Below are 71,673 nucleotides of genomic sequence, written 5' to 3'. Positions count from 1 at the left end.
GAAACAAACAAAATTTAGCTACAAAAATAACTCGAAAACTTTATATTGATTAACAAGAGAAATTTTAATCTAGTAATTTACCTGACTTTACTTGAAAATCGATATAAGCAATTTAATCAAAAAATATCTAAATTCAACAATTACAAAATGATCAATTTAATAAAATGAATAATTCAAAAATAACATCGAATATTACGTAGGTTTATACCAAATCAGAAGAAGCCAAAGCAATTAGTTACAATCTTTACAAGTTAATATATGAAATAAAACATTAACGACTTACCAAGGGTTAAAGCGATCATATTGAGAGGAGCGACTCGTCAAAAAGTATAACACTTTAATTTTAATCCGATCGAATAAAAGTTAATTATTAATTAAATAACTTACATCAAACTTAAGAATTACCGGAGTCTTACTCGGACTTTACACTAAGACTCTTAACCGAAACCGAATAGGGTGCTTCGCCGAAGACATTAATTTAAATCCAAACCGAACTGTACTTCACTCAACTTGACTTAACTGCCTCAAAAGGCGCTCCTCCTCAATATTTAAACCTTTACCCCCTGGACGCTCTTTCCTCTAGGAAAGTCCTTATTGGCCAACACATGGCTCAACCAATTAGAAATTGCAACATCAGCAATTAAACAAAAGAGAGGGAAGGAAAACAAAAGGAAAACGTTTCCCCCCTGAACGCTCTTAACTCTAAGAATAATCTTATTGGTCAACGCGTGGTTTAACCAATCAAACAATTACAACTATAACAATTAGACAAAAGAAAAGGAAGGGAAGGATGAGTCGAGCAGCGATCCCCTCTATCCGAGAATGAATAAAAATATCAATAATTAATTACCAAAATCTGAACTGATCTGCGGTTCGCTACATCACTTCCCCCTTGAAAAAAGAACGCTACTATAGTTGCGTTTCTTTTTCAACCCTTATCATGCAATCACCTATTCGTATATTTAGCAAGGGCAACATAGGTGGTTGCTTGATGTTATCTGACAACAAAATTAATGAATACAATAAGCAATTCTATATTTACTTATAGTTCTTAACTAGCATCACTAAAGATGTAATATTACCACTTTGGAAAATGACTCTATCGCGCACTCGAACACTTCGCGAGACTCATCACAACACTCTTCTTGTTTTGTAGATCAGCTGGGCTAGAACCCTCTACTCGGTAAATGTTGATGGTCTCATCCATGTTGGTATTTCGGTTACAGACGGATAAAAGGTTTTCTTAGGAGCTATCGTTTGTGGTTCGGAAGGAGCATTCGGTATAGTGGGAGACGCGTCCTCAGGAATAGGTATTAAGGGTACTTCTGGATCAGGGTTGTTCGCTTGTGGTCTATGTTTGTTTAATAACCACATGGTTAAGTTATTCCAGAGACTGGCCAGAATAATCAATCCACAACCCATTGATCGATATACAGCGTAACCATTTAGTATTACGCTAGCCAACCCTTTTAAGAAACGGAATAGAACTATAATTCCAATGAAACCACTAATAGCCATACCCACTTCCGTAAACCAACCCCATAGGTATGATAGGGTACTTTTCGCAAATTTTCGTAGCTCACTGGGGCTGAATAGATTTACCACGTCTATATTACTTCCATGCGTATCTTTTCCTTGTAACCGTCTAATTAAAATGCTTTGAATCGCATTTCGTTCGATTCCAAATCGGATCGCATCTTGTGCTTGAATCAAATCTTCTTGTGTGTACAACCCAGCGGCCCCAAAGGTATATAAGGGCGTGAATTTAAACACCACTTCTTCTTTTACTTCTAGCTTCTCCGGTGGATTTTGTAAGATTGGATGCGGACCCATAGATACCCATTTGTCTTCCAATTGAAACATTGGTAGAGTCGCCACGTTCCAATCCACTTCTTCGCCCATCTTAGATAGAATGTGCGTCAACGGCGCCATAAAATAGGTTTCGTTTGAATTATCCGTCACTGGTAATTCGTTATAACATTTGAGAACCCGGCGAATTTGTACCACTTTAGGAATACATTGCAACACGTATAATACTTCCCCTATTACTCGACCAACATAACCGGGATGATTATTCAATAGGGTACTCACGGCATTAGGCGCAAGAGGAGCCATTAGCAATCTGTTCTGCAATATCTCTCTCTTCATCAGACAGCGCCTTTGAACGGTGTCTCGGTACAAATTGTTTAAGGACTTCTTGTACGAATGTTCGACATACATAAATTTACTATTGATATAAGCCGTTAAATCGACATCCCTCGGATTGATAACATGAGATGTTGGTATCAATTGCTGGTTCTCGACGAAGTACAGAACCAGTCTTGGGTGTTCAGTTAAATATATTTCCGAATAACAAACGAAACCTCTTTTTAGAATGCTGAGGGCAAAAATGCGATCTTGATGTTCTACGACCACGTATTTATCGTTGGTATCTTTTATGGTCACCTGTGTTGCAGGTCCATGATATAAAGTAGTATACTTTGACGTACACTCAACGGTCGGGAGAATATTCCACGCCACTTCCCCAAATAATGTATCTATACAATATCCATCCAGGTAGGGACAACTTGTTCCACCACTTAATTTGATCATATTTTGTTCCAAACTCAATACAGCGTTGTAATCGCTTATTTTAATGGTAACGGAACCCTGTACAACCACATCCGTCCAGGTTTCGTCGTTTTCAATAAAGGTCTCACCCTTGCATTTACCTTCTTTGTCAAGCATGCCATGAAAAACTAAGGGAACAACTATAGTGGAATTTGGCGTTATATTGTGAATAAGATGTCTACCCATTAGATAAGGGATTTCAGGGTATGTATCTTTTTGCAATCCTCAGCACCCAAAGTATGTACATAGGAACTGAGTCCACCTCGTACTTCAGAAGAATGGCTATGCATTCCACAATGAGTAATTGAACGTGTAACCTCCACCAAACAATTATATACCTTTTGTGAATAGAATCGATTTCGTTGTAATATTTGGACATCGGTCATTTCTTCAATATACTCTGGTAATATTAATCGTCTGAGCACTACAGTCGTACGCTATAATTGCTTCAACCTCGAAGTCGACCATCATGAAAACCACGATTCATCTTTCTGGACATATTTTCAATTACAATGAACATTGTCATTCGACAATCTATTCTTCCAAACGTAACGACGTTATCTTATAAATAAAATTACTCTAATTGACATTAATATTTAAATTCATGAGACGAAACAAAACGGTTATACTGAATAATACAACTATTACGAACGTTACAAAACAATAAAGTAAGAAAGGAAAAGAAGGAAAGGATTTCTTTTTTCCCTGATTAGCGAAGGACTAAACACCTGTTCCTTCGCTAACCCTCCCACACTGGTTTAAACCGCATTGCTGTTAAACCACTTGAAGTACCAGCGGTGGCCCTAGCTCTACTCAAGAGTCGACAGCCTGACTAGAGCTGGTAGTACGGCATCACCCATAAGCCACAATACGTAAAAAAAAATATTTTTGCTACGGGGGATTATCAAATAATTCCACCCCGTAGTTGAGTGATGCCTCGCGAGTGTCTGCAATGAAAAGAAATTTTTATGAACTACGCCCCAAGGGCACGGCCTCCTTTTCTTTAGCCTCCCGATACCCTAGGAGGGATGTGTAATTCAAGGATCGACGCCATAAGTTAGTTTTTCCGGGGGTTTGATATCTCTACGACCCCTTCGCAAAGCTAACGGTAAACTAGTATCATTATCAATCGGAACACTACTAACAGATTCTGTATCGGCCACCAGCTCATTGCTCTCGGTCGTTTCAATGTTATTTTCGTCATCTAGATCTTCTTCTAGTGCTTCGGCAAATTCTGGAGATTTAAACAACCTGGTTGGAACGACTTTCACGTTTCTAGTAGGAGTTAAGGATGGTCTATTTTCTTGTATTCTTGGAGATCTCATTATCCATTGGCCCAGGAATTGTTCTAAAGATTGGCATCGGTAGGGTCATAGGCTTATACATTGGATCAGTTTCCTTAATTGGCGAAATTTCGTTATCACCTTTATTTACATAATTTTTCCGCAAATAATCCGAGTAGTTATGATTTGAAGGAGTTTTATTCCAATTGGTTTTGAACGGTTTTAATCGATTTACGTGAACAACAGTTGTTTGCGACCCGTTTTGAACTTTAATTTTGTAATTTACCTCATTTAGTATCTCTACGATTCGATACGGTCCTGTCCATGTTCTAGATAATTTTCGTGACAATCCAGGCTTGACACTAACATCCTTAAGAAGTACTAAATCTCCTAATTCAAATAATCTTTTCTTACTCTTACGATTAAAATAACTCGCCTGTTTATCAGATACCGCTTTTAATCTTTCTCTGACTTCGTTGAACACGTTGTGCATTCTCGCTAAAAATTCAGAAACATAATTCTCATCATAGTCGTATTTTATCGGTATTGGTTTTATGAATTCATCAATTGGCAATTCGATATCACGTCCGTACAACAGAAAATAAGGGGTGTATCCAGTACTACTATGATACGATGAACAATATGCCAAGGATACAAAAGGTAACCATTCGTCCCAATCTCTCTGACTTTTCTCGATGTAATGCGATAAAATATCTTTTATCACTCGATGAGTTCTCTCAATTAATCCATTACATTCAGGATGATACGGTGTTGTTTGAATTTTCTCAATACCTAATAGCTTACATGATTCTTGCATTACTCTAGATAAGAAATTTGTCCCTTGATCTGTTAAAAGTTGTTTAGGAGCCCCATGTCGACATACAATCTTTGTCACAAATGCCTTTGCCACCGTTGCTGCTTTTTGATCCTTCAACGGTATTACTTCTAAGTATTTGGTAAAATGATCCTGAAAAGTTAGTATGTATCGATTCCCGTTATCTGTTGTCACTAACGGCCCTACAATGTCCATAGATGTTCGTTCAAATGGTCGAGATAACTGTTGAAATTTCTGTAAAGGAGCTTTTTGAAAATGAGGAGTATTTTTTCTCCTATTACATAATTCACAATTAGTACAATAATTTTTGATATCTCGATTCATATTAGGCCAATAGAATCGGTCTTTCATTAATGACAAAGTTTTTGCTTGGCCTCCATGCCCTGCGTATGGTAGGTCGTGAAAATCCCTCATAGCTCGTTTAATAAAGGTTTTTGGTACCACTAATAGATCACGATTATTATAAATTTTATAGAGAACATCTTCATCGTCCTTGTAATAGTTAAAACTCTCAATTTCGCTAGAATTTTGGTTTTCTAACACTTTCAAAATTTCCTTACAAAAATCATCCCTCTGTTGTTCTTTCGCTAACATCTCTTTATCCCAAACAGGGAAAAATTCCGATTCTTTATTTTTAGCTACTGTTGAAATTAATTGTGAGTACGGTTGTTCCCATACGTAAACCACAATTTTAATATCTGTATCTTCAAATATTGTTTTAATGTTGTCCTTTACGGTTTTCCAGTCTAATTTATCTAAGCCACACCCAATCTTTGGTATAGCCAAAAATCTTTCGTTTCTTTGTAACATCAATACCTTCAATCTTTCCAAGCATTGATTTAACGACTGATAAGTAGGTTTAACGTAATAATTACTTTTAGTGACCAAATAATATAGAGTTTGGCCTTCAACTTCGATGCTCGCTACGTCACCTACAGAAAGATTTTGTTGCCTTAATTCATTAAGTCGCCCAAATTTAGATCGAAACGTTTTCGCAATTCCTTGCGACATTTGTAAATCTTGACTGACACAGTGTGCTAGCGAATATTCCTGTGGTGCCGTAAACAAGTCTCCCAAAATTTCCTGAATTTCAAATTTTTTCTTAACGGTACTCACCGTATAAATTCTACTCAACGCATCCACGTTTCCATGTTTCTTTCCAGGTCGATGAACGATTTCAAAATCATATTCTGCTAAGGATAACGCCCAACGCGCTAATCTTGAGCTCGGATCCTTTATTGTTAGTAGCCACCGTAATGGTCGATGATCGGTAACCACAGTGAAACGACGACCATACAGATAGCATCTGAATTGTTTGATTCCGAATACTACCGCTAAACATTCCTTTTCGGTGGTGCTATAGTTTAATTCTGCCTTTTTTAAACCTCTACTAGCAAAAGCAACTGGAGTTTCAAATCCATCTTTTACTTGGCTTAAGATGGCTCCAAGTCCTTTATCTGACGCGTCCGTTGCCAATATAAAAGGTTGAGAGAAATCTGGAAACGTCAAAACGCATTTATCATTAATTGCCTTTTTTAAATCGTCAATTGCTTTTAATTCCTTTTCTCCGATCTTGAATTCCACATTCTTCTTTGTCAATCGAGTTAGTGGCTCCGATAATTTGGAAAAATCACCAATAAATTTCCGATACCATCCGATCAGTCCAAGGAAAGCTCTAATTTCTTTTACATTTCTCGGGACAGGATAATTTTTAATTACTTTAATTTTATCTGGATCCGGTTGGATTCCTTTCCTTGATAATAGGTGTCCCAAATATTTAACTTCTTCGACCAATATTTGTGATTTCTCCGCTTTTAATTTTATGTTAGCTTCCCTAAAAGTTTCAAAAATCTTTTCTAATCGGCCCAAATGTTCATCAACGCTGCCATTAGTAAAAACAATCACGTCATCTAAATATGCCAAACAATGTTTCCCAATTAATCCTGATAATGTATAATTCATAAATCTCTGAAATGTAGCTGGTGCATTCACCAATCCGAACATCATTCGACTACTCTCATAATGTCCGTACGGTGTAGAGAAAGCAGTTTTCTCCTGATCTCTTTCATCTACTTCAATCTGATGGTACGCCGAAGATACATCGAAAACGCTAAATAAATTTGCTCCGGACAAAACATCAACTGTTTCCTGCAAATTTGGTAAAGGATAATAATCTCGTTTCGTAATTGCATTCAATTCTCGATAATCAATACAGATTCTTGGTTTCACTGAACCATCAGCCATCTGTCGATTTACTATTACAACAGGTGCACTCCATGGGCTCTCTGACATCGTAATTATTCCTTTTTCCAACATTTCGTCTATTTTTTCTTGTAGCATTTCCCTCTGATGATAAGGTACTCGATAAGGCCGTTTCGTTATCGGTGGTACGTCATCAGTAACAATTCTATGTTTTATTTTATGCGTACTACTAAGATTTCCGATTCCCTTGTCGAAAATATCGTTGTATTTTCTAAGTAACTTTTTAACCTTATTTTTATCGTTAAATTCCAGATGACTCAAGTCAATCTGCTCTACGGGATCATTATTCTTTTTGTTTACGTCTGACGACTTCGTTGCAATATTCGCGACCTTGAACTCTCGAGAACAATGCTCCGGTAGTTCTCCGATTATCGCATTCCCCAACTTCGTGTTTTTATTTATCCGTACTATTTTATCGGATAAATTAACCATTAATGCTTGTGGCCGATCACCTGATCTCACAAAACCACGTGCAATCATAATTCCCGAATTTTTGAAATCGTCATTTCCTTCTAAAATGACATTTTTATTTTCAAATTCTCGATTCAGGATTACGTTAACAAAACATTCTGAGAAGGGCAAAATATCTCGCGATTCCATCGCCTTAAATTCATTCGATACTTGTCCGTCAGTATCGAACCTCGATAATTTCACCCGTTCAATTTCTCGAAGTTTCCATTTTTTCTTTCGTTTATTTCTCCATTTTTGTACGCTACAAAGTACATTGTTACCATAATCTTTCATTATGTTATTCCACGGAATATCCTTCAACTCTTGGGATAACTCCGCAATTATTGCACTCACCAAACGTGCACCATCAATTATTATTTCTAAACACAACAGTACCGTCGTTGTGAATCTTATAATAAAATTTGATATGACCTTATCCATTTTCTCCTTCCTCAAATTTTGGTTTGATTTAGTTCGGTTTTCTTCTTCTTCGGTTAATTTTTTCGATCTCGCGGTTTCTCCAGCAAGATCCTTGTTCTTCGGTAATTCGATACAATTTTTATCACTTTCGTCCTCTGGCCATTCGTGGTTTTGTACATTAATTCTTACATCAAACCACGGATTAACACATTTTGAACAATTCCCACATTGTTTATTTCTTAAACATTTCGTAGGATTTCGTTCACATTTTACTTTATTAACAATAATACCCGGTTCTTGATCTAATTTAAAATAAGCATCACCAAATTGTAATTTTTTGTTCCGATAATCAATGATAGCACCAAATTTTTCTAAAAAATCTCGACCTAGCAATCCGTCAGCCCTTAAAGGTAAATCCTGTTCGCAAATGTAACATTCAATACTTCCTAAAAATTTTTGTTTTTCGTAATGAAATGGAACATCAATTACACCTATTATATTCATTGGATGTCCCGTTATCCCTGTTACTCTTACTTGGTCTTTAGTTTGATTAAAATTTTTATTACAAACGCAATTGAATTTTATTAATGAAATTGGTGAGCCGGTATCGATTAGCAATGTTCGTTCAATATTATTAATTTTTAAAATAATATACAAAGGTTTTTCCCCCATTGCATCATTGATCATTGGTACTGAAATTCGAGAACAATCGCTATTATTTAATTTCGCTGACTCCACTGATTTGTTGACCTTCCCGCGGCGGAAGCCGTATCCGCGGGTGCTATCCAGTTTAAAGACGACTTTGTTGCTTTTGTATAATCTTTCTTTGGTCCATCAGCATTTTTCGTTGGACTATGTGACCATTTGTCCTTTGCTTGCATGTGTCTTCTAGAATCCGCTTCGTCGTGCGATTTGGTTCCCGTCGTCCGGAAGCTTCTCGATTCTGCTACATCCTGTTTATGTTTAAAATTTTTCTGAATCGAGCCTTGTCTATGATTTCTCAGAAGAGTGCAATTGCGACTAAAGTGACCTGGTTGTCCACAATTATAACAACTAAACGATTGTTTTGGTGAATTTACTGAAGGGAATTTTCTATTACTTACGACGTTTGTAGAATTAAATTTCTGATTTCCGTTAAACTGCGTCGTTCTTTGTCTTTGTTGATTTCTACAATTTCTTGATATATGTCCAATTTCTCCACAATTGAAACATGTAATCGAAGATTCCATCACCTGCACCGATTTGAATCGATGCCTCAAGGTGAATTGATGACTCTCTTCTAGAGTCGCAATTTCTGCCGCCTTCTGCAACGTCAGATTTTCTTCTCGCATCAATATGATTCCGATGTTTTGAGAAATCTCTCTTCGCAACCCCGTCGTAAACTGATTAAGGACGCTTTCGTTAATTTTCTTCTTAATACCTGGCAATTCTTCAGCTGTCGCCTTACTTTGGTCATCCTCCAAAATTTCATTAGCTATCAACCTTAATCTAGTCTGGAACTCGGACACCGTCTCATTAGGTCCCTGGAAAGTACGATTTAATTTGTTGTAAGCTTCCCCTGGAATTCTTCGCGGCTTGAATCTCTGAATGAATTTCTCTTTGAATTCATTAAACGTTACCGTCGCCGTTTGCAATGTTGTATCACTTTTGTAATATCGATACGCTTCTCCGGTCAGTCGATATTTTACGATATTCAACGTTTCTTGTTCTGTCCACCTATCCAAAGTGGCTCTTTGCTCTATTCGTTCAAAATGTAATTTTACGTTCTCTCTTCCCGAGAACGCTTCTACTGTTGCTGCGACCATCCCCAGTGACACGGGGGTAACGGTCATAGCTTGTGGGGCGGTTTCTGCCATGTTAATAAGGGTTAGTAAATATTCTGATTGGTATTAATGATTCGCGAATTAAACAAAATCTACTTTATCCCACTTCAAAATCCTAAAAATTTAACTTGTCAAAAATTTCCCTTTAACAAAAATTTATCTTTCCTAAACCAAGAATTTTAGCTAACCCCACACCTGACACCAATTTGTAAGGAGCGGCTCTTACTTTGTTGTGTGGGCGTGCTAAAGGCGTATGCGACAAGCAGAACCTTGTCACGCCGGCTTGGATTTAGGGAGCAAAGTTAAATGAAATTTAATAAAAGTAATCAAGTCAAATTTAAATAACAAATTTAATGAAGTGAAATCATACGAAAACAATAGCAAAAGAAATAAAATACAACCTAAAATTAATAAACAGAATTAAAGTTAAAATAAATAGGAACAAACAAAATTTAGCTACAAAAATAACTCGAAAACTTTATATTGATTAACAAGAGAAATTTTAATCTAGTAATTTACCTGACTTTACTTGAAAATCGATATAAGCAATTTAATCAAAAAATATCTAAATTCAACAATTACAAAATGATCAATTTAATAAAATGAATAATTCAAAAATAACATCGAATATTACGTAGGTTTATACCAAATCAGAAGAAGCCAAAGCAATTAGTTACAATCTTTACAAGTTAATATATGAAATAAAACATTAACGACTTACCAAGGGTTAAAGCGATCATATTGAGAGGAGCGACTCGTCAAAAAGTATAACACTTTAATTTTAATCCGATCGAATAAAAGTTAATTATTAATTAAATAACTTACATCAAACTTAAGAATTACCGGAGTCTTACTCGGACTTTACACTAAGACTCTTAACCGAAACCGAATAGGGTGCTTCGCCGAAGACATTAATTTAAATCCAAACCGAACTGTACTTCACTCAACTTGACTTAACTGCCTCAAAAGGCGCTCCTCCTCAATATTTAAACCTTTACCCCCTGGACGCTCTTTCCTCTAGGAAAGTCCTTATTGGCCAACACATGGCTCAACCAATTAGAAATTGCAACATCAGCAATTAAACAAAAGAGAGGGAAGGAAAACAAAAGGAAAACGTTTCCCCCCTGAACGCTCTTAACTCTAAGAATAATCTTATTGGTCAACGCGTGGTTTAACCAATCAAACAATTACAACTATAACAATTAGACAAAAGAAAAGGAAGGGAAGGATGAGTCGAGCAGCGATCCCCTCTATCCGAGAATGAATAAAAATATCAATAATTAATTACCAAAATCTGAACTGATCTGCGGTTCGCTACATACAGATCACAAACCCATTGTCGCATCAATTTTTTCGTTCACAGACAAAACTCCTCGACAAACCCGATATCTAAGTTATATTGCACAATTTACTTCAGATATCAAATACATCAGAGGAAATTCAAATATTGTTGCAGATACTCTATCCAGAAGAAACATCGGATCTCTAAATTCATCTTATCCAGATTTTCTAGCCCTTAGCAACGCTCAACTTGCTGACATAGAATTGGAAAACTTACTAAATAAGCGATTTTCCAACAATCCTTCAAAATCTTATCGTTTAACACATCAAACAACATCACAATCCGATATCAAACTGTGGTGTGAAACCTCTTCATCATCTCCAAGAATTTGTATTCCGCAACAGTTCAGACAAGCAATTTTTGACAAAATTCATAGCTTATCTCATCCCGGAATACGTTCCACCATTCATGCAATCAAAACAAGATTCTTTTGGCCACACATGTCAAAGCAAATTCATGTTTGGACCAAAACCTGCTTAAAATGTCAACAAGCAAAAATTCAAAAACATACAAAATCGCCAATCATCAACATCAAAATTCCTAAAATTAGATTTGATCATATACATATCGACTTGATTGGACCACTCACTCCGTCCCTAGGTTGTACTTATGTACTTACAGTTATCGAGCGCTTCACTCGATGGCCAGAAGCTTTTCCGCTGAAAGATATCACATCGTCTACTATAGCAAACACACTCTTCCGGCATTATTTTAGTCGATTTGGTATACCTACCACAATAACACATGATCAGGGACGGCAATTCGAATCAAACCTCTTTTCAAAATTTAACACATTACTTGGCACACGACAAATACATACATCATCGATCATTGAAGACGGCTATCATCGCTAAAGGAGACTCTACTAGATGGAACAACAATCTACCCCTCATCCTACTAGGATTAAGAACATCACTTAAGGAAGATCTAGGTTGCACCTCAGCAGAACTGCTTTACGGGCAACCACTAAGACTTCCTGGAGAGTTCTTCATACCTGCTAATTCATCTATTGACTATGAGCCTTTCCTCTCCAGTTTAACACTTTACTGACCGCTAGCCTATTAATCGGCTTTTTGTTGCCAACGTTTACCGACCGATCGCCTATTAATAGGCTTTTTGTTGCCGATGCTTACCGACCGATCGCCTATTAATCGGCTTTTATATCGCGCGTACCTAAAAACAGCCGAACGCTCGGTTCCCACGGCAATTAACAATTGTTACTTGTTTAACTTGTTTTATTGAGATACATTGCTCATTTGCGTTCATTGCGTTGCTTCGTAAACTCAGATTTTCACACCGTTTTTAAAAAATTTACCGTTTACGATGAGCGAAAAAAATTGTATTGGAGAGTTTTATTTAGACGATTTATCAGATTGTCCTCACAGTTATTCAGGAAGTAATAGTGGTGACGAAAGTGATGGCAGCGATATAATAATTCGAAAGCGGGGTTCTGTATTGCCACTAAGATGCAGTGATTCAGAAGACGACGAGATAAGTAACAACGAAGACGATACAAATAACATTGAAGATGACGATGATATATGGTTGACAGAAGATGAAGCAGTAATTTTGGAACCTTTTGAAGGCAGCCCTGGCATAAAAATTATGCCTAGTTCTACAGAAAATGTGATGGATAGCGTCAATTTATTTATTGGAATGGACTTTTTCGAATACTTAGTGAAGGAATCCAACAGATATCATTACCAGACGATACAAAAGTATAAAATTCCATCAAGAGCGAAAAAGTGGACAGATATAACGGTAACGGAAACGAAAAAATTTTTAGGACTAATAGTTCTAATGGGTCAGGTAAAAAAAGACGTGTTCTACGACTATTGGTCAACAGATCCAAGTATAGAAACTCCATTTTCTTTTCGCAAGTCATGAGCAGAAACAGATTTGTGCAAATAATGCAGAGCTGGCATTTTTGCAATAACGATAACATCCCTCACAATGCACATAGGCTTGCTAAAATCCAGCCTGTCATTGATTATTTGCAGCAAAAATTTAACGATGTATATAAGCCCAATCAGCAATTATCTTTGGATGAATGTATAATTCCGTGGAGAGGTCGGTTATCCATTAAAACGTACAATCCGGCAAAAATTACAAAATACGGAATACTTGTAAGAATGGTGTGCGAAGCTGTCACAGGATACATATGCAATTTTCACGTGTATGCTGCTGACGGCAAAAAATTGGAAAATACGGTTTTAACGGTTATTGAACCATATAAAAACATATGGCACCACATTTATCTAGATAATTATTATAACAGCGTCAAGATGGCTAAAATTCTACTGCGAAATAAAGTGCGAGTGTGCGGAACCATTCGAAAAAATAGAGGTCTTCCTCCATCTCTACAAATATTACGACTTTCAAGAGGTCAGCACAAATTTCGTAGGAATCGTCAAATTTTGTTAGAAGTATGGAATAATGGCAAAAGGAATGTAAATATGATATCTTCTATACATTCTGCACAATTGACGGAATCCACAAGCAGAAGTAAAAGATCAAATGCCCCAATACAAAAGCCTAATTCCATCATAGATTATAACAGATATGTGAAGGGCGTAGATCGCGCGGACCAATATCTAGCATACTATTCCATTTTCAGAAAAACAAAAAAATGGACTAAACGGGTTGTAATGTTTTTTATAAACTGTGCGCTTTTTAATTCATTTAAAGCATACACAGTTTTAAATGGAAAAAGTATTACGTACAAGAATTTCTTGCACAAGGTGGCAGTTTCATGGATAGAAGATAATGAAACTAATTGTATGGAACAAGACGACAATATACCTAGTTCTGCACCCACAAGGAGAGCACCCGAATTTGACAATCCCGGAAGACTCTCGAATTTCAGACAACATAAACTTATAAATATAGTAACTAACGGTAAAAGTGTGAAACCTCAAAGACAGTGTAGAGTTTGTGCTGTTCAAAAGAAAAGAAGTAGAACATGTTTTGTTTGTAAATTTTGCAATGTTCCATTACATAAAGGTAACTGTTTTGAACGATATCATACCTTGAAAAAATATTAATTATTTATTGTTGAAATATTATAATATATATATATATATATAGTATGTCATTATATGAATTATAATGGTATTATTACATAATTATTAAACTGAAAACCGTTTAATAGATAAAATAAACATAATTTATTATTATCGTGAAAATAAAACATTTTATTAAATCTAATTATCCTATAATATGTATATTCCATAATAACAGATGGTGGACAATTCTGTCTGAGCCTACGAAACGCACAGATACTCCAGTGCGATGGTCTACTATCAGTAACTAGAGAGACATAACTTTGAAAAACTGATAACGGTATCCGATATACGCAATTATTTGACATATTTTGGTCAAATCCGCGATGAAATCCATCCAGCCGTTTTCGATACAACTGCGTCTTGCTAAACCGCGATTTTCCACGAAACGGTATGGAATATCGAAAAAATAAAATATGGCTCTCAATAAGAACACATCAGGCTACCACCTATTCAAAATTGAAATTTTTACGTCAGATACTTTTTGAGAAAAAAAATCGCCAAATGGACAAAGTTGCCGGCAACGTAAAAAATCGGGTACTTTTTTCATTTAACTCGCGATAAAAAGAAAACCGCGGATCCGAAAATTTTCAAATTAACATATGTTACGTAGAAATGTTCAGTTATTATAACAAACTTTTCCGCAATTTTTTTTATCGAGCGGTTGCGAAGATATCGATCTTAAAGTGAGGGGCCTTGACTTTTTGCACGGATAGTAGACCGAAAAACAGCCGGCGCCAGGGAGAATCTGCGGCTGCGCGGCCGGTCGGATGTGCGTAAGCTGTTGAATCGCGAGCGGTCAGTAAAGTGTTAAGAGACACTTTTTCAAAATTAAAACCAGTGAATATGTCTATTCACTCTATTCAAAAACCTTGTATTCATAAAGACTTGCACAAATCAAATTTCGTTTTCATTAGAATTGAAGGTTTGAAACCGTCGTTACCTCCGCGATACGAAGGACCTTTCAAAGTTCTGACAAAAGCAACCAAATATTTCGTAATTCAGAAAGGCAATGATAAAATTATTGTTAATATCATATTATTGTATTAAATTTAATAATTCGGAAATAGATAAACATGTGTCATCCCCGAATAGAAAAGTACATTTTAACATATAATCGTTATTTTTTATTACTACAACATATTAATTTCTTAAGTTGTACCATTGTTTTACCTTCCTCTTCTTATTAATTTCTTTTTCACGGAAGGGTGAGTATTGTAGTGTGCCATGAAAAGTTGTTTTTAATAAAATGATTTTTTATATAATTTACAAAAAACAAAAAATAGATTAAAAAAATAAATTATCCATTAACAACCTAAAATGTGGTAGAATAAAAATAATTTTTAAAATTCAATAAAAATATTGTACATGATAAAGAACGGTTACAAACGATATTGTAAAGAAAATAAATTAAAGAGCGGGGTTTTACGTTATGTGCTTTCTCTGTTAGGCGCGACGTATTTCTCTCTAAGGCTCGGGGGTTACTCACCACAGAACAGTAGTATAGTATAGTATTACTCACAGAACAGATATATAGAAGAAGCGCCAACTACATGTTAAAATCAGAGCAACACATTTTACCCCCACTTTTGCATGGCACAACTAGGCGCGAAATTTGAACTGGTTAACTCCGTTATTATTTTTTTTTTCATTTATAAAATAAGAAACAAAACACAAATTTAAAAGTGAACTAAACAACATTTTTAACAAGCTTTTAAGGAAGGGTGTTTACAGCACCACTTCTTTCTAGACAAGGATGATACGGCGAGATTAGACATGACAATACAAGAAATTACAATGCAGTAATCAAAAAAATTAATACGAAATTAATTAAGAGAATATTTTACCTTAAAACTAACATGACTTAACTTTAAACTACAACGGTTATTTCTTTTCGATTCTGTCATACTCGTCATACTGGAGCGCGTCGGCGTGTTTAGGACAGACCATGCAGAAGTGGGGGTAAATTGCCAGTAAACGGTGCGAAACCGGTGATACTTGAAAATTGCGGTGTTGTCAAACCTAAGCGAGGGAGAATTGGCATTTGCGCATGCATGGCATGAATGTGACGTAATCGTTGCCGACTTTTAGATACTACCTTCACCCCCCTGATGCTACCCCTTGGCCGTCCTCTTTTCCGCAAGGAATGTGCTGGAGTGGGTAGTATTCCGGCTTCTTTGTCTTCAACGTAGGGAGTCAAGTCTGATACGTGATAACGACCCATCGGATTTTTGTCATCATTCACGGTTGTTACCTCGTAACTAGTAGGTGAGTGTCGTCTCAGGACCTCCCTAGCTTAGCGTTGCTAAGGAAATGTGTACTCACCATGACTCAATCCCTTCCTGGTAACAGACGGTTGGGCGACGCTTAGCATCCACGTAAATCTTCCTGCGGTCCTGTTGGTGTTCACTCCTTTCTCTAGCTTCCGCTAGAACTCCGGCCAATTTTTTTAAGTATGGGGTCATCTGAGGGACGAAATTCTCTGCGTCGTCGATGGCCCTCAAATCCCTCGTGACATCGTCCGGAGTACGTAGCTCTCTACCAAAAGTCATGTATGCAGGTGTCGCACCCGTAGATAAGGAAGTGGCCGTGTTCATCGAGAATCGTATGGATGGTAACTTTTCCACCCAATCACCATGGTCGTCGGCTACTAGGATAGACAGTTGCGTCTTCAGATCCCGGTTGTTTGTTCGACGGGATTGGCTTCTGGATGATATAACGGGGTGCGAGACTGCTTAATTCCAAGACAATATGTCATCTTCTGCATCACCGGACTAATAAATTGATGAAATTTTAGGATGATTTAGGGGATGCCTTTAGCAATTTAAATCGACCATCCAAACACCGTAAGGTATAACGGTTTCCGAGAAAAAAAATTTGTTATTAGACTCTATAGGTATATTGCGCGACGCGGACTTTGGGGGTGAATTTGACCCCGTTGGGCAGCTCCAAAATTGATGACATTTTAGGATGATTTTGAGGATGCCTTTAGCGATTTAAATTTACCATTCAAACACCGTAAGGTATAACGGTTTCCGAGAAAAAAAAAATTTGTTATTAGACTCTATAGGTACACTGCGCGGCGTGGACTTTGAGGGTGAATTTGACCCCGTTGGGCACCTCCAAAATTGATGAAATTTTAGGATGATTTAGAGGATGCGTTTAGCGATTTAAGTTTACCATCCAAACACCGTAAGGTATAACGGTTTCCGAGAAAAAAAATTTGTTGATAATGTTAATCTGGATTCTTTGGGCAATATAATTGGATGCTTCACTCTAAGAAATCCTTCACCATCAAGGAATGGAGTAAGTCGGTACAACGAACTTGAATTCTTTACCACTAGTCCTTCTTGCAGAGTTCTGACTTCTTCGTCGAAATGAAACTTTTGACATTCTCGTATCCAGAACATAAGAGCATGGTTAATTTCTTTTGGTGAAAGAATTTCTGTAACAAAATCAAATTTTAGTCTGTTGAAAATGCGAAAGCACCAGGCTGTGACGCGAAGAAGCTTATTAAGCGTTGAATATCGATGTTTCAGGTCCCAGCCATACATGACAGATGCTGTATGAATAATTGGATTGGAACGTTGCTCTCGTTTTGCCTCGGGTGGTGCTGCTGGTCGACCGGAAGGCCAGTTGGACGAAGGTAGAGACAACCACGAAGGTCCTGACCACCAAAACGAATCATGCTGGAGTCGATGTACGGGAACTCCTCTGGAAGCGTGGTCAGCAGGGTGGTTGTCTTGACTCGTAACATAGGATCACTGAGCTTCGGGTAATTCCTGGATTTCTATTATTCGATTACGGACGAAGTCCTTCCATCTGCTTGGGTGGCTGTATATCCATGAAAGGACCACCGTCGAATCACTCCACAGATGGAGGGGAACATCTTGGAAGTCTAAAACACTTAGAACGCGTTTCGTCAACCGCACTAGAAGAACAGCCGCGCATAACTCGAGCCGCGGGATAGTAACACTTTTTAAAGGCGCCACTTTTGTTTTAGAACCAATTAACGAAATTACAACTTTACCGGGTTTGGTTACACGAAGGTAAACGACCGCTCCAAACGCGTTATTAGAAGCGTCCGCGAAACCATGCAATTCAATGGAAGTGACGTCGCTGTTCATCCCAAGCCAGCGCGGTACGCGAATAGTTGGAATATCGCGAAAATCGTCAAGAAACGACGTCCACTTTGAAACCAAATCGTTTGGTAAAGATTCATCGCAGTCGAGTTTGCGCGTCCAGAATTCCTGCATGAAAATCTTCGCTGTGATTATCAACGGAGACAACCACCCGAGAGGGTCGAATAACCGCGCAATAAATGATAATACCGAACGTTTGGTAAATTTTACAGAATTTTCGCGCATAAAGTTCAAACTAAATAGAAATTGATCGTCTACTTTATTCCAGAGAAGTCCGAGCTCGCGAGGAGAGTGACCATCATCAATGTCTAGGGTACTCGTTTCTGCGATGAGATCAGAAGACAATAATGTAAGAGCTTCCGAACGGTTCGAATTCCACTTATGCGCGTTAAAACCGCCCGCCGTTAACACTTGGTTTCCAAACTGCATCCTTCTTGGAAATAAAATCACCAATAATAAGCGGAAGATAATGTAAGAAACAGTAGGTTTCTGTAGCTGACATTTTTAATTTTAGACTTTTTAAACAATTTAGTGTAAAATTTACTGCTTTATTGCTTTTATCTGCGTTAGGATACTGAAAATTTGTTAAACGATTATTAAGCATATCAAGAGTGAAAAACTTCTTTTCAAAAATAAAAAAATTTAAAAATTTTATAAGTTCTGTGTGACAAATTCCCTCAAACAGATCGTGCATTATATCAACCGATATGTTGTTCACAACATTGAATGACGGTATCATGTTAAACACACAGTTTTCTCTTATACCTGTTTCACTACTATTTCCAACAACTACATCATCCAACTAATTTTTGGAAGTTCTTAATACAGTTTCGTCTTCACAACATAGTGTTTTAGTTACGTTTTTATGGCTTTTACAAATTCTACAAAAATAATTTGCTGAAAACGACCGTGATTAATCCAGCATTGTATTAAGCCCCAAATTATCGCCGATTACGGCAGCTAGTACAAAATGTACACGTACACTTTTTGATTGTAAATTTATAACAATACCGTTATCGTCTAAAGTCTTAAGAACAGAACAAACTTGTCCAAAATTTTTCTCTGTTCCAAACTGTAAAGTAGACGTCATGGTAAGGCAAACATCAAAAATGTTATTTAATTTAGAAGCGTGTTCACGCGGTAACAATGGAAGATTTAAATATATTGCTGACAATTTGTGTATGTTACTCTTCGATCCTAATGGATTGTTGATTTCGAAATCGTCTTCATATAAAAGGTAAGGCACAACAAATTTTTTATCGAACTGAATAACTTTGTTTCTCCAAACACTGCCGGAACATACATTAATATAAGCATTGCTTGCCTGAATTGTATTCAAAATACAATTCATTGACTCGACAATATTGGGTAACTCAAGGAATCATCTTAAGTTATCTTGTAATGGTAGTATAACACCTTTTGAAACAGATGATAATTTATTAATACTTGAAGAATCATTTATAATGTATTCCATGGGATCTGAATAAATATCATTTGAAACAAGAAATTGTTTAAATTTATAATCAGATTTAAACATATTTAGCAAATCTATTACGGATGTAAATACTTTAGGAACTGTAGCAACACAGTCTTGGTTACAACGCAAGTTGGTACAAATTTTATCTAACATTGGTTGTACAACTAACTGTTGTATACTATTCGTAATTTTAAGTGCAGTTTTTCTAGTAATTGTTACGCATCCAAACAAATCTAGAATAAAAGTTGTTATTTTGTTACTAATGTCTGGATTATTAGAGTTTTCAGTTGATTTAGTAAAAAAGTTTACACAATTGTCAGGCTGAGTACAACTATTGATATTTTCTTCTTTGGCGTATGATATGTTAGATTTTGTAATATTTGGTGAAAATGATTTTGGAGAATTTTGTTGAAAAAGCAGTGCACGAAAAATTGCACAATGTGTTTTTACACTTGTGGACATATTGCAAATGTTTGAGATAAATTTTAACGTTTTCAAAAGATTTTGTGCATAAAAAACAATTCATATTAACAAAATTAAATAAAATTTTACAAGATGGTCAGTTAACAACTAATCGTTAAATAAATCTAAAGTTTAAATTACGAAGTTAATTCGGAAATAAGTGTAGTTACCGCAGTCTTCGAAATATTATCCTGTATTTCGTAAAAAAACTTTTCGATGAATTGCCAAGGCTGCAAACACTGACATTGGTATTCCAAATTGAGAACGTAGTAAATTTGAAAAGTAACTGAAACCGCCTTTAGATAGGATTCAACTTTGTATAAAACGTCATTCACATACACTGTTGGAAATAATTCACGAGCACACCCTGTATAATCTGAACGCGTGTGTCTAGCGCAATAAAATTTGGTATAGAAGTAGTACTAAAGTAGTGTAACTTACTCTCACATGGAGAACTGCACAACTCTGCTGGGAGGAGAAACATCAATAGCGAGAGTATCCCCCATGAGCTTCGCGTACCATCGCTACACGACGTGGCATGGAGTCTATAAGTCGCTATATTGTAGCGAGAGGGATGGCCAACCATACCACCTCAACTCGCCTCCATATCTCCTCAACTTTAGCCGAGGAAGCCGGATAACGTAGAAGTCTCCGACCAGTCATGTCCCAAACATGTTCGATCGGATTCAGATGCGGAATCCGAGCTAGTCATGGAAGCATTCGTATACGGTGCTCTTCCACAAAGGTCTGTACAACACGCCCGATGTGCTGTCGTACTTTGTCGTGCATGTATAGCAGACCTGGGAGCCGCCGAACGTAAGGAAGCACAACGGACCGTAGCACCTCATCTACGTATCGTTGACCCGTCATGGTCTGCTATACACGCAGCAGACGTGTACGTCCACCATATGTAATCGCACCCCATACCATAATGCTCGGTTGTCGGTGGATAGGGCGTTCTTGCAGACACTGCTCGAGTAGACGATGATCACGGCTCCGACGAACTAAAATTCGCGCATCACCGGTGCTCAATTCGAATCTTGATTCGTCGGAAAACAAAATGTCCCTCTACTCGGCAACCTACTAATGCCTAGCGTCGACCCACTATTGACGTATGCTGCGGTGCTCGGGTGTTACTGGAATCCGCTGTATCGCACGACGCGCGCGCCAGTCCACTATCTACCAAACGCCGCCGTACAGTTCGCGTAGTGAGTGCGCCTTCCCCTGCCAGTGGCCAAACAGCTCCAAGTTGCCTTGAGGAGGACACACAAGACGCTAAAGCGCTGAGCACAAGAACGTGATCCTCGAGTGCTGGGGACGAGCAGGGCCGTCTCGGCCGCGGCTGTAGGTACCTATGTCCTACCTCAGACCATTCTCCCCATGCCCGTTGTACTGCCGATAACGACCGCTCGAGACGACGCGCAATTTCACAGAACGATACACCCTCAATGTGCATACCCACAAACATTCCTCACTCAAACTCGCTTAAGTAACGCGATCGTCCATCCATTGCGCACAGAGTACGATAACAATGTGGTCCCTCACACCACACTAAAAACGACCGGTATTTTCCATCCACTTCGGTCTCCATAGCGACGGAATGTTCCACTTGGAAGGGCGGCTCAGTCAACAATGCCGCGACGGAACAACTTGAAACTCCCTGAATAAACTCGTCTACAGTAAATCTTTGTGCTCCGCAAATATTATGGATTTATCTTCACGCGTTCAGATTATATAGGGCGTGCTCGTGAATTATTTCCAACAGTGTATATGTAAAATTCGTTTAAATTTTCAATATTTGGCCCATTAACTAAAATAGTTGGTTGGAGCCTCCATTGCTGCACCTCAAATTCCTTCTTTCTCTTTTCTAAAAATGTTTGAATGTAACTTTTATCCTAAAACACATCACATGTTATACAACTTCCTATAATGAAATGTAATAATAATTTAGTCTTACGGTTAAATAGGTCTATAAACTTCCTTTATTTTTTTAATTAATTGTGGCTTTAGGATGGCATTGAGGCTGATTAGTATAACGTAATTCCGACTGTCTAAAGATATAAAAATAGTTTAATAGCTGTTGGTAAGTGGGCATATTATAAAAATACCTTCCGGCAAATCACATTTTTCTAGTAAGCTTAACCCTTTGTATACCAAAGGTACTTTAAAGTACTGCCGGGGATTACTGCCTAAAATACCACGACCAAAAATCTTTCATGGATTGCTTAGATATTTCTATTTCTACTTGAATTTGATAAAACTGAAGGAAATCTTTAATACGGAGCACATTTTGTAATTATATTACTGAGTTTTGGGAGTGATACTTTCAAGTACCGATGGTACATGGGGAATGACATTTAATTAATTAATCCAAGTCAATTAGATTTACTAACTTTGTTCGTAAAGCAGTTACTGACAGTTTCCAACCGTTTTTTTTTATATTCGCCCTGCATACAGCATTGAAAGGTGTGACCGCATAAGTGTATACCATTTATATAGCTTGTCACACATATCAAACCGTTAGAAACTATCAGGAACCGGTATCAGGGAAAACAAACAGGCCTACTATATTCAAATATATTGTTAATACAAAATACATTTTATATATTCTCGTAACAGTATAAGGAAAAACGAAAAAGCACACTAATACTAATAACTTCATATAATATGGAAACAGCAATAAACATGGAAATATTTGAATTACAAGTTCATGCCATGGTACCTTGCGAAACAATTTTTCTTCTCGTTCACACATAAAAATACGCCACATGTAGAACAACAGGAATGGGGATTAGATTGTATTTGTTGTATACTACACATTTCGCATCTGCCTCTTCTTGTTTCAAAACGCACCCAATGTGCTCCCAAATTTCCCAGTCGTACATCGTTGCTTACACTATAAGTGTTTCTTCTTTTTTTTGCAGACTGGTTCGGTACCAGAAGACGGTCTTTTACGATGTTCGAAAGTTATCGTAAGCAATCCGTTAGCGACCATACTTCTAAATTGCTTCAAACTGTTACAATCATCAAGATGTAGAAATTGTTTTGAAATGATGTAGGCATTGATAAACGCAATTTCGGTGAATCCCCAGAATAGTCTATGCCACCATTTTTTCGAACGCCTGTCTATCCCATACGTAGACCGAAGTTGGTCATGGTGATCTACACCGCCCATATTTCCATTCTTTTCTTTTCTATTAATTGTGTTACTTCGTTGCCATGAAAGTTCGAACACAATGTAACAATTCTATTATCTTTCCATTTATAGAAAGATATTTCCGAATTGGATACTCTGAAATCAAAATCTCCTCTTATCATCTTTTTATCGGGTGTTAATTGCTTGAGACTTCCTAACCGATTACGTCTTATTGTTCCACATGCAAATGTGTTCTCAAGTTTTAGCCTTTCTAACAATCTGAATGAAGTAAAAAAATTGTCAAAATAAATTTTATTTTTGCCAAATTCCTCCTCTAAAAGATTTAGAACTACACGCTTTCCTAAATTATATTCTACGTATTTCGCGACTTTTTGATGTTTACCTTGATATACATCAATTTTTTTTACGAAACCATGTGGGTCAGCCAAACACCATAGCTTGTAGCCTCTTTTTATTGGCTTCATGGGATTATACTGTTTAATAGAACAACCTAGAACAACCTAGAACGACCTTTGAATCGAATCATTGACTCGTCTACACTCAACTGGCGCGTTCCATAGTATAACGAAGAAAAGGTTTGGTTCAAATTATCCATGAAAGGCCTAACTTTATATAATTTGTCTTTGTTTTCATTCGTTAATAAGCTATTGTCGTTTACATGTAGCAAAGATAGTATCAACTGGAATCTGTTTCGCGCCATTGCTTTTTGAATTATTGGGACACCTAAATCTGCTTCAGAAGACCGGTAGTCACTTATGCTTGGGAGTTGATGATAGCCCATCAAAAAGTTGATACCGATAAAAGTCATCAATTCAGCAGAAGTCATGTTAAGAGTTTTATTTTTCTGCGTAGCGTAAAGATTAGACTGGAAACTGATATCTACCAATGACTTTTCCATCAATTTCAAAAATACTTTTGTTCCCGTATCACAAGAAATGAAGGCTTCATACCATATATCCTCGTTTTCGTTGTAAATGCTATCATCAATTACATTATGTCTCTCTTCATTATTCCATTTTCTTTCCTTATGTTCTAATGGTGTAATTTCTTCATTCTCCAGCACGTTCCGCGGCTCGTTATCATTTTCGTTATGATCGTCATCTTCGTCCGCGTCATTCACAACTTCACCTAAAATTAAATTTTTTGAACTACATAAATAAACGGAAAAAACAATTTTTACCTCTGTTATTATTATCATTGTTATTTTCTTCATCTGATTCCACATCTGTATCGGGTGAATTATCTAACGGTAGATCGTAAAAAAATTTATCATCTTCGATTAGAGCCAATAATTCGCGGTCACTCAGAGGCCGTCGAAGTTCATAAGATTTTGCCATCATAGCCGTAAAAATAAAAGCAACGATTCACTACCAAAGGTACTGTAAAGTACGCTCAATAGAATTCATGTTTTGGATTATCAAATAGCAATAATATGATAAAAACTACCGTCATGTTGACTTACCTGTAACTATAGAAACTGAGCAATACAATTACATGTTAAACTTTTAAATAATGCGCTCACAATTCAATCTAAACCGTCACTTTGTAGCCAATTCAAAACTGTCACTCAACCGCCGCAATTCAACTGTTTGAATTTTCGCTGTCATAACATTCCGTGTTACCAACTTATGAAAATATATTTCAACTAACACTGTACTATAAATTAGAGCTCTTCACACCAAAATATAGCATAATTTGAAATAATAATAATCCACTTTTGAAAGTGGTACTTAAAAGTACCTCTGGTAGTACAGACATATATTCGTATTTGACAATTTGGTAGACAAAGGGTTAAAAAAAGGATATAATATTATTAATAAAATACTACCAATTATAATTATTTTACGTAGGTAAAAAAAAAAGTAGTAGCTAAAAAAAAAATATCGATTGGCGACAGATGCGACAATGGTGATGACGCGACGCCAGACGCCAGCGGTGAGACGCCTGATTTAACGAATTTTCCGTCTCTAACTAAAAAACCGAATATAAAATTGCTTTTAATTGTATTTTAAGAAATTAACGCGAAATGCAAGAATGAAAACATTCTAACAAACGAAATGACTATATTATACTAAAAATATTATAATAAACGCAACACAAAAAAATTCTCAACAGAAAAAAATTGTCACATCGAAAACGCACTAATTCCGTATCATAATGATTAATCTTTTCACTTACCTTCAAAATCGTTAATTAGTTGTGAAACACCCCAACTCTCCAATAAATTTGCAACCACGTTGGCCTCGTCTACTACTATGGCGTCTTGGAACATTATTAGTACTGTACCAACTCGGAAACACGAGAACACTTATTAACACGATCGTAGTTTCTATACGAATGAAACTGAAGCCCGAAGCGAAGATGTTGATGACGTCACATATAAACTACAATGCGCCGCCAAATTGTGGTAGTTTCGCCTACCGTTGCAGTTATTTTAACTAATATAATGTTATAGATTGTTTACTTTAAATACTTAATACGTTTGTTAAATGTAGTAGTTAATTTAGCTAATTGAAATGGTTACAATTTATAATCATTTCATCTACTAAAATAGTTTATGGACCTCTGATTATGTAGATATATTTCCGACAAGAACGATTAGATTTTTTTACAATTGAATATCGATATAACAACGTATTATGTAGTAGTTATTTCATCTAATATTTAGTTGAAATATCTTATTAATAAAAGCTTTGGGTTTTATATCTAAAGAAATGGATAAATTACAACTATTATTTCAACTAATTCAAAAATGTTGTAATACCAATTTACAATTGGCAATACGACTAATACATTATATAGTTTATCTACTTTTTCGGCAACTAAAGTGAAATAGCTATTTTTTCGCATTATTTTTCTCTGTGTATTAGTGCACGACACTTTATCGGTTGATTATTAACATCTCTTATAATTATAATTGCTGTCGACAATAAAACATATTCGAACTTTTTGCACATTGTATGTCCGCTTACTACTGACGACTCAGCCGGTTTTTCAATTGGTTTTTCTTGCCTTTTATTAACAACGTCTTCAAAATGCAATAATGTATTATGTGGTTTATTACACTTTTTACATGTACTTGCTTTACAATCTTTGTTTACGTGATTGGGTTTTAAACAATTTATGCATAACTTTAACTTTTTTATTGTTTCAAGTCTCGCCTTTATTGATAATTTTAAAATATTTATCACATCTATAAAGAAAATGATTTTCCTTGCATAAATAACAATTAGAATTTGCTGTTGATAAACACGAGTTTATGTTTTGCTTTGATGTGGCTTTGCCCTTGTCTAAAGTTTCCAGCAAAATGCATTGTTTAATTAAAAAATCGAAAGTTGTTTTAATGTTGGCAGTTCTGTGGTTGTTATTGAACATTCCCATGCTCTTTTAGTTTTATTATCTAGCTTAGAAACTATTATATGAATCAAAATTGTGTCCCAAGTATTGGTTGGTTGACCCACACTGTCCAAAGCTCGTAAGTGTTTTCGAAAATGGTCGACTAATCTTCTTAAATGCGTATGTGATTCTTGGTTTAAAGCATTTAAATCAAACAATTCCTTTACGTAAGTATGCACGATGATACGTTTGTTTTCATACCGGTTTCTTAGTAATTCCCACGCGACAAGATAATTCGCGTCTGACGCTTCAAGCGCGTTTATGACCTGCGCCGCTTCACCCTTCAAACACGATCTCAAATAATAAAATTTTTGTGTTTTATTTAGCTGACCATTCTCATCAATTAACGATCCGAAAACATTAACCATTTATCATACGATTCATGAAATTCTGGTAATGAAATTTTGGGTAATTTAATATTTAACGTGTTAGGCCGTTCGTCCACCGAGAAAACCAATACAAGGCGATTGGTCGTAGGTGACTAATTGCGAGCGATTAGTCGCGTGTGTTTTCGTACACCAAGGAAACCATTGGAAACCATTTAGAAAGATGTCATCGTCGGATGAGGATGTAGTTGCTGGGTATATGTACCTTCAAAGGCGAATAAAAAGACGTAAACGATTTTGGGTGCACCCGGATTTTCAAAAAAATAAAGAAAAGCGGTGGTTTAAAATCGCAAGCGAATTCAAGGACCATGTGAAATTCAAACAAACTTATAGAATGAGTAGAGAGAGTTTTCTTGAGCTTGAAAGGCTCGTAGGTCCAATAATTCAGAAGAAAGATACCAACTACCGAGATGCCGTAGGAGTCTCTGAAAGGCTGCTGATAACTTTAAGGTATGTATATAATATAATTCAATAATTTGTGATGTTTAGGCTTCCACGACCGTTGTCCAATGAGGAATCTTTGTTTCTAGGTTAGGTTTCTAGGCCCTGTTATATATTTTGTCGTTGCCAGCGTTTCACCTACTGTTTCAAGGGGCACTCTCAATGCTTTGCACTGTAACTTCAAAACAAAGACTGTCTTTGTCTTAAAGTTAAGTGCAAAGTCTTGGGAACGCCCCTAGTCACAGTGATAAAAACAGAAATAAAGATTTCTCATAATTCATTATTATAATTTACGAGAATTTATGTCAAAGTTATTTTATAATCGATAACAGTAAATTTATCTAAAAAAGTTATTTAACAACAAATAGATTGAAGCTATACCATCACCAAATCGTGGTTAGATTAATTGCACTGCAATTTAAACTTACTAAAACTTCAAATACTTCTAAATAAAAATGTAAATAATTTTTGAACATTTTTATTAATAAATAATATTTTAATAAAATATTGTAGGAACCAAAAAATAATTCTTTCGGAGACTTTTTAAACCATTTAATATTGTTGATTACAAGTGTACCCCTGATAATTGGAATACTGCTGATAACTGGAAGCTGTCGATGTTTCACTGTAGTCTTGAAGCAGTGAACTGTTGCTTGCGGATGTTGGTGTCGTAGTACGCGAAGGGTTAAATACATTGTCAGTGCCATCTAACACATGGCGACGAAAGTTGCGAAACTGAAGGTCAGTCATATTTTCAACTTCAGGAACCAAGCCAGCAGAAAAGTTTTTCGGGCACTATCAGCCTGATGGTTTAATTTTTTCTTTTTTTCCTGGAAATACTCTATAAAAACATCATCGGCTTTTGATATTACTGTCTTCTTTCCTTTCCTTTGTTTCTCATTTAGTATTTCATTACCGTTTTTTGACGCACCTTTTCCTATTTCCCCCGAATTTAGGTTTGGAGAAGCTGGCTGAATATTCCTGCTTCTATCCATTTCACAACTTATTTGCGTTTCGTGTGAGAAGACGTCCTCTTCTTTTGAGTGTTCCTGATCTTCCTCATTATTGTCAGCGAATATTGTTTCTGTATTATCATTGCTTCCGGGTGAGGGAAGGTTGCTAGGTGTTTCTTCATTATTTTAAATTTTTATATATGGTATAATAAATTCCATATATTCATTTAAATAATATGGCACTTTTCTGCCTGAACCACTGGGTTGCATCTTTCGTTTTCGGACAAACACGGTCCTTAAATTTTTCCATTTCTCCTTGCAGTTCTCCACTGAAAAAAAATGATATTTTTGATATATGTTTACTAAACAACATTTGTGTTTAACTATCTAATTTATTTTGAAATTATATAGTAAATATTTCTTATAACACTTGCTTTTGCTACGAGGATTTTTCTTTAAGAAAATATACCATTGTTAATTATATTTTGCTATTTTCCTCCCTTTTCCAGGTATCTGGCCACTGGAAGCAAATATACTGATCTGTCAAGTTATTTTTTGAGAGGAGACAGTACGATTAGCCACATTGTTGCAGATACTACAGCTGCTATATGGGAAGCCTTATATCCACGTTACATGAAAGTTGCTTCCAAAGAAGAATGGCTCCGAATTGCTGACCGTTTTTACGAACTTTGGAATCTGCCAAATTGTATTGGCGCGATAGACGGAAAACATATCCGTATTCAGAAGATTCCTAAGTCTGGATCAACAAATTTTAACTACAAAGGATACCATTCGGTTGTTCTAATGGCAGCTTGTGATGCTGATGCATGCTTTACAATGATTGAAGCCGGGCATGCTGGTCGGAATAGTGATGGGGGAGTATTTAAAGCTTCAAGAATGGGTCGTTGGCTGCAAAGAGAAGGAAATAAGCTAAATTTGCCAAATAACCGACAACTTATTCATGATGAAACGGGAGGGAATTTTCCGTTTTACTTTGTTGCAGATGAGTAGTGTAAGAATGCCGGTTCTAGAGCGGAAGTTGCTCCTGCGGTGACGTCACGCCTCAATGTATTAGGTATAGAGGGGGATACCAACCAAAGTTTGGGGGAAAGAAAATTAGGTTGGTATTAAAAGTAACTAGAGATCTAGGGATTTTTAGAAAATTAAATAGAAAAATTTAAATACAATGGCGCCACCTAGATTTGAGTGGTGTAAGTAGGACTGAGTTATGCGCACTCTGGTGTGTGGTGGATAAATAAAACACAAAATTAATAAATAAAAATTAATATTATATTTATTTTAAAACACAATTTCTTTTCTTCAAATTTTTTTTTACCATCAACCCTAATATATTTAAACATATTAAAGACACTGAACCTCTGATGATCGAAGATGCATCTTTCATCACTGTGGTTGTTGTAGGTTGATCTTGTTTTGGGGAGGTTCCTCCTCCTTTCTTAGGATTTTTAACTTTAAAACTTACTTTAGGATCTGTCTTCAACCGGAGTAGTTGATAATGAAAATTATTTATTTTTCGAATATCAGCTGGAGATGATGCTAATGTAGTATGTAGTAGTAGTAATCTCTAAGGTTTCAGCTGAAGGTGATGCAGTAACTGCTACGGTTGTTTCTCCTTCTTCTTCTTCTCCGCTATCGCACAATGTTGTCGTAATAAAAAGAAAGAAGAGGAAGACCGTTGTACTTGAAATTGTACTAAACATTTTCTTTTATATCGTGATTTACGAACTAGAGGAATCAGCAGCGGTTAAAAACGAACTGAATCGGGTCTTTCGAGTGCGGCGGTTGTTGACGCGTTAACGAATCGCAGGAAATATGCGGTAGGATATGTGCGAAGATTAGATAAGAGGAAACTCGCTCGCAGACGATGAATAGGAATAATACATTTAATAAAAAAAAAAATAATATATTTAATGAATAAAATAAATTTACCTGACTTACTGTTACATTTTTAAAATTTAAATTTGCTGAGCGTTTAAAGGCGTGCCTCCCGTCGGCGTCGCTTGAATGCGCGTGTGCAGGAAATAGGAATAAATTTTATTCAAATGTAGTAGTATTGTTGGTTGCCTAGCTCATGAGGCGCCACCTGGCGGTGTAACGATGGATAGAGTTGTTGGTTGCTTAACTCGTGTGACGTCACTTAGTAGGCGGTGGACAGTGGAACGCACATCTGTTGAGCGATAAATAGCGCACTTATAGCTATAGGCGTTCTGGACCAAAATCCCATAAGATTTAACATTGGGGTTCAAAAGTATCCTTTTTATCCCCACCACTATCTCCTTTCGAGGTTCTGGCTACGCCAACATTTTAAATTCGATCAATCAGAGCGCAGCATTCTCCAAGAACCACCTTTTGGCGGGAAATTTGAATGAGGCTATCTAGATCGACAGGCTCAATGCAAATAATATATATGACGTGTTTAAACTGGAATAAATATGAAATCGGTTCGATTTAAGGAGGAGATTGAGATTTATGAAGTAGAGTGTGATGATGTACATAAAAGAGCAAGAAGCGGGCGGGAATGGTTAGAGGCGGTAATTGATAGACAACGATTTCAAAGACGTATTAAAGAAATTGAACGAATTCTTGACAAAATATTGCGTGAAAAATTGTTAAAAATGAATGAATAAATTAAACATAATAAAATACATTGTACTAATTATTTCAGTTTTAATATATAGTTGTATAAAACGTGCATATAAGTTAAATATTATGTATGGTTGAATTAAATTCTATCCCCACCACCACCACCACTACTACCACAACAACCAGTCTCATAACCCCACGGAACATACTTACTTATTTACTGAGAATGCTTATCGCAAAATACTTGGGAAACGTTGATGCGCAAAAGAAACGTTTAAACAAAATATATGATTTGAAGGAGATAAGTATACTACTAAAATAAGGGTCAGATAACATATTACAAAAATTGTTTTATTTCAAAAAATCTACATACTACTACACAATATCTGATTTCTTAATCCAACTTCTTTCATCTATTCCAAACCACTTGACGTACATTCTGTTTCCTTTCCGTTTTAGAATCTTTTCAATCAACTGTATGTCAGGATAATGAGTCCGTTGTAATTCTTCAGTGTAGAAAGCTCCTTTAATGTTATCACCTTTCAAATCTCGTAATAAATACGTCACTGGATTACTATATTGAATCTTAACAATTTTAAAAACTTCATTGCTCCAGTTAGGAGTATACCCTTTGGTGAACACACCACGATGTTTCGATATTCTTACAAAGTCATTCAAATGAAATTTTATGGGTAATGTTTGATTTTGATAATGTATTTTCCTATTATAAACAGTACGCAATAGCTTTTCCTCATCCGCCTCTATTGGTTTCATGCCTGTAGTGGAATGCTTGCGGGTATTATATGTTAATAAAATTTGCGGTAATAAATTTAACCACTTAAAAGATCCCTGCACACTAAATTCTTTCCACATTAAACCTTTTAAAGTTCTATTTAAACGTTCAACGATAGATGCTTTTAATGAGCTAAACGTAGAGTAATGATTAATTTTTAATTTACTCATAAGTGAGATACAATCTTTATTATAAAACTCTTTTCCTTGATCGGTTTGAAGGTTTTTTGGTACGTTTGCATCCTTTAAAATACTTTTCATTGCTTTAGTAACATCTTCACCCGATTTAGTTTTTACCGGAACAGCCCATGCATATTTGCTAAAGACATCAATTACAACGAGTATATAACGATAACCACTATTTTGTCGTGCATAAGGTATCATCTCTACTAAATCAGCCTGGTATAAATCATTTATCCCTTTAGTAAGTACATGTCTCCTTTTAAAATGTATAGGTATGTATGTATGTATAGGTTTATGAAGTTCTTCAGCTAATTTTCTTTTAATATCAGAGGACATGTTACTACGATTTCAACAAACAGTGTAGTAATCGTCGCAGTAGGAGATGGAATAAATCTTAATCTATCACCTTTCTTCAATTTGATACCCTTCCCATTTGAGCTATCATAAATCCTATTGTTTACTATAAAAGTGGTGTCCGATGGCTCAATAGTGATAGAGTAAATTTCTCCTGATTCAATAGGAAAAATATAATATTTTTTTAAATTACTCAGCGCATAACTATGTCCAGCTTTCCCACCAGTCAAAGAAATATTCAAATAAGAATAATGGTTATGTTCTACTGAGGAGGCGGAGGAGGAGAAAGAAATATGATGTCCGAACTTGTGGATAGTCATAACTAAAATGATGAATGTATTGTAGGTTTATACAATTATATGAGCTTCTCGTAACTCTTCTGTAATACTATTAATTTCATTACCATGTGACGTATTACCGGCAAGCTGAGAGGCTATTAAAAGTTTTAATCTATTTACTAATTCATTAGGATCATCCCAATAAATAAAATTTGACCGTTGATTATTGTACTGCTGCTGCTGCATGAGACCTTCACCAGTTCTCATACGAACAGGAACGCTTTTTACTCTGCTCCGTCGTACAACTCCTTCCGTTGCATTTAAAACAGGTGCAATTATTTGACGATACTTGTCAGACTTGTCACCCATAATTTGTTTGCTTTTATCTTGGTTTTTGTTTAATGCTGCTGTTGTTTTTAGTATTTCAACGTAATTCTTTTGATCGTCACTAGTATATTGTTCTGGTTCCCTCTTGAAAATTAGCTCATACAGACCTTTCGTACCCTTATAAGTTTTATTTGCAATGGTTATATCATTCGTTTTACTACTAAAGGATATTTCACTATCTCCAATGTAATATTTATCAGTTAAAATATTAACACGAACTCCCTTGTTGCTAGAATCGAATTCATTGTTATCATCTCTTACATAACCCTCAATGTAGGATCTTGTTAGAGGAGCAAATTGTTCCAAGTATAAGAAAAATGATTCTTCAGGAATATTCATAGTTTCTGGTAATGGAGATTCATCTGCTGCTGTCGCTGCTGCTGCTGCAGGTGGTGATGTTTGCGTTGGTTTTGGTGGTGGTGATGGAGATGTTGCAAAAACATCGTCATCGTCATCGCTTAATATTGATATTGTTGGTGATTGAGGCGCTTGTTGTTGTTGTTGTTGTTGATGAAGTTCTGGTAGACGTGATGCTTGTACTGCTTTTGATACTCTTCTTTTCTTTGTAGGTATTACTGTTTTAAATTCTTCTTCTTTAACTTCCTCCGATTTAAGCTTTTCCTCCTCCTCTTTCTCCTCCTCCTCTCCCTTCTTAACTTTAATAGGATGTTTAATTGTGGAAATTATTTTTTCTAAAGGGGTTGTTACTGCTTTATATTGCTGTTGAAGCAAATGTTCAGATTTATGTTTCCTTGCTTTTAATTTATCCAATTTCTTTTTCACATTTTCTCTTGTTTTAATAAGCTTTCGTGTTAATTGTTTTGAATCCATGTTTTCTGTACAATGAATGAACACTTACTGACTAATGCATGTGCTTACTGTAGAGTTTTATTAGAACTGTTCAAGTCGGCTTTAACTGATCTGTTTTATCCGACCGGTTTTAACCGATCCGTTTTATTCGACCGGTTTTAACCGATCCGTTTTATCTGACCGGTTTTAACCGATCCGTTTTATCCGACCGGTTTTAACCGATCCGTTTTATCCGACCGGTTTTAACCAATCCGTTTTATCCGACCAACCGCATTTATCGGTTGAAACACCGATACTTTTTCGGATTCTCCAATCCGAAACCCAACTTTTGTTTTACTTTCATCGCTTTAGTAACAAACCATGCGTTAGCTTTTTCACCAATCGAAGAATCTTTCGCTAATACTCTTTTCCATGCTTCTGCAGCTAATACTTTATCTGCTATATGTCGATTGTGTAAATCTGTGTATTGTGTATAGGCTAAATCATGACGTTTACATGCTCTATCAAGGTCATTAATGCCAGGATCTCCACGTGCTAAGCGTTTCATGAGATTTGTCCCAGGTCCACAGAACTGATAGCCGGGTAAATGCAGCTCTCCACCTGTTCGTATCACTAACATGACTGATATAGAAACATACACAATCACAGTTTTATATAGTAATGAAACCCATTACGATATCTACCATTGTTCATATCGTCCTCCTTACTGATTACAAAAAATCCGAATCTATCTCTCCAACACATTGAACACATTTTCTTAAAGACGTTGAATTTCATATCGGGTATTACATGATCGTTATAAATATGTCTTAAATTTAGATCATCTTGTTTGAAAAGTATTAAAAAGTTTGCATTATCACGTATTAAATGCTTTGGAATATGTGTGTAACTCTGACATAAATAAAAACTATCTATTGCCTTATGTCGTCCCATACAAAAATAATCACGAATAATTGATTGTTTATCGCATGCTACATCATCAAATATAAAAACCGAATCTTCATTCGCTTTGGAAGGATGCATTATGTCATCATTACTGCTATACTCATAATATCCTAAACCTTTTATAGGCTGTAGTAATTTTCTCAAATATTCATATTTGCTTTGATACAATGACTTTGAATACACATACACATTTTTAAAGGATAGTCCATTAGGATCCTGTAATAAGCTAATTATCAGATTTGTTTTACCAGAGTTAGAAGGTCCGGATATTATGCAACGTAGATTATTTGGAAATAAATAACTATGCTTTTTGTTTTGAGGTGATTGATTATTATTATTAAATTGTATTGTTACATCATCAACATTTAATGTGTAAGGTTGTTTTATCACTTTCATGTTTATTGTATAACTAACTCTTATATCAGTTTGATTTTGAATATATAATGTTCTAATTTGTCTGTTGACCATTGAAGTGATTATCAATATCATCAATATTCAATGTGTAAGATTGTTTTATCACTTTCATGTTTATGGTATAACTGACTCCTATATAAGTCTGAATCTGAACATATAATATTCATTTGTCTGTTGACCATTGAAGTGATTGGATGATCATGAAGAAAAGAGCCAGTGGAAAAGCCATTTCTTTTAATAGAGCCGTTAAAAATGCTAAAATAAAATTAAAAGAGTCAAGCACTAATGATTTGAAATCTGCTGCAAAGTTAGCTTTACGTGCCGTAAAAGGTATTGTCAAAAAGAAACCTCGTTCTAGAATTATTACAATTCCGAAAAGCGGTGGTATCCTTCCGCTCATTCCAATTTTTGCTGGTTTAAGTGCATTAGGAGCTTTAGCAGGTGGCACTGCTTCCGTTATAAGTGCTGTCAATAAAGCGAAGCAAGCACAAACGGCCCTCAAGGAAAGTCAAAGACATAATCAAACGATGGAATCAATAGCTTTAGGTAAAGGTCTATATTTAAAACCATATAAAAAAGGATTAGGTGTTTTTTTAAAGACACGCCAAGAAAAACCATACAACAGCAGAAAGCGCTAACAAACGTTGACTTGATGCGTTATGTAAAAATATTGGGAATACCAGAGTTTAGAGGGATATTCATGCGAGATAAATTGCCTATACGTATTAATAATAATGAAAGAGGTATTATTAACTTGGATAGTGTGAAAGGGCCTGGCACTCATTGGACAGCCTATATTAAGAAGGGAAATATAATTACTTATTTTGATAGTTTTGGTAATTTAAAACCAAGTAAAGAAATTGTGAACTATTTCAAGAGTGCTGGAAATAATGTAATTATTAAATATAATCACCATCAATATCAAACCTATAACACAAGTAATTGTGGTTATTTATGTTTAAATTTCTTACTATCGGACGCATTATAGCTTCAACAATCAAAGGATGTGGACGTTTGATTTAGTAGGAAAAACATCTGTTCTAACAGCAAATTACCACCCTGCAATATAACTGAATCCTAATTATCAATATGAACTGGCACTTGTAAGCTTTGATGGTTACAACTCAATTCCAAATATTGATGAAACAAACAATTGCTTAAAAATAGATAATGTATTGATAGCACTACCAACAGGATCTTATGAATTAATACACATTTCGAATGCTATTAATAAACAACTTAAAGAAAAGAATATTAATGGTGTGACCTTTAGCCTACAAGCAAATGAGGATACGCTACAAGCAGTGATCACATGTAACAAAACTATTGATTTTAATATAAACAACTCCATCTCAACAATATTAGGATTTAATAAATCAGATGTACTGGATCCAATAAAATCCCCGCATAGAGCTCGCAATATTGTAGATATATTTAAAGTAAATTCTATACAAGTACTATGTAGCATAACACATGGAGCTTATCACAACGACATACCTGCGCACACTATCTACTCATTTTTCCCTACAGTACCTAAAGGTTATAAAATATCAGAAACTCCCCACAATTTAATATATATGCCTTTGAATACACAAATAATTAATAATATTACCCTTAAAATAGTTGATCAAAACGGAGTGTTGGTTAATTTCAGAGGAGAAGTCATCAAGATAAGACTACATTTAAAGCTCTCTAGTAATAATGGTTCTTAAGGTGAAAGGTTATATAAACCCACGAAATCAAACCAATACTTTTAGTTCTCCTCACACTGTGAAACAGTTAACACCTCAAAACAAACAATTTCTTGAATCATTAGGTTTACAATTAATAAAATAATATTCAATATGAGTATCTTAAACGTCTCGGATAAAGTAGAATTTGATAATTCACTCGTATGGATTCAGTATCATAATCATTTACCATACTCATCAAATTCGTTTAACAATAGCGATGAAATTCGTATTGCAATTCAACAACAGGACGTTTACACGTTACCAAGTCAATCTTTTATTTACGTACAAGGGAAACTATTGAAAGATGACGGAACCGTTGATAAAGATTCAAAATTATCAGTAAATCCGATCGCTCATATGTTTAGTGAAGTACGATTTGAATGTGGAGGGAACGTAATTGACAGAGTAAGAAATCCAGGAATAGCTAGCACAATAAAAAATCTTTGCTCATTAACAAGATCGGAATACTATCATGCCTCTAACGCAGGTTTCGAATATCCAAATGTTAAAGTAAATGAAAATAAAGGAGATTTTGATTTTTGTGTTCCCTTGAAATATTTTCTTGGTTTCGCAGAAGATTATAATAAAATTTTGATAAATCTCCGTCAAGAATTAGTTTTAGTACGCAGTAATTCAGACAAGAATGTTATCGAAAGTCTTTTACGTAATGTGATAATTACTATTAATAAAATAGTATGGAAAGTCCCTCATGTTTCTGTAGCCGATGTTGAACGTTTAAAACTTTTAGAGTACATTGAACAAGGAATTGAATTAGACATGGGATTTAGATCATTTAATTTACATGAATACCCATCATTACCAAAAAGTAGACAACACACATGGACAATTAAAACATCTACTCAATTAGAAAAACCCAGATACTTTATATTAGGGTTTCAAATCAATAGAAAAGATAATCCGTTACGTTCTGCATCACAATTTGACCACTGTAATTTAACAGATATGAAAGTGTTTTTAAATAGTGAGAAATATCCCTATAAAGCTTTAAATTTTAATTTTAAGACAGGTCAAATTGCAGTTTTATATGAAATGTATTGTAATTTCGCAAAAACCTATTACGATCGAGAACTTGCAGAACCAATGTTTAACAGAGATACATTTTCAGCACATACACCGATTATTGTAGTTGATTGTTCACGGCAAAATGATATTTTAAATGTTGGAACCGTTGATATTCGCATTGAATTTGAAACGAGTGAAGAGATACCTAATGCTACTTCGCTCTACTGTTTAATCTTACATGATAGAGTTTTCAAATATGTTCCTTTAACTGGTATGATTAATCAAATATAGATCAGTTTGTAAACAACTCTATGTCAATAACATTATGTTTTAATAAAGTAGCTAAACTGGATTTTTATATAAACAAAATAAAGTTAGTCGTATTTAAGTTGGCTGAAATTTTATTAGAAATATTCCTAATTTCCTTCGCATGCGCATTCAAGCGACGCCGACGGGAGGCGTCTTTGAATTATTTTTTTTATTAAATGTATTATTCTTATTCATCATCTGCGAGCGAGTTTCCTCTTATCTAATCTTCGCACATTTCCTACCGCATATTTCCTGCGATTCGTTAACGCGTCAACAACCGCCGCACTCGAAAGACCCGATTCAGTTCGTTTTTAACCGCTGCTAATTCGTCTAGTTCGTAAATCACGATATAAAAGAAAATGTTTAGTACAATTTACAACGTCAAAGTACAACGGTCTTCCTCTTCTTTCTTTTTATTACGACAACATTGTGCGATAGCGGAGAAGAAGAAGAAGGAGAAACAACCGTAGCAGTTACTGCATAACCTTCAGCTGAAACCTTAGAGATTACTACTACTACATACTACATTAGCATCATCTCCAGCTGATATTCGAAAAATAAATAATTTTCATTATCAACTACTCCGGTTGAAGACAGATCCTAAAGTAAGTTTTAAAGTTAAAAATCCTAAGAAAGGAGGAGGAACCTCCGCAAAACACGATCAACCTACAACAACCACAGCGATGAAAGATGCATCTTCGATCAAGAGAGGTTCAGTGTCTTTAATATGTTTAAATATATTAGGGTTGATGGTAAAAAAAAATTTGAAGAAAAGAAATTGTGTTTTAAAATAAATATAATATTAATTTTTATTTATTAATTTTGTGTTTTTTTATCCACCACACACCAGAGTGCGCATAACTCAGTCCTACTTACACCACTCAAATCTAGGTGGCGCCATTGCATTTAAATTTTTCTATTTAATTTTCTAAAAATCCCTAGATCTCTAGTTACTTTTAATACCAACCTAATTTTTTTTCCCCCAAACTTTAGTTGGTATCCCCCCCCTATACCTAATACATTGAGACGTGACGTCACCGCAGGAGCAGCAGGAGCAACTTCCGCTCTAGAACCGGCATTCTTACACTACTCAGATGAAGCATTCCCAATTGCGACGTATATGTTGCGTCCCTACCCAAGAAGAGTATTAAATAATTGCAAGAGAATTTTTAACTACAGATTAAATAGGGCACGCGAAAGCATTGAATGTGCATTTGGAATGATGAACAGTAAATTTGCAGTTCTTTCCACACCTATAGCAAACAAGAATATAAAAACTGTCAATAACATACTCCGAGCTGTTTGTATTCTTCACAATTTTATTAGAAAAAGGGAAGGCATTTTATATCGACCAACATTTAACTTGGAAGATGATGAAGAGCAAAATTCGCCAGAGGAACTGCAGCAGGCTATAAACGAGCCACTTATATTTCCACAAAGAGGTTCTGGATATAATTTTAGAGATTACCTGGCACACTATTTTTTAAAACCTCATTCTTCGTTACCTTTCCAATGGAAATACTGTGTCCCATGAATTTTTGTTTTATACGCTCGCTTTTAAACATAGCTAAGTTAATACTACGATTAATACTACTATTAATATTACTATTAATTATTAAATACTTTTACTACTATTAAAGTTTTTGTTCTTACCTGTGTCCCCAACCGTCTTTCCTACTTTCTCCCATGCGGCATCCACTATATCCCTTTTAGAATAGACTTCTAGACGATAGTTATATAAACAAGGATATTTCTCGATCTCTTGCACGAAAGTGATATTTAAGTTTTGTTCATTTTTTGATAATGATCGAGGCATAATTTTATTTCAAGTAAAACGAATGCACTTCTATATGGACGAATAGAAAAAACAACCACTGCTACCTCAACGGTCGTAAACAACTGATTTTAGTTTTTGAGAAAATAATTTTTAAACCCCACCTAATATTTTATGATTTTTCTAAGGTTAGTAATCTTCGATAATTTTTAAAAAATCATCGGAAAAACAACCACTACTACCTCAACGGTCGTAAACAACTGATTCACGGCGATCAACCAGTTTGGTCGTACGCGATCGGTTGCCATCTACAATCGGTGATAGTCGCTGCTGTGAACGAGCTACTACTAATTTTAATGTAATAGTCGTGTTATAACTAATCTCGCGATTGGTTGCTTGGTCGCGAGCAACCAGTTGCCTCATAATGGTTTTCTCGGTGGACGAACGGCCTTATTCGTAAAATCGCCTGATGCCGAAAATGTAGCCGAATCAACGATTTTTGTTTTATTTAAAATAAATTTTTTTGATTTTGCGACTAATTCGTAATATTTGTCTTCAAATGGTTCGCGATCAGTTTCTTGAGTTTTATCGAGCGCTTCGATTTGATCTTGTAAAGCCTCATAATCCGATAAAAAACCAGTTATTCTTTCTAATCTAACCTCCAATTGATCGACTTTATCGTTCGTAAATTCATCAATAAACGTTTAAAATCGAGTTAATTGAGCTTTTATTGTTTCGCGTTTTCGTAATAATTCTTGTAAATCCATTGTTGAACACGATAATTAAAGGATTCACAGGAAATCAAGGAATAAAAAGGAGGCTTACTTACTTTTCCTTTCTCGAGTTCGTATTTCACATGCTCTACGCCCTTAACCTTTCTTGCCGCTTCCACGTCGTTAAGGTCGTCTCAAAAAATGCGGCTCGAAGGACTAAAAATGTTATGTTGATAGTAGAATTGCGTTGCCTATCGGCCACGTTATAGACCACACAATATGAACTGAATTTGAATCTTTTTTGAATTATTTTTATATGTTATAAGTCTTTTCGTACAAAACCACGACCACACCTCAATACATCTTTTTTCCATATTACGGTTTTTAACGGTTACATCAGGGTCAACGGTTATGACAGTGTTACCAACATAAAACTTTTTCAAAATAACCAACTTAAGAAACTAAAACCCTAACACAATCAGTTTGCTCGATTACATCACTACTTGAGGAAAACTTTTTTCTTTGAAGTAAATGTTGTGATCTGCTTTAGATTCATGTATTTCTCAAAAGGTATCCCATTCGTACGACGTCAATTGAATGCATTTTCTTTTACTATTTGCAGCTATTTTCACCACAGGATATATACCAATACTCAACGAATAACGGAGATCATATCGCTTTTCATTTGTTATTCATACTCTTCCGCTATTTGTCGTTCGAATTCCATAAGAAACTTACTTATAAAATTTGATAATTCTAACAATTCATGTTCCATTGTAATACCGACGTATTGAACGTTAATCAACAAACTAATGCTATCTTCCTTTATTCAGTGAATATCCTACAAACAAAATCCTTCTCCATATTCGGGCATGCGCACACTACTCTCCAACTTTTTTATTAATTATACATTAAATGGTTATTGCTAATGCACTCCACGTCAGTTGTTGTCAAACAAAAAATTTAGTACGGCAACCACCCGCCCCGCACCCGCCCAACCCGTTCCCCGCGGCTCCAGCCCATCCGGCACCGCGAACCCGTGCGCCAGCGACGACGATGACGTGTGTGTAGTTCAGCTACCCGCCGCTAGAGGGCAACCTTGTCGGCTGGAAGCCGGGAAGGTGGAGGGGGAAGGGTCACCTTGACTACGGCTACCTCTGACGTCAGAGATAGCCTTGTTTTATACCTACCTACTGCCACATATCCGTATATTGCCATTTGATTTTACTGCTACTACGATCGGGGTAGCCCACACTATGGCAGTGTTTGTCGCGTTAACTGGTTCTAACACTTGTTCTTTTACTAACCTGTTTAGTTCCGCAGTCACTTGTTCTTGTAAAGCCAATGGTAAATTCATCAATAAACGTTTAAAATCGAGTTAATTGAGCTTTTATTGTTTCGCGTTTTCGTAATAATTCTTGTAAATCCATTGTTGAACACGATATTAAATAAATTCACAGGAAATCAAGGAATAAAAAGGAGGCTTACTTACTTTTCCTTTCTCGAGTTCGTGTTTCACATGCTCTACGCCCTTAATGTAGGTCGTCGTGGTCTGAAATGCTTGGGTGTAATGTTATCGGCAATGTAAATCCGTGCCATATGTGCTCGGATAGTACCAACTGTTCCATCAAATAATCCACAGTTCTTTATGAATTATTTCTTTGCTATTTTTAGACTGATCTTCCTTTGTTTTGTTGTTTGTTTGTTTTAGGGTACAGATTCGTGCACCTTCTGGCATTGTCGATTTAAACGCTAAGCATAAATCCAATCCAAAAAGTGGTATGTCGTCTTTCTTGGTCACAACTAGTGGCAGCTCTTTTCTTTTGTTAAACGAATCTACGATAACCTTAGCAGTTCCTAGAGTTTCTATTTCCATATCCGTGTACGCAACCAAGTTGTCTGTTGTCTTTAATATCGGTTTTCCTATCTCCCTCCAGAATCCGTTTCCTATTATTGAGTACTGCGCTCCCGGATCATATAACATTTCCTTCTTCGCGTTGTTAATTTTCACGTTTAATATTACCATTTTGGCGTTTTTGACCGCACCTTCATAGGTTGTTTATCTCAATTTATGTGGGCCTTGGTTAACTTATTTGCCAGATGCAAAGGTTGTTGTTTTTGCAATTCATACAATGATTTTGTATAACAAATGTTTATTTCCTGTAATTCACAGGTTATAAGATTTTAAAAAGTTTATAAGAGGGGCATACCTGTTTATCCACATGAATATTTGTTGTTGGAAAAAAGCGCTTCGCAATAATTTTATCATGTAACAGTTATCTGGCATAAAAAATATTTTCATTTGGTATGTCAAGCCGAGTTTGAATATCATTAAGGGGACCACTCTATCGACCGGTAAGACAATTCGGGATTGTTTTTGGAATAGAAAGAATTGACGGATCTTCTTCAAATTTCGAGGCATTTTTATTGAAGGGTTTTATTAACAAAATCAATATATATTTTTTTTTAAATTTGAAAATGGCGGCCCCAGCGAGGTTCCCAATGTACATGGAAATTCGAGTTTGTCCCGTCTCCAGCTACTTCCGGTTGTCTGAAACACGAATAATTTTTTTTTGAGTTCGTTTTATCAATGCATTCCAAATCAACCTCAATCGAATTTGATAAATTGGTTAATTTCATAGAAGAAATAATTAAAAAAAAACTGATATTTGGTACTTATTTTTTTTGCAAAAACAATGAATTTTTTTAAACATTTCTACATTATGGAGGTTGATTCGTTTCGGGAAAGTGTAATGAATAACATGTCAAAATTTCAAGCCACTAGGTCAATTACAACGCGAGTTATCCGGGACAGACCACGAAAAAATGTTGTTTCGAGAAAAACGCGATTAAAGTTAGGGTAATGAAAAAACTTAAGAAAATCAATCAATTTACCTTTATGACGATTAGTCTGCTATCCCTGGTCCATAGTCCATCTCTTCAAATCGTTGTGAAGTATTTTCTGATTTTTTCTGAGCCGATCTCACCTGTTTTGTTGCGAGACTGGCGCATTTTTCAGCACGGTTTACCCTCGTAATATCTGTGTCTCGCGCATATTCCGCCGCTTGGCTGCCGATCGCGATTTTACAATCATTCATCACTTGTAGAATCCCCTTATGTCCTTCATTGAATACGATTGCGGCCAAATGAGATGCGAGTTCAACAGTCGAGGCCCCATTATTCAAGTGTTTTGGGGCGTAGCGCCAGATGATGAAATTAAAACTCTCGTTGGCGTTCTGCGAGAACCCACCGACACATCTTTCCAACAAGTCGTCTCTAGATAGATCTTCATAGATCGGGAGAAGATGCTCCTGGATGTCTTCATGCAAGGGAGGAGGATGAGAATACGTATTTCTGCAAGCCTTTGCCTTCTGCCACTCGCACCAGCTGTCGGCTCCAGTTGGGCAGTACTTGTGGCTGGTTTTAGCTGTTTTGTTGGTTGCGCACAGATGATAATATGTAGCCATAATAGCCTCCTTAATTTTTTTGGCGCAGTCCACGTTTCTACGAATAGCTAATCCGTAATAAAGAGTCAGTTTTTTTATCAGTGCGTCTGTCAACATCCCTTTTCCTCCCAGCTTTTTCGTCTTCTTGATATTTCTGAGTCTGGTCCCCATTTGTTTTTGCACGTGGCAGATACACTCCTTTTTTTTCACGATTACATTTGGACCATAGGGCGATGAATCTAAAATGCCCTTGAAAGTTTTCGAATCACCGTCCCCTATATAATTGGTGTATTTTACCCCGAACAATGACTCAGATCGTTGGAACATTTCACGCACTGAGTCCGTTTTGCCAGCCGACCCTTCGTGGTTCTTGGAATACACTTCCTCGTGTTCCGTAAACCATTCGTCATACTCTTCTGTGCCTTTCTTATTCTTCATCGTGTTGCACCTAGCACAGTAACTGCTCTTTACAATGAGATCGATCACTTTTCCAGAGTAGTGTCCAATGAGCGTTGTGACTCCTTCTAGAGACGAGAAACCTCGTTTCTTCCAAGAAGCGTCGCCGGAGACATGTAAATCTAACAGCGGCTTTTCCCGCTTCTCATTTTCTTTTTGTTCCTCTTCAGCTGCTTTTCTTCTACACAATTTGAATATTGATTCAGCACTGGCATGTAAGTGGTTCATTATGTTCATGTATGCTCCAGAACTCAAACCGGAGCATATGTCCATATAATTAAAAAATAAATTCAGGCCCTCTAAGCTGACGCCAAGAAGACGCATCACTATGACAATTCTTCTGTTTATTTCATAACCACCGTTCACTAATGGACCTGAAAATATTTCTCTTGTGGCACAAGAACATTGCACGCCGATCTTGAAGCCCAAACCGCGCTTTGAATTCTCCTTGAAGTTGGTTTTCCCATGGCACTCAGCACACACTAGAAACTCAGACAATCCAACAAAGAAGGTAAAAATCTCTATCACTCGGTATCCAAAAAGAGCATTTTGAAATACCCCGTTATCATCGTCACAATTCTTCTTCGGTCGACTCGTTCTGTTGATTCGATTCTGAATATTGATTCCCTAGGAACCGTCGTTTTCGTGGCCGAGAAGCGCGATGTCCGGTTGCATTCGGTCTTCGAGGATAGGTAGACATGTTTGTTTATTCCATGTGTTTACTGAAGCTATACCGGACGTATGTTACGCCAGCAATGCGGCGGCCGGTTACCTCGATACACGTACGCTAATGATAATTTTGGAGGGTATGGACTTAAAATTTCGGGATAAAAATTTTCAGGCATATTTTCAAGGGTCCAATGAATGATTTTCCGTAATAAAAAAAAAATCGAAATTTTCTCATCGATCGATAGAGTGGTCCCCTTAATATTGAATGAAAGACCAATGGACTTTGCTGCTTTTATATTGGTAACAGGACCGTCAACATGTCAGTGATATTATCTTCACCCCTGTCGCCAAAATATTTTCTATAACAAGTTTTGTAATATTAGCTTTCTCTAGCGAATTTAATGTATTTATTAGAAAGTAGGCGACTGGAACTTTCCAGTTTCCATTTACTGCTACTACCATGTAAACTAACACAGTAGTAGCAGCTGGTCTGTTGTCATCATTAATTTGTGTACCAAAATACATTTTTCCTACTTTTTTTCTTCCATCAAAGTCAATATATTTTCGAATTGACATTTCGTCAAACATTAAAGAAACTAATACTTTTTTTCCTTGAGAACCTATGTATTCAAGGGCTTCACTACTTATGCTTGGCTCTCCATTAATGTGGGTATACCCAGTGCTTAATTTCTAAACTTTTAAGTGTGGGAACGCTCATTTACTCTTATAAACCACCCTCTCTATTTTCTAATAACTCACTCATTTATATATTTATTTTAATAATATTTAGATATATTGTACTTTTGACTTGATTTATTGTTTATTGCCGTTATGACAGCGCATTTTGTAATGAATGGTCAAATAAAAACAAATAAAGCCTTCTTTACATTTTTATTTATATTAGGCCTACAGTATAGTAGTAATAATTCATATCAATACGTAAACAGATGTTTTTGATAATTTTCTGGAAAAACTAGTAAGTCTAAATGTTTAAAATCTATTTTTAATGTTACAGCTTGAATTGTGATTTTTTATATTTTCAAAATAATTATTTATACCTTCAAAATAAACCCACTTCTTGAAAAAGAAAGGAAATATTTAATGACAACAGGTAGAAAAATAAAAAGTTGTTTGTTAATTTTTAAAAGTGGAAACTACAAAACAACAATAGAAAACTAATTGTAAATAATAAAAAAAACCAGAGAAAATTCTTTTTCACAACACAACTACAAGTAATGTTTTTGAAAACTTAGTGTTCTAAAAACCTAAAAGATATTAAAAGAGAACGAGTTTTAGGAAAAAAGTTCCCACAATGCAATGCTGTCTTCATTGTACGTTTTCTGCCTTCGTTGTTTTGACTTGGTGTCAAGTGGAGAATGGTGTCCCTTCGCCAGCCAAGACTTGACGTGTCGCTCAGGATTGTATCTAGCCACAGGAGGTCCCAGGAGCCTAATCCGCAATAAATCAGAAACAGTGCTGATGTAGAGTAAAGATCTTAGAGGAGACATAATTAAATTCATTGCAGAAAACCCACGTTCACATTCAGCACTAGACACTGCAATACTATTTATGATTGAGATCAGTTTCTTAAACGACGGCGGCTGCTCAAGAATAGTAGGTTTCTCTCCGCTTAACATAGTCTTCAGTCCCTGCTTGAAGTGTCTGAAGTCTCTAATTATATCCCGAGAGCTGCTAATCTTGAATTTATCGCAGATTCGCTGGATCTCGTATTCTCCGTAGGTGATAGATAAGTCTTTTGGCTAATACATGGGGTGGATCACTTTGATGTCATTCATGATGGAGTTGTAGTTTTCAGACGCATTTGACGATGATAGCAACCTTGAAGTCAGGTTGTTAGCAAGGCTCCGGTAGAACTGTTTTTCTGGAATAATCGGTATCTTGGCTCTTTCACAAAGTTTAACATCTTAAAACTTCATATTGTCTATAGCAATTTTAGCTTCCACTGCACGTCTACCCATGTTATCAACTCGGTTTTCAAACACTTTTATTAACATTGTTACGTCACTGTGAGCTTGGATTAAGTTGAGGCTTGATTGCTGAAGCTGTAAGGATAAATCCGCTAACTCATCTAAAGCATCGTACATCAACACCAGGTTGTGTACAAAAGTTGTAGATGACAATGTACTACAAAGCCCTTTGTAAGACGAACGTTTTTTCAAGTCCCGTTGCTTCTCTTCAGATGCTTCTAAAAAATGATTGTACAAAGCTTTAAAATCTGTCCATACTGCTTTCACCGCCATTAAGCTGGAGGCTACCCAACGAGTATCTAAAACACGGCCGATTTTCAAAATCTGCTCCTCTAGTCCTTTAGCAACTTCTGCCAACTCCCTGCTATTTTTCGGAGAGCAACTAAACATGTTTTTAATTTTATCCATGAATATCTTGAAATGATTGATTCCAGCTACTTCTTCTACCGAATCGTGCACGGAAAGCTCCAAACGATGGTTTAAACAATGCCAAATGAACAGGTTGGGGAATGTTTCAGTAAGCTGCATAGCAAGGCCAGATTTTTTGCCTAGTAGCACTGATGCACCGTCACAAGTTAGAGCAATCATATGGTCTTTCATGAATTCAAAGCTTAGACCTAATGCTTGTAACTGATTAAAAAGTTCTTGTAAAATACCAGCTGTTGTGCTATTTAGCTCAAAAAGTGTTAAGAACATTGTCATAGGGTTTTGCATTCCTTTTAAAACAGTTCTGATATAAACCACCAAAGCATTTTTGTTCGAAACTGAAGTTGCCTCATCCAAAAGCAGTGAAAATTTAGAGTCTGACTTGATTAGGCCATTTATTAAGTCTGATTTCATTTCATCAGAAATATGATGAACTATGTTGGAGCAAGCAACATTTGAATGGAGTATTCGGCCCATATCCAAACCATTGATTATTTGAAGATCGATTTCTGTTTCAAACTCAAAAAACGGCCTATTTAGTTTGGCCTGCTTATAAGCCGTGCGGAAAATGCGCTCAGTAACAATCTGCTGTTCCTGATGCATAGAAGCAACAGCTTTTTTCATTTTATCATTCTTTGCTTCATTGAGTATTTTTTCAGCTAAAGAGTGAGCTGGAGACCCACGGTGTAAAAACATCTTTTTCCTAAGAGAGGATTGTTGGTCTTTTTTACTGTTTCCATAAGCGGTAACAGTTCCTAAAACCCACTCCTCACTAATTTTAAGGCCCTTTGTTTTCTCGGCACCTAGAGTACTCACGCTTGGATTTTTTGCTTTAAATTCAATAATTTGTTCAAGAGACCAACAAACTGGTTGTTCATCCCCATTAACATAATCACTATCTTCATTACTAATCTTACCATCGTCTGAATCAGATCCTAATCCCACCAACCTGGATACTTCTTTGTCCGATGAGGAAGTTGAAGGGTAATCATCCTCCTTGATTCCGATTGCGTCTTCTTTTTGATCTAGATCAACAATTGGAGTCGTAGTCGATGCTTCCGAATTGCATTTCTCATTATTCACATTAACTTTTTGTTTCTTAGGGTTAGGTAAAGGTTTAAAGAAATCAAAAATTTTTCTGGTGTTCATAACTCGAGTAGTAAACTTTTGTAGCTGCACTAGCAGTAGTAAGTACAAACAAACACGAACGCGTCAACGTAACCTATGCTGTGATCAGTGTTGCCACTTGCCACTGCCACTGTGATGTGTGTGCGGTGGCGCGGTGAAGGAATGGAGGGGATAGGCGGAGGGTATTGTTTTGTTATTGTGTGGCGCAAACGATATGACTGACCTTCCTCCCTGATTAGGTGCATCACAATCGCTTGTTAGGGCGCTTATTATCTGCTTACAAGCCGCTCGCGAGCAAAGCCTAAATTGATCCTACCTTTTTTAAAATTTGTAGTTTTAGAGTTCCGTGCGTTCCCTTGCGTTCCGGCACTCTTGGGAGGTAAAGCAGGCCATTCACTAGGCGAACTCGGAATACAAAAAATACAAAAAAAACAAACAACAAGTCACTTATATCTGCGTTTAGTATAAACTAAAAATAAAACAAAATAAAAAATAAATAGTAAAAAGTTAACATTTATATTTAAATGTTAAATTAAACGAAAATAAACTCTCCAAAAATAAAATAAAATTTTTGTCTGCTTTAGTTTTGTTTAAATGTGACGAATTCATTTAAATCATGAAGGGTGGTAGTAGTGGTCGTTGGAGGGGTTGGTATATTACCCCTGAATATTGGTTGTGGGTTATGGAGGTACGAAGGAGCCTGATATTGATACGCTAACGGTTGAGACGCTATTTGTATACTTGAGTTTTCATTTAAATTGCCCATCTTCGCATGGAACAAAACGTCCGAAATTAACTTTTGCGCTATTATCTTTTGTCTCTGTTCTACGTCTATGAGTTGTTGTCCAATGTTAGTGCCGAATGTTTTTTCCTGGTAATCAGTTCCTTGCGCTACTTCTGGCTCTTGTAAAACTTTTAGGCCAGCTTCAATAAATTCATCCCTTCGTTTTGTCCAAGGAGTAATAGAGTGAGCCCGCTTACGGGAAATTTGTGGGGATGTGGTATCTCGAGCAGAATCTATTGTGGATGTATCTGTTGGCTGAAAATTATATAATATTTTTTTTCAGTTTCCGTCAAAAGATGAAGAATGGATTAAAATAGCCATGGATTTTAAGAAAATGTGGCAATTTGAAATCTGCTTGGGGTCAATGGATGGCAAACATATTGCGATTAAACAGCCACCAGGAAGCGGCTCATATTTTTATAATTACAAAGGATTTTATAGCACGGTATTATTCGCAAATGTAAATGCCAACTATGAGTTCATTTACGTATATTCTGGAACCAACGGCAGGATTTCTGATGGTGGTGTCATAAAAAACACAGAATTTTACAATTTATTAATGTCAAATTCTTTAAAAATACCACAACCCGTTAATATACCCGGAATTAGTGATAAATTGCCATACGTGTTCATTGGAGATGAAGCTTTTCCCTTGATGACAAATCTAATGAAGCCGTATAGTCAAAGTAATACCACAGGCTATGAAGAGCGGGTTTTTAATTACAGACTTTCCCGTGCAAGACGAGTGGTTGAAAACGCATTTGGAATCATGTCAAATCGATTTAGAATTCTATTGCAACCTATAGCTACTAAAGTAGAAACAGTTGATGATATTGTTTTAGCGTGTTGTGTGTTACATAACTTTTTACGCACTAAAAGTTCTTCTTATATTCAATCCTCTAATGTTGATAGAGACGACATTACAACTGGAAACATGTATCAAGGTGATTGGCGCTATTATACAGGTGAATTAGTATCTGAGAAAATTTCTAGTTGTGTCATGACATTTTTCATAAAAAGTTGCCTAAAGAATGTTTTTCCAGATTCACGAAAAAACGAAATGGAAATTCATTGGTAGCCTTCCTTTCTTAGACCTCATGTATCTCATTTTCGAATTCGAAAATTTTACAGTTTTGCTGTCATTATCTATCATTTTTTTATAATTTTTCTCTAAAACCGTCCAACAATTTTGACATTTTACGTCGCTAATAGTGGTCCCATTTTTGCCTAGCTCCTTTGAAATCACCACCCACATTTGGTTGATGTTTTTTAATGTTGAGCTGCTTCCAACTTTATTTCTATAAAGTCAATGTAATCTTATTAGCTCCTTAGTGTTATGTACATTAAAAAATAAAAATCTGAAAGGTATGTTTTATTAATTAAGATTTATTAATTAATACGTTGTACCCTTACCTTTATGACTTTCGCAAGTCATTGTAAAATATATGTCGTTGATTTTATATAGAAACATTAAAAATTACGGTGCATCACTAACTACTTCCAGTAACGTTATGCTAGGTTCACATGTAAGTTACGAAATGTGTTACTTTTCGGTTAGTTCGACATCTGTACGCAGCAGCTTCTAGCAGATTTCTGTTTTATTTCTACGGTTAGTTAACTGTGCGAACGTTAGGACATTATTTTACTGCGCAAGCAGTTCAAAACGGTTCGGAACCGTCCAGAATCGATAACGAAAAAGTGAACCAAAACAGAGCTAATTTGGCAAAGTTTGTGTAATCTAGTCAAAATGTAAATTAATTCCGGCGTTGCATATTTTAATCTAGTTGGTATATTTAGATCATGTTCTTTTTCTTTTACAAACATATACCAGTCTTTATAAGTATTATTGGATATTAAATTTTTTTTGCGGTGCTCACATTGATGCAATTTTCTAATTTTTTTGTATGCGTATCCAGCCACATATGATGTTGCAAAGGCATCAATTGATAATATATTGCCCACTGTAATATTTATTATTTTATTTATTAAATCTTCACTTATTGTTAGAGTGATTTTTTCGGGCGAAAAAATTACATTTTCTCTAATAAAATCTTGCATATTGGTTATTAAATTTAAGGAGTCCGCTTCACAATTAGCATTAAACGAATGCCGTGATGTTAAATTATTTATTATCAATGTTTTGTAATGGTTTTTCAATTGTGAAGATGTTGGGTTAACATTCCTTTGAAATACCCCTTTGACGGATTTGCCCAAAGAAATTTTCTAAGGGGTCTTGAATGAAGACCGGTAATTTCAAAAAAGAAATTTGTGGTTGTAGTATTTAATGAAATATGTCCATGTAATTGTTTTTATTTAGTTTATTTAATCTAGACAATTATTACAAAGTGGTCCTTATTTAACTACGTTAACTACGACGACCAAATCACCTCCCGTTATGTATGTCTGGTTGCCTATACGTCATTATTACTACAACTTTCCTTCTTTTAATAAAAAGCTTGTAAGCGTTGAACAATCGCGAGATTTAACAATTGTACCAAGATTGGTACTTCTGATGCCATTACAGAAAGCATTAATAGCAAGTTTTTCATTAATGGAAGATAGAACTGTCATTGCGTTTTTATCACCGTTCGCCTGAAATATGGTTAAATTAGTCATCATGGATTCGATATCCTTCCCGAACTCGTCTAAGGTCTTTAAATTTTGCCGCGCTTGGTGTAATTTTACTGACGAAACGGCTGCGGATTGCGTGGTTATTAAATGTTTTCGGATGTCTCTCGTCAGTTCCGCGATCGAATTATAAGAATCGCTTAATCTTATTTTTGCGTTTTGACTGAGACGTGTTTTCAGAACGTATTTAACGATCATTATCTAATGTATCTCCGCAAAACTCAATAGCATCTATTAATTGCTTAGTAGCGTCCTCATTGTCATCCATTACAGGAATCAAAGAGAATGCTGTGTTTGGGTCAAACTTTTCTGACATTTCGGTAGTTAAAGTATTATTACCACTATTATTACTGCACTGCTACTACTGTTACTTAGCTCTATGTTACTTTTTCTATTTAATAAAATTTCCCTATTTTGATCTAAGGTTGTTTTTATATTATCAATGAGTTTATCTAAATTATCGTCTTTATTTCCTAGATTATAAACTGCTGCCAGTTCGGTTTGTGCCTTCGGAGAGTGAACACGTGTTCGTTGGTGCTCTGCTCTTAGGTGCTGTACTTGTGCGTTTCTTTTCGTTTGTTTATTATCAGGGGTATCCTGAGTAACTTTGGGGTTGTTTTTCACTTTTTCTTTGGTATGATTTTTGTTTTGGATTGAATTTTGATTTCTCTTTATTAGTTGAAATCCCGACCGGTCTGACTTCGATCAGACCGGGGGTGGGGTTATCGCCCCCGCTCTTAAGAGCGTGCTTACTTTCTCGTGCGGTAGTGCGGCTCATTGAAGAGTAACGCTATGAACCTTGCGGAAACAATTTCTCCGAATACTTTCGTTGTAGAAGGTACTTCGGCTTCTGCTAGAAACAATTTAGATAAGTCAATCTCTACTGTTAATGATACTACTAGTAATAATAAGATGTCCTTCGCCAATGTAGTTAAAGATAAAGGGTATATCTTTCCATCTAGAGATCAAGCCGTATTGTTCGATGCTATTGATGATATCACTAAGAATGATTATATTATTGGTTTAGGTGAATTCATTGGAGCAAAAAAATCTCTTTCGCCTCTAGAGTATCTAACAATCGCATTTGCATCTATTTGTCATCTAAAGAGGACGTTGAATGTTTTATGACATCACATGGAGGAATCACCATCAACAGTAAATTTCGCTCTGCCAGACGTTTAGTCTCTCCTGCAAAACGGGTTATAATATCAAATGTTTCTCCCTCATTGCCTCATGATATTATTCAAGAGAAATTAAAATCTATTGGTCTCCAACTTGTGTCGCCAATCAGTTTTATTGGTGCTGGTATTAACAGACCTGAGTATCGGCATATTCAGAGTTTTCGCCGACAACTTTACATTGGTTTAGAAAATGATACTCCTCTACCTAGTTCAGTTTTAATAGAACATCAAGAAAATACCTTTAGACTTTTCTTAGCAACTGATGAAATCAGATGTTTTGTTTGTAAAAAAGTGGGACATATTGTCAATAAGTGTCCTAATAAAATGGATGAGCAACATTCTATTATTACTACAGCTGATGTTCATAATGCAATGGAACAGCTTGAAAATACACTAGTTGAACCCATAAAAAACATATCCTCTAATATTCCACAGTCGTATAGTACTACTGAAGATAATGTTGTAGTACATAAAATGGATATAGTAACCTCAGCAGAGGACAGGAAAAGAAAAGTATCTTCGTCTACTAGTTCGGTTTTATCTATGGGTGAAGTATCTAGAGTTTCTCCGGAGAAAAAAATAGAATTTCTAAAACCGCTTCCGAAAAAACATAAGACAATTATAAATGACAAGTTAACTGATGACAATGAGATGTTTTTGGAATTCAAAGATTTATTTAGGGATCATATGTTCATTTCCTATGATAATTTTTGTCAATTCATAAGGAACTGTAAGGGTAGACAGGATATTTCTAATATTGTCAATCATTACTGTCAAGATTATCCGATCTGTGAAAACTAATGTATTGAAAGGTCGCTTGAAACGTTTGATCAAAAAGGTTAGAGCATGTTTAACACCTAACATTGACCTCTCAGACTGTTCCCAAGAGGGTTCTTCTTCGGAAGCTTCAACTTACTAACTAATCGTTTTCTATTATCCTGTATTATCTAATTTTTTATTTTCTTATCAATGGCAAACATAATTCAATGGAACTGTAGTGGCCTTATCCATCATTACTGTGATTTGAAGTTGTTGTTAAATCGATATTCCCCTGTATGCATTTGCTTGCAAGAAACCCATCTTCATCCTGGGCAGCCCTATTCCATCAAAGGATACTCTAGTTATAGGAAAGATTTTCCAAAAATTCTAAGAGCTAGTGGTGGTGTTGCTATCCTAGTTAATGAATCCATGAAGGCTGTTTCTATCAATTTATCAAGTAATATACAAGCGGTTGCAGTTCGTTTAGTAGTACCTTTTAACATTACTATATGTAATGTATACTTGCCTGAATTTGATTGGCAATTGCATGACTTACGTAACCTTATACAACAACTGCCACCTCCATTCTGTATTGTGGGTGATTTTAATGCTCATAGTCCCCTATGGGGATCTAATCGTACAGACGCCCGTGGTGCTATTATAGAAAGACTACTTGAGGATGACAATTTGGTTATTTTGAACACTGGTTCAATGACGCACCTCTCCGCGCGGTCTAGTTCCTTCTCAGCTATAGATTTGTCAATTGTCTCTCCCCAGATTGCTACACTTTTTACGTGGGAGGTAATAAATGATTTGCATAACAGTGATCACTTTCCAATAAGACTATTCACTACTGACTTTCCATATACTGATGCATGTTTTCAGCGTAAATGGTGTACTAAAAAAGCTAATTGGAAGTTATATCAGATGTCCATTAGAACGCTATCTGCTTCGGAAGCAATCGATAATGATATTGAATCCTTTTGTGCAATGATACTAGAGGCAGCCGAAAGATCAATTCCACGCACATCAGGTATTCCTTTAAAGAAAGCTGTTCCCTGGTGGAATAAGGATGTAGCAATAGCAATTCGTAATAAAAAATCCGCCTTTAATTTGTTCCGCAGACATCCAACAGAAGAAAATCTTATCCACTTTAAGAAGCTAAGAGCGGTTGCTAGACGACAGATACTTGAAAGTAAAAGGAATTCATGGAATAACTATGTATCTTCCATAACTTCCAATACTCCAAGCTCACAGATATGGAAAATGGTAAAAAGTATTAATAATAGTGCATCCTTTTTTTCTATTAAATATCTCATGGAAGACAATGTTCTTGTATCATCTGTTGACAACATAACAGAATTACTCGCTAACACTTTTGCTGCTACTAGTTCTACTAATAATTATGATCCTAAATTCCTAACAACCAAAAGACAGAAAGAGACTCCTCTTGATTTCCGTACCAATGAACATTTCGATTATAATTCGCCATTCAATATGTGTGAGCTAAACCGTGTCCTGAATAAACCGAAACGATCATCTGCCGGACCTGATAATATTCCATATGAATTCCTTACCAATTTAACATGCGATGCAAAACGTTCTTGTTAAATCTATATAATCGTATTTGGAGTAGTGGTACTTATCCTAATAACTGGAAAAAGGCCATAGTAATTCCGTTGCTTAAAGAAAATAAAGACCCTACATTATCTAACAGTTACCGTCCTATAAGCTTAACGTGTTGCATTGGTAAAATACTAGAGAAAATGGTGAGCTATAGGTTGATGCATATAGTAGAACAGGAAAACCTACTTTCTAACTTCCAATTTGGATACAGACAAGGTCGCTCCACAATTGATAGTATTGTTTTGCTTGAGAATGCTATTCAGGAAGCCTTTCTACAAAAACAGGTTTTGGTAGCGGTGTTTTTTGACTTAGAGAAAGCATATGACATGACATGGCGCCATGGAATAATGGTTCAATAGCACAGCTGGGGTTTACGTGGCATTTTGCCTATGTTTATTCAATCATTTCTTTCGGACCGTTCCTTTTGTGTCAGAGTGGGGAATGGGATCTCATCGGAGCATTTGTTGGAAAATGGCGTTCCTCAGGGTTCTACTTTAAGCGTGGCCCTTTTTCTCATTGCTATGAATGGTGTAATATCCAATCTTAACCCAGAAATAGGAAGATCTTTATACGTGGATGACCTTTGTATATATTTGCAAGGATCCACAGTACAACAACTTAATAATTCACTTCAGCCTGCCATCAACACTATATTAGAGAACACTATATCGATTGGTTATAAGGTATCTGTGCAAAAAACAAAGTGTGTTCTATTCTCTAGACGATATCGTCATCAAGAAAATCCCTCTTTGCATTTACAAAGTATCCGTATTGGTGTTGTTCCTGAAATTAAATTCTTAGGGATGATATTCGATGCCAAGTTACGATGGCAGAGCCATATTCAGTACATTATTTCGCGTTGTCGGAAATCACGTCATTGTCGGCTGATACTACAGTGCTGAAGATGTTGTATAAAAGTGTGATATTGCCTGTTATTGATTATGGTAGTGTGGTGTATTCCTCTGCAAGAATAACCGTACTCAAAAAACTTAATGTAATACACAATCTTGCAATACGGTACATACTTGGGGCTTTTCCCACTAGTCCGGTTCATAGTTTGTATTGTGAGTCTGGTATTGCTCCTCTTCACCATCGGCGTAATTGGCAAATTCTTAATTATTTTGTAAAAAAACGCATACAACCTGAGCACCCAATCTCTATATTGTTTTCCCAACAGCCACCTGTCTACAGATTAACAGCCACAAGACCGGCAATAGTAAGAGCCAAAGAACTGCTGGGAACTTTAGATTTTACGATGCCCCCCTTACTTTCTTTATGCAGTATCGAATTTACTCCTTGGCAGTTAAATAAACCCGTTTTCAATTTAAATCTTACATGTTATGCTAAAGAGAGTACACGACGGGAATTACTTAGAGCTGAATTTAGAAATATAATCAATGCCTATGATGATGCTGTTTTTATTTATACTGATGGTTCCAAAAAGGAGAGTGGGGTTGGTTGCGCGTTTGTGGTTGGGGAGAGTGATTATTCATGGAGCTTATAGAGTTTTGCGTCTATCTTCTTTGCGGAGTTGTATGCCATCTTCCAGGCTCTGTTATTCATCCGTATGAGTCATAATGGAAATAACTTTGTCATAGTTACAGACTCGTTGAGTGCTCTTAAATCATTACAAGCAATGTGTCCAAATGAACCGATGGTACGGATGGTTGGAGAATTGAAGACGTTAGAGCAACAACGGTACATGCCACACAACTAACTTTTTGAGAAAATCAACATTTTAATTTGTAATTAAATCGTGAAATAATAAGAAGTAAGATAAAAATTCTATAACATTTACTATTTGAAACTTGCTTATTTCTCTTCGATGAAAACTGAAGATTTTTTTTGAAAAACAGCGCTTTCAATGACAAAATTTAATTTATGTCAAAATAGTGTCGCTTAGACCCTTATTACACGAAAATGTATTCAAAAATGATAAGTCGAGAAGGTAGTCCAGTAGCTATTACCTAAGACATCAAATTCATAATGGCAACACTAAAGAGTCTGAAATAAGTGAAAATTTGAAATAAAAATAACTAGATAAGAACAAAAACACATTTAATTCATGAAATAGTCACAACAAACAAAAAAACAAAAAATAACACACAATAAACATTATTAAATTTTCTAATAAATTAAGATGAATTTTATTTTACTTTTCGTCGTCAATGTCGCTGAAGTTGTCTAAATGTTCTATGTCATCATCTATAGTCGGTGCACTATTTACATTATTATTTTCACCAACACCAATCTCCCTATAAAAATTTTGATAAATCGGAGGTATATACTTTAGAAGTGCGAAAAGATTGGATAGTTTCTTTTGGTTTAATTGAATGGGAGCATCATATTTTTTTTTAATCTTTTATTAACATATTTACAGATCTTCTTATACCTCTTTTACCTATATTTACTGTTTTATATTCTTCGTTCCAAATGTGTTTAAAGAACATTACATTTGGATTGTCTTGTACAAATTTAAAAGCACAGATTTTACTGAAATTCAGCTTATCCTTATTATCAGCCGCAGTTTTTTTTGTTATTTTCATCTGTAGGTCTTTAAAAGATAAAATGTCTTCTTGTTCAAGTATAATAACATTGAAAGGATTCTTCCTTTTTGCTTTTAAAACAGCTTGGTACCAGTCCCTCAGGACAATATACTTGTTTTAAATAGTTGCGCTTGTATTTTTCTATAACTGCAAAATCACGATCAGATAGAAGATGCGTGTGACCGACTACTAAAAATCTGTGCTCTATGCTCTTAAAAAAATTTTCTCGTATTAGTTGTTGCCATAAACAAACAATGGTCCAATTTTTATTTTGACCTGCGCAATTATCGCTATATACAATAAGCTTTGTATACTGATCATTGCAATTTTTCTTAAAATGTTTGTATAAAATGCTAGCAATTTCATCGCTGCCTCGCTTGGCTACATTTTCAGGCCACATGTACATATATCCTCTATACAGTCATGTATTCGTAAGTTGTAAGTCCACGCTTTTCTTAGATAAAAAGCAGGTCCGACCGTTAAATTTGGTACTGGTAGAGCCTGCTGTAAATCGAAACTTAAGACGAGGGTATCTCGTGTGTTTTTAGCTTTTTCTATTTCTTCTTTGAGACTTGTTTGTAGCTCTTCTGCCCTACAATGATGTAGTTCAAGTTCAGTCTTAAAGGTGTCTGCTAATTCGCCTTTACTCAAAGCGTGTTTTATTTGTATGTTGAGAAAGTCACATGTTTTGCAAGTGTCGGTTTTAGGGAATTTGAATCCAATATTGAACTCATTACAAAACACGTTTCTGTAGTAACTTTCTTTTACGGCATGTAAACCTTTGTTTTCACACCATTCAAGGTAATAATCATGGTACAGAGCAGAAATGGATAAGTCTTGATCTATGTACACCTTATCAGGATTTTTTTGTCTACTGTAGTGACTGGTGTATTTAGGAATTGAATTGATGTGTGCCTTCACATTATCACGATCAGCATCACTAATCTTATTTACCCTGTTCTGGTGTTTACCACGTTGGTCACTTTTTGGGGTAGTAGCTCCTTTGCTAATTTATTCATACAAAAGCTGAATTCTTTTTTTTGATTTTTGTAAGCCATGCACTGCAAGAAATTCTTGCTTGCACACCTTGACATCAACGCCATTAACTTTTACAAAGTATTGTATAGTAACTTTGCGTGACGATACTTCTTTTTTTGTTTTCTTAGGGTATAACCTTTTTTTCGGTACAGATTTCATTTGCGAAAAAAGGTAAATATTTTGTTTGTTGTAATCCGCTAAGTCCCAAAAATTGTTGAAAATGTGCATCTCTTTTCCTTCTAAAGCATTTCGACATTTTCGGCGACAGTCGCACGAAGGTCCAAGTTCTCGTTCAGCTACTTGCTTTTGTCGTTTATTCACATATTTATGACCCAAATTTCGTTTAATCTTTCTTTTATTTCTAACCTGCCTTGCAAAGTTTGCCTTGCGCTTTCTTGAAGGAATAGCTTTAGGTGGCGTGTGAAAAGAAATTCTTTTATTTAAAGAACGCGGACCTTCAAGATTAGTAAAACCATTTTCCTAAAAATAGTACTAAGTAGTTTCAGATATTTTCGAAGGCATAAAGGGATAAGTCACAATATTATTACTAAATTATTATTCTAAAAAATTTCTTAAAATTATTACTAATATATTATGTATCTATAGGGTGATTCTCTATCGATGCGACAAACTTCAGCAGATGATTCTCTGTCGAAAATTAAGGCCAGTTTTTATTATGAACCATAAGCGCCTTCTGCTCCTCTGAGGACCTACGGTCCCCCAAAGAAAATTTGGTTTTTATTTTTTCTCGGAAACCATAAGCATCTAAGAATGATTTTTTTGTACCAGTTCAGCTTCTAGTAGGCCGCGTTTTGACCCATTTTCTGCTTTTGATCTGGTCCTCAAGTTACCAAACGTAACTACAACAAGTCAAGTTTGGTAACTTGAGGGCAAGATTAAAAGCTAAAAATGGCTCAAAACGTGGCCTATTAGGAGCTGAACTTCTACCCCAAATTTCATTCCTAAGGTACTTATGGTTTCCGAGCAAAAAATTAAAACCAAATTAGAGGGGCGTAGCTTCTCAGGGGTGCCGAAGGCGCATATGGTTCATAATAGAAACTGACATTAATTTTCGCCAGAGAATCATCTGCCGAAGTTTGTCGCATCGGTAGAGAATCACCCTGTATAATTTTTAAAGCATTTTGAACCAAAGAATAGGAAAATGTAACATTTTTGCATTATGAAAATATAACATCGTAATTTAAATATAAAAAAAAAATAAAATAAAATAAGTCACATTAATTTAACTGAAGAAGGGAATAAGCCACATATTTTAAAACTTACCTGTCTATATTCGTCTGAAGAAGTTTCATTTGCACTATCGTCAGACCCAAGGTCTAAGTCACTATCACTTTCTGAGTTTTCGTTGTGAAACGTTTTTTTTTGAGTCGGAAAACTGTTTGACGCCGCCATAATTTAATTTAATAACGCTAAATACGGCTTGTACCCTTTTTACATTAAAAAAACTGTATTTTAAGTTTAATGTAAAAACGATTTTCTCTATTTACCTGCCTACTGATATAAAAAAATTAAATAACTCACTTTTTTTAAAAATGTGGCTTGTACCGTTGTTGCCGTAAGGTCTTCAATTGTTACATGTTATCTTGCTTTCTGGAAAACAGATCTTATTTATATGGGTGCCCGGTCATATCGGCATTGAGGGTAATGAAAGGGCAGATAAAGCAGCAGGACACGGGGTTGACGGTAACAGTGTTGACGTCAGTGTATGTCGTCATAAGGATGTCATAAGGCATCTTAAATCGCTGGTATATAACAGGTGGCAGAATGACTGGCAACACAATGAAAGTTTTCTACGCCGTATCAAACCCTTAATAAAACCTTGGAATCAGCCCATTATCTTCAATAGATTAGAACAGGTGAAACTAGCGAGATTACATATAGGACATACACAACTAACTTCCGGTTATTTGTTAAAACGAGAACCAAGACGTGTATGTTTGGGCTGCGAAGTTCATCTCACGGTAATGCATATCCTGCTAGACTGTGAATTATATGCCAACGAGAGACAATTACATAATATCTCATGTCTGGATGATGCATACGCGAATCCTGTTAATTTGATTAAATTTTTTAAGTGCATTGATTTGTTCCATCAATTATAAATACGGTGAGCGCTGAAGATCTTCGCTATCGAAGCGCTTCTAATATCAATAATAATAATAATAATATATAAACTGCGGGTAGTAGTCGGTTGTATTGTTCTTCGATTGCATCTAATTTTCTAAGTTTATTTATTACTAATTCAAGATTACTACGCCTACTAACATTATCTTTAATCCAGTTTTCTTTAAAATTTATTAGAGTTTCAAATATTTCATTTAGATTTTCTAATGTTTTAGACATTACTCTAATATTAAATTTTAAACATTTGATTCGATCTGATTAAGTTCGTTACGACTTTGCGCGATTTCGCGACGAATTGTTCACAATTAACGAACGCTTACCACGTTGATAGATGCATCGCAACACCATGATGAGTAAAAAACATCCAACTATCAGGGCCGCAACTTCTAGCAGGTCGTACTTCTTGTTTAATTCCAGGGTTGATGTGTATAGCTTGTTTTAATAGAATGATTATATTCAAATAGCCACTTGCTATATTTCTAAAAATTAAAAAAAAAAAAATATTCTTTTTAGAAGACAATTTTAATATACGTCTTACACGTAGTTACAATCAGACGTGAATGTTTGTAGCGACGCTACAATGTGGAACCTCCGCTGTTTCCAGATTGGGCTACTATTATTTCTTCTTTTGTGTTGGTGGAACCCATTTTGAAAGTCCAAATTGGTGATAATTTAATTTAATTTTTCGCACAACTTTTACAGTACCAATATGGAACCAATAAAAACAAACATAACAAACAACGATTCTTCAAACAAATTTTGAAATGCTTCTTGTGATTGTTCTCGTAAAATTTCATTTGTATAACACATATTGTAATAACTTGCGATGACTTTTGGCACAACTTTTTTTAAATGTTTCTTTTTCACTTCATGTTCCAACTGTCCAGCACTGGCAGGATCGCCATGTAATAATTTGTGATCTTATGGTTTTCTATGTTTCATTGAAAAGACTTTAATTTTAAACCATTTTATTTATAAGTAACTTAACAAATATCGATAAGTTCTTAACGATAGTCTACGATTGACTGTCTATATAGAACTAATTCTAGTTGACAGGAAACGAGTAGTTCACTGACACTTGTGTCGTCAGCATATTGCAATTCAATATGATGTTTTCGACTCTTCAGTGTAGTTCACTGAAGAGTCGAAATATTATGCAAAAATAAAATAATAAAAATTCCTTAAAACTGAACTAAATTAAACTATTAAGTATATCCATTACACAAGCATTCCTGTTCGTTAGCGTGGTAGCGTTGCTTGGTGGGAGACAACTTGGCGCTGGCAAATGCGATGATCTTCCTTTCCGGTTCTTGGTAGAGGACCGCGGCATTTCCCTTCCCGCTGGCATCGGTCTTCATCACGAAATGTTGAATGAAGTCCGGGCGTCTAAGTTGCAGTGGGCGGCTCAGTAGCTGCTTAATCTCGAGAAAGACGTTCTCGCCTTCGGTTGTCACTTCAAGGGTTAACACTTCGGCGCAGCGTGGGATAAACCCGCGTAGCAAGTTACACAGTCCCAAGAAGAATCGCAGCTGCTTCTTGTTGGATGGTCTCGATGCGTCGCAGAGGGAGTTGACGTGGTTCGGTAAGGGCTCCACTCCTCCTGGCGTAATCCGGTCAACCAGGTACTCGATGGTCGTCGCCTCCAAGTGGCATTTTTCCGGTGATAACCGGAATCGTTCAAACACCAGGTGTAAGTGTTTAAGGTGTTCTTCCCAAGAGTTGCTGTAGACGATGACATCGTCCAGGTACACCAGGGCGAATTTCCGGACGTATCCGGGGAGCACTTCTTGCGTCACCAACTTCTGGAACGTCGCCGAGGCATTCTTCAATTGGAGTTGTGAAGGCGGTTAAAGGTCAGGCCCCCTTCTCCATTGGGATTTGTCAATATCCGGACCGCAGGTCGAGGCTCGAAAAGACGGTGGCCTGGCTGAGGTCCCGCAGCGTCTCGTGGATGATGGGCAGCGCTGAGGACTCGTCCACCGTTTGTTACTTTAATCGACGGTAGTCGACGCAAAACCTCTTGGCCCCATCTTTCTTCTCCACCAGTACGATCGGAGATGAATACGGGGAACGACTGGCTTCAATGATACCTTCCGCCAACATCTTCTCCACTTCACGGGCGATAAATTCCTTTTTGGTAGAGGAGCAGTGGTATGGCGGTAGTCGGAACGGCCTTGCTCCTTCGGTGAGCTCCAGTTTGTGATGAGTTGCCCCTGTGGTACTCTTATGGGAGTCGGTAAACACGTTGGGGAAGGCCTCTTTGTGTTTGTCCGGAAATTAGTGAATTTTAAATAATGAGTGAACCAAAATAGCTCCCCCCCTTGAGTCCCTATTTTGCCTGCAGTTCAGAGGAGACGGCTGGGTTCGTTGAAAAATTGCGCCACACCATTTGAGGCGTTGAGAACCAGAGCGGACCATCCACTGACTGACTTAAATGGAGATAATTTAGGTTTAAAAAATATGCATTTTTTTATTATTTTTTTATACACTTCTAAAAGGTTTCATTCAAATTCATTAAAAAAAAAGAAACAAAAACTATGCATAATTCTTATCAACTATGGAAATTTCATGCAGCGCTGCTGACGAACACTTTAAAGAGTGAAAAAAATTGTGATAAATTGGCGGAATAAAGTCAATTAATTGTAGAAGATCTTTCTTTTTTGCGACAGTTACACAGTTTCCAGTAGGGTATAATAAAGGCAGAGGTCCCTGAATGCTAACTTTTGAAGCATTCCTTTTTTGAATATTAAACTTTTGTAAGGGTTGAATTTCGCTTATCCCATATTTAAAATAAATTATAAATGGATCCTCTTTTTTTATTATAATACAGTGCATTTTCAACCATTCAACTTTTGTAGAATCTAAACTTATTTTTCTATTTGTAATTAGTTTTTCTAAGTCGACTGTAGAATAAAAGTTTTCTTTTTCCATTAGAACAACTTTAAAAGGATTTCTTTTCTTTGCATTTGTAATGACATTCACCCAATCATTAGGAACATAAATATTGGGAAAGAATTTTTTATTTTTTTCAGTGACACCAAAGTCTCTGTCGCATACTAAAAACGAATGACCGCTAACCAAAAAGTTATGCTGAATTTCTTCCACCGTAAATTCCTGCGATTGAACAACGTAATGGCAAATTAAAACCATTTTAATGTTCCTGTTCTGACCTCCACAACCGTCAGAATACATAATAACTTTCCGTGTCTTTACACTATGTTTAAAATAATGTATCAGACATGATCCAATTTCTTGGGCTCCACGAGATGCTAAAGATTCGTCCCATACAAACATAGTGGCGTCATTAGTCTGCAAATTGTGGACCCCAAGACAGTATGTCCATAACTGCCTTTTATAATAGGTTATACCGGTGGAGATGACAGGCGTAGGCAACGTTTTCATCAGATCGAAGGCTATAACTGTAACTTCGTCCTGTGAAATTTTGGCATCGAGACTCATGACATTGCGTAGTTGTTGGGCTTTGCGTTGGCGAAGTTGTAGTTGACAATTTAGTTCTTGTTTTTGTTCTTCATCTATTTCATATTTTAATTTGTTTTGTAAAGAGTCGCATGTCTTGCAGGAATCTACAATGGGTGGGTGAAAATGAAGATCAAACTTAGTGTTGAATACCTCACGAAATTTAAATGCTGACACAGGATTAGCTGTTTTTTTCTTATATTTAGTATAAAGAATTCGAATATTCAAGTCGGGACCAAGGTAATTTCTGTCCGTCTTATGCCTTGAGTAATGGGAAATATAGGTTGAAAAGGTTCTAATGAAGTTACAAACACCATCAATTTTTTCTACGGGGGTTTTGTTTGCAGGAGGGTGTCGACCTCGTTGATGCTGTGGTACCATTAATTTAGTTTTTTTCTTAAGAGTTCTATCAAGTTTACCGTCTGATACCATTAGAATTTGTTTAAACAGGTTTTTACATATTTTAATGTCACTTCCTTGACTGTTAGGTAAATAGTATTCTCTCGTCATATGTTTCGATTTGTTAGTAGGAGTATCATTAATTGTGACGTAATGACGAGCAACTGGCTTAACTTTAGCTTGCGAGAATATGTATCCGGTCTGTAAGTCGAAATTGGCAAGTCCATAAAATTTATTATGGATGTCTATTTGAGTTTCTGGACTTATTAACAGGTTGACTGCGGAATTGAAAATTGTAGTATTGCACTGTGTGCGTTACCGCTCCTCGAGGACTGGTAATTACGTTATTGTTTATTTTTGCTTAACGTGCGCATTTTTGAACATTTAATCAATCTGAATGGAGGTATAGTTACTAGATATCAATAACTACCTATGTTTATAACCTCATTATTCTAACTCAATCCTAAATAAGTTTTTGAAATTGTCACAAAATATAAATAAAGGGAACCAGAAGATTAAATAGAGTTTATTAGAAATACATACATAGCAAAAATGTTATTTTTTGTGGCTTATATTGAAACATGATAAACACATTCCTAGTTGTCCAGGGCAATCATTACAATAACTTCGTTACTTTAGTTACCAAATTACTTGCTTCTCTGCTAGAATACGTTTCCCTCAGATTGTTGTAGCAACCTTGACACTGTCTTCTTCTTTTTTTCCCTGGCCCTGATGGCTTTACAAATGTGTGCGAAACTCTTTTCGGTATCTTCTCCCTGGTTTCGTGAGGAGTAAAAACTAACTCTTGCGCAAGTCTTCTTCTAAACTCGGTAATAGACTGTTTTGAAGAACTAATTTTATTATGTATAATCCATGAATTTACAACAAACGTTCCAAATATAATCTCGAACGCCAGCTTTCTGTACCATTTCAAACTTCGGCGTAACACTGAGTGGTATGACGACATTTGGTCGCTCAAATCGACCCCCTTTTTGGCTTTGTTGTATTGAATAACTGCTTTTGGTTTTATGATATCATCACCTTACCTGGTCCGCTTACCAGTGGGTATACAGGTTGCGGTATGTGTTGGATCTGTGCTCAGCATAAGAACAGGTCGCTTATCCATCCACCTAATAATTCTTAGGGGACCGTTCTGTGCACCATAAATATCTCCTTTTTTCGTTTTGCTATGGAAACTTTTGGGTATACCTTTTCTGTTTGACCTTAGGGTCCCACAGTAAATTACATTATGATTGAATAGCGACTTTGCTAAACCCAAGCTGGAGTATAAATTGTCAGCATATACAGTGCTAGCGTAAAGTAACCCCCCCCCTGTTTAACTTCCGAACAAATTGAGATATCACTATGAACAAAAAAAACGTCAGTTTCTATATTTTATCAGCACAAATATTTTCTTATGGAAAATTTTGCCATTACTTTTAGTTTTTCCGGAAAATAGATCAACTTTGTTTTTTTAAATGGAACACCCAGTATATTATGGTATCTTCCGAAAGAGGAAAACAATACGAATCCAACGGTACCTCACAATCAAATATCGGTTTATTAGTTTTTCGCATAAAAATTAAACAAAATGCGGAATTTTGCCGGAAAAACCAACGTATCTTCGTCGACTACCTGTCGAAATGCAATCGGCCAGGTAAATGGTGGACGGCAGGTTAACGGTCGGTATACGCTCGAGCTAAGACGGATTTAAAATTGCAAGGTCAATTATTTTTTTTTTTAGAAATGAAATAAAAGTTGTTTGGAAGTATATTAAATTTCTGAATTAATCATATTTTATCAAAAAATATTTATAAAGAAAAAAAGTCAATATAAGAAATGAAATTTTCTTATTAAAGATTTTGCTAGTATAGGTATCGGTTGAAAAATTTGCTTAGTGTTGTTATTGAATAATAAAAGAATTTTTTATTTATTAAGAATCAAATATTAAGTAAATTGTTCGATATGATTACCTTGAACTTCTAGGCAGTGGTAACATCTTTGTAGTGTTTCCTCTCTCACACGGCTTAACATGTGATCAATATTTTGGCAGACGTCAATAATTTTTTGTTTTAAATCCTCAATACTACCCAACGGAATTTCATATACCTTGGATTTTAAATAACCCCATAAAAAGAAATCTAAAGGTGTCAGATCTGGTGATCTTGTTGTCCATTAAAATTTTTATCAAGATAATTTCGTACCATTGGCGGATAATGTGGAGGTGCTCCGTCTTGATGAAACACTAGTTCCATTTCAAAATCGTCAGAATTCTGTTGTACAATTTGCAAAAGTCTTGAAAAAAAAACATTTACTTTCTAATGAAATTGAGTGATAACGTCACGATATTCATGTGGATTAACATCACGCCGATGCAATTTTCCACCCAAAAAGAAAGTACATTCATCACTGAAACAAATATGTTTCAAGTATAATCGATTTCGTTCAACCATATTTGTCATTAGCTCACAAAATTCTGTTCTTCTATATCAGGGTCATCTTCTGTTAATTCATGAAGCATTTTTATTTAAAATGGATGATATTTATTCTTCTTTAAGTATTTCCACGTCTTCCAACAACGACGCGGAAATATTTAACACATCACACGTTGATGCGATAGCAGCAGACGACATCATGGGCACATTAAATACTTCTGTTAATATCTGACGACCAGTTCTTTTGCGGTCTTCGACGCTTCCATTTTCCAAAAACTTATTCACAAGCTCTCTTAAATATTTTCGACTAATTGGATGTTCAGGAAATCGTTCCTTAAATTGTCGCCCTGTTTCATGTAGATTTCTGTCAGCACGAGCGAATATTAAAATTGCTTCGATATTGTGCTCTAAACTCCTTCTAGCCATTTTGATCTCGCCTTTCTTTGGTTATACTTGGTCGGGTACAATTCAAAGATAGAAATGAAGGAAAATATTTGCATGCTGCCTTAAATACAAAATTTCAAAGTACCTACAAACTTTAAAATTGTTGTTATGACAATTTTTTCTTAGAAGTTTTAAAAAGAACTTTCTTTTTATCCTTTTCTTGTATTGATTGTTTCATAAAAACATTCTAAAAGAATTGCTGATTTTAACCCTGCTTAATCCGAGCGTAGACCGACCTTTAACTGACCGTCCACCATTTATCTGGCCCATTGTATCTCGACAGGTAGTCAACGAAGATACGTTGGTTTTTCCGGCGAAATTCCGCATTTTGTTTAATTTTTATGTAAAAAACTAATAAACCGATATTTGATTGTGAGGTATCGTTGAATTCGTATTGTTTTATTCTTTCGAAAGATACCATAATATACTGGGTGTTCCATTTAAAAAAACAAAGCTGTTCCATTTTCCGGAAAAACTAAAAGTGATACCAAAATTTTCCATAAGAAAATATTTGTGCTGATAAAATATAGAAACTGACGTTTTTTTGTTCATATTGATATCTCAATCTGTTCAGAAGTTAAACAGGGGGGGGGTTACTTTACGCTAGCACTGTAGATAATGTCCACGTTTATCTTCAAGACATTCTAAAAGGTCGTGCACTATTTGCTCAGAATGGCTTAGTTCCGGTGATGTTACGTTTTTGCCGGTATAGACAATTATATTATTCGTGTATCCATCCACGGTACATAATTTGTACAATTTGATTCCGTAAGGATGTATTTTGTTCGGAATATATTGTCGAAAACACAGCCTGCCTTGAAAAGGAATCATGTTTTCATCAATAACTATCACCCTGCCTGGTGTTAAGACTTGCTTAAAATTTTTATTTGCTGCTTCTAATAGACTTCGTATTTTATATGGTCGATCATTTTTATCAGCAGTGTCGTTATTGCAAAAATGTATGCATCGCGTTAATGTTAATGCGATGCATTAACAAGAGAAATCTGTCCCTGGACATAATGTTAGAAATAAAGTCGTTACGGAACATAGAATCCTTTGACCAATAGAGATTCAAAGCAGGAAGAACGTTCAGCCCCATTACCAAGATAATTGAAAAATATCGTTTTATTTCTGCTTCGTCGCAATCAACCCATAGATTTAGTCGAGATTTTGAGGAGTTCGGATTTATCAATATTTGACGTGCATATCTGTTTGTTTCTTCAACAATAGATTTTAATATATCGTCTGATAAAAATAACTGGTACACGTGTATAGGATTTTTTATCGTAGTGATATCAAAATTTAGTATAGACGATTCTTGCCTTTGGTACACGTAACCGTTATCTTCAGTTATATTATGCCATTCCTCTTCATTTTGCATACAATTTTTTACTGGTATTTCATCTAAAACGACATTATCATTTTCCGTATATTCCATGCAATCATCTTCGTCGTTGGAGCGGTTTTCATCACTTTCAGAGTCTGAAGACGGTGGAACATAGTTTTTGTCAAGAAACTCGGAGTCATCAGTGTCATCAGAATCAAATAAATGCATCAATATCAGAATCATTTTCGTCATCACTAATAGCATCATTTGATGGTTTATTAGTTGTAATGTGTTTCGACGAACTAGGTGCTTCACACTGGCTAGGATAATCAACGGTATCAACATTTTGTTCCTGTCCAGTACTTTTACACACACTACTTTTGTTTTTATCACTGTTAACCGTTTTTTTGTTAACATTTTCTAGCTTGCACTGGGCTAAAACCAAAATTTTCTTTGTACGTGACGACATTCTGTTACACACGAAAGAAGAGCCACTATACAACACGTTATAACACGTTTCACAATGAAAACAGCACCGGTCCCGGGTGAGTGGTACCGCACACAAGTAATATAGTATTAGATCAGTGCTTTACCGGTCCTCCGCGACCGGTAAACATTTTCATAGCCTACAAGTTTCTAGACAGAGTAATAAACCAAAACGTACATGTAAAATTGTACTACTTCCGCAAATTGCGAAAAATTTCGAATATACGTAACAGCAAGCCAACGAAGTAAACCACCGGTCCCCGGGGACCGGTAACGCAGTCAACCTGTTAACTTATAACATTCTAATTTACAGCAATAGTCCGCAGGTGAAAACGTTTTAGCGTTGACAATTAGGCCTTTTACATTGGTATAACTCTTACCACTCGCCCGTAAATATTTGCGTTTGTTTTTTTTCCATTCACTCTCGTATCTCATCTGCTTTCTTGATTTTTGTTTCACGCTTTTCTCATCAATAATTTCAGATTTAGATTTCTTTTTCGCAAGTACGTCCAATTTTTCTTGTTTATTGTTTGTTTCTGTATTACTAGACTCACTCTCGCACTCTGACGGCGAATTTGACGGCTGGTAATCATCAGAGCTTCCATTGTCTTCAAATTGTGAGGGCTCACTATGACCATCTGAATTAAATTCGAAATCTGTTTCCATGTTAGGTTAGGATTACTTAAACATTAAATTACTAAATTTTAAAAGACAAAAAACAACTAACCTTCTATTTCCTGGGATGTGCCTGCACCTGCGCAACTAGTTGAGGCCATATTCTTCAAACTACACTCTAATAAGTAGAGACCGGATAAAAAAGTGCTTAAAAAAGCATGAAAATCTTAAACAAAAAGTTCTTAAAAGGCACACAATCTGTTAAAAAAGCATAGAATAAACAAAATTAAGCAAAAAACGATAATAGAGAAAAATAAATAAAAATTTGTTATAATGATGATAATAATATATTTAATATTTATATTTTACAATTTATTGCGTTTACATAATGAATATCTATCTGCTATTATACAATGCTTAAAAGATTTCTTAATTAATGCTTAAAAGAATGAATAACTAAATGTTTCTCCAAGTTTTCCATGCTAAAATTATGTCTCCTGTCTGTTAGAATGTTTTTGTATGTAGAAAAACTACGTTCAACATCTACACTTGTTATTGGTGCATATTTAAATTTTGGTATAATCGCTGGATCTATTTCAAAATCGCAATGTTCCGCACCATTTAAAATAGTAGATATTTTGTACAATGTCTGGAATCCTTCATTCTTTGAGAGAGTTTGAATCACTTTTTCTTTTACTATTTGACCAATAGATCCTGGGACACTATTTGCTGCCGCTTCAAAATTTTTTATAATATTTACGGATTCTACTAAGGGTAGCTACTGTTTTTGTAAAAATTGAATACACTGACTTACAAATTTAAAATGACTTTTAATAAAAGCCAATTGTTG

At 35.8% G+C, this 71,673-nt stretch overlaps 3 protein-coding genes and 1 long non-coding RNA gene across 4 annotated transcripts; 2 read left to right on the top strand and 2 right to left on the bottom strand.

The window, feature by feature from the left end:
• Positions 1–12,348: 12,348 nt before the first annotated feature.
• LOC111421712 (piggyBac transposable element-derived protein 4-like) lies at positions 12,349–12,912 on the top strand. Its single transcript, XM_023054892.2, has one exon. It carries the CDS (start codon positions 12,349–12,351, stop codon positions 12,910–12,912), a length of 564 nt encoding a protein of 187 aa, XP_022910660.2.
• Positions 12,913–21,929: 9,017 nt separating this feature from the next.
• LOC111419272 (uncharacterized) lies at positions 21,930–22,310 on the bottom strand. Its single transcript, XR_011640613.1, has 3 exons — positions 22,277–22,310; positions 22,126–22,219; positions 21,930–22,063 (listed from the first exon to the last, which is right to left on the bottom strand). It is a non-coding gene; the product is annotated as an uncharacterized lncRNA (long non-coding RNA).
• A 14,802-nt stretch (positions 22,311–37,112) lies between these two features.
• LOC139430136 (uncharacterized) lies at positions 37,113–38,315 on the top strand. The gene has a single exon (XM_071196790.1). The coding sequence runs from the start codon at positions 37,113–37,115 to the stop codon at positions 38,313–38,315; it is 1,203 nt and encodes a 400-aa protein (XP_071052891.1).
• Positions 38,316–47,316: 9,001 nt separating this feature from the next.
• LOC111418831 (E3 SUMO-protein ligase KIAA1586-like) lies at positions 47,317–48,954 on the bottom strand. The gene has a single exon (XM_023051521.2). It carries the CDS (start codon positions 48,952–48,954, stop codon positions 47,317–47,319), a length of 1,638 nt encoding a protein of 545 aa, XP_022907289.2.
• Positions 48,955–71,673: the final 22,719 nt, after the last annotated feature.

This window comes from Onthophagus taurus, chromosome 6, assembly GCF_036711975.1.
Source record: "Onthophagus taurus isolate NC chromosome 6, IU_Otau_3.0, whole genome shotgun sequence".
Classification (NCBI taxonomy): Eukaryota; Metazoa; Arthropoda; class Insecta; order Coleoptera; family Scarabaeidae; genus Onthophagus; species Onthophagus taurus.
Note: the sequence above shows the minus strand (reverse complement) of the source record. Positions and strands in the feature narration are given on the sequence as shown.

Bases quoted from the DNA above. Each gene is read 5' to 3' on its own strand.
- LOC111421712 (XM_023054892.2), top strand. From the start codon at position 12,349: ATGAGCGAAAAAAATTGTATTGGAGAGTTTTATTTAGACGATTTATCA.
- LOC111418831 (XM_023051521.2), bottom strand. From the start codon at position 48,954: ATGAACACCAGAAAAATTTTTGATTTCTTTAAACCTTTACCTAACCCT.
- LOC139430136 (XM_071196790.1), top strand. From the start codon at position 37,113: ATGAGTATCTTAAACGTCTCGGATAAAGTAGAATTTGATAATTCACTC.